This window comes from Ceratotherium simum, chromosome 4, assembly GCF_057802395.1.
Source record: "Ceratotherium simum simum isolate JZ-2026a chromosome 4, ASM5780239v1, whole genome shotgun sequence".
Lineage (NCBI taxonomy): Eukaryota > Metazoa > Chordata > Mammalia > Perissodactyla > Rhinocerotidae > Ceratotherium > Ceratotherium simum.
Genome location: NC_141903.1, coordinates 36,313,085 through 36,374,930, shown reverse-complemented (window position 1 = coordinate 36,374,930; position 61,846 = coordinate 36,313,085). Strand labels below are relative to the sequence as shown.

General features: G+C 56.8%; 1 protein-coding gene across 3 annotated transcripts; it reads left to right on the top strand.

Annotated features, from left to right (window-relative positions):
• The first annotated feature begins 12,531 nt into the window (after positions 1 to 12,531).
• CXXC5 (CXXC finger protein 5) lies at positions 12,532 to 47,548 on the top strand. Of its 3 annotated transcripts, none has more exons than XM_087429705.1 (3): positions 12,532 to 12,550; positions 43,937 to 45,010; positions 46,507 to 47,548. In XM_087429705.1, the coding sequence occupies exons 2-3, from the start codon at positions 44,096 to 44,098 to the stop codon at positions 46,549 to 46,551; spliced, it is 960 nt and encodes a 319-aa protein (XP_087285831.1). In that variant the 5' UTR covers positions 12,532 to 12,550; positions 43,937 to 44,095; the 3' UTR covers positions 46,552 to 47,548. The 3 variants fall into 3 exon arrangements, with proteins under 3 accessions (XP_087285831.1, XP_004420165.1, XP_004420167.1); XM_004420108.3 differs by lacking the exon at positions 12,532 to 12,550 and adding an exon at positions 12,878 to 13,381; XM_004420110.3 differs by lacking the exon at positions 12,532 to 12,550 and adding an exon at positions 13,453 to 13,544.
• The last annotated feature ends 14,298 nt before the right edge of the window (positions 47,549 to 61,846 follow it).

Here is a 61,846-nt window from a genome sequence, read left to right as displayed (position 1 = left end):
GGAGTGGTAGGAAGAGTTGCCTCCAGCCACCTGGGAGGGGGCGTGCTTTGGAAGGAGGCCAGACCTCCCCCAGCTGTTTCTCAGCCCTACCTGAAAGATGAGGCAAAGGGATGAGCCATGGGTGATCATAGCACTGCCCATAGCCCAGATCCTTGTTTCTCCTATCCTAGGTCACAGGCCACCTAGTGTTCCTCCAACTCTCTCCCTAGTTAAAGAGTGCTTCTGTATGTGTGTGCATGCGCACGCGTGCATACACAGGGTAGGGGGTTGGAGTCTTGGATCAGCAGGCAGGACTTGGGATCTAGGCACAGAGAGGTTAGGGAATTAGCTAAGGTCACACAACCAGGCAAAACTAGGGAATGTTAGAAGTGTTTCTGGCTGGATCCTTTAGGGGGAGCTTCCTGGCTGCAAGGAATTCCTGGAAGCCCCTGGGAGGGCCCAGGCCTTAACTGGAGGAAGTGAGGGCTACGGCCCAGCTGGCCCTACTCTGGAACCACAGGAGTGGCCTATAAGGGTGTGTTGAAGGAATGACAGATCTTGGCCTTGCTCCCATGCACATGCACCTCTGGGAATAGGGTGGGGGGGATTGCTGAGATCAGGGGCCAGCCCTGTTTCCTGCTTTGGATTTGGAACAGGGAGGGCTTTTCTGAGAGGTCTGGGACTAAAACCTCAGTTTCTGTACAGGGAAATGGAATGGAGAGAGGTACTTATTAGGGATGGTCCTTAAGGAGTTCATGTGGGAGTTTCTGGGACCCTGTGTAACTGAGTGGATCACTGTGAGGTGGGAGGTGCTTTGTGTTCTATGACTTTGTGAGAGTGACAGCAGATGGGGCCAGTAGCTGTATACAAATTGAGTTGCGTCTGGTGAGAGGTTGAGGGTGGTCCCCACCAAAGTCCCAGAGTGTGTGTGGCCAGTGTCCTAGGGGAAGTGATAATGTGTGGCCACTAAGTGGATGAGTGCAGCAGTGTGAGTTGTGTTTGTGATGCTTGAGTTGTATTTCCCAGGTGTGTGTGATGGCAGAACTAGTTTTGCTGCTGGGATGAAATCAGGTTCCTGGAGAGGAATGGACCTATCTAGAGAGAGTGATGCGATTAAGTAGTTACAGTCATTATATTGATAAGACTTATGAGTATATAGCCATTCATAATGATCCCAAGACCCTCTTGTGTTTTGCGTGCTTACCATGTGCCTGGTCTTGTGTGCTAAGCACATCACCTGCAGTAGCTCATTTAGTTCTATCAGAACCCTGTGAGTTCACGCTGGTTTGCCTGTGCCACAGTGTTTGTTTATTGTGCCACGTTAATATATATTCACGTTGGGCTTTTGATACAGCTGCATCTGTGTCTTAGTTGCTGGAGTGCAATTTGTGGTAGTGAGTGACCCTGTTGTACGTACGAGCTCTTGATCCCATTGTGTTACCAATATGGGGCACCATCGTGTTGTTGCATAGTGTGAGACCCAATTTGACAATGTTCTCTGAGTTGGTGGTGATGATTTGTAATTTGGCTGTGACTTTTTTGCTTTGTTGTGTGACTTTGTTGTGCAGCCAGAGTATGTAACTCCCTAACTGTTGTATGGTTGAACCCAGCTAGTGGAATGTATGACTCATTTTGTGTCCCAGTGATGTTGTGGGTGTCTAGTGTAGGGTCATGGGTATGGTGCTGTGAGGCCCTGTTGTGGCAGGGTGAACTGGTTGTGTGATAGTGTGACCATGACCCTATTGTGTGTGTCCGTGTGAACCATTTGTTTGACCGCGTTGTGTCCTGACTTGAGTCACAGACTGGTGTGGTGTGGTGTGGTGTAACTCCGTGTGGTGAGCGTGCCTCCTTTGTGGTGGCAGTGGCCCGTAGTGTTGTTTCCCTGTAGGGATTGGGTGTCTGTGTGACGCCTCTGCCCCGCTGTTCCTCTTTGCGGGTCTGTGTGTTGTTTGACCTCGGCTGCGGATGCCCCCACCCCTGTCGGCCCCGCCGCCCCTCCCCCGCACTGTCCGCCTGCTCTGAGCAGCGATCGATCGCCATTGATTGTCCCTGACGAGCTGCTCCACTTTCCAGCCAATGTCAGGAGGGGGGATCTCCGCCGCCCTGGCGGTGTCATTTCCACACACTCCCTGGGCTGCTGCCAGCGCGGGCGCCGCCAAGAGCCGGCCTGGATCACCCGGAGCGTGGACCAGACCGCCCCAGGACGTCCCCGACGGCGAGGCCTGGCCCCAGCCTGCCCAGTCTGGGGCCCTGCACCCAGGCCCCGCTTCCCCGGGTCGGTGGATGTGGTCGCCACAGGAGTTTGAGCTGGGCCCGGGGAGGCGGGGGTATGGGGTGCTCAGTCGGTGAGCCGCTGCGCCCTCATGGGGGCACGGGGCCGTTTCCGGAGGGTGGAGGCGCCTGCGGGCCAACTTTGCCATGGCCCAAACAGATGCTAATGATTTTCCGGGAGGCGCCGGTTATCTCTGGCCCCAGCCAGCCAGTGCGCTGTCCTGGACTGGGCATAGACACCTCCCCACCCTCCCCCTCACGGCCATGAGCCTGGGCGAATGACCATCTGACCCCAAGTGTACAGTGGGAGTCATAGGCTGGCCGGGGCACCCCCAGAACTCTGGCTGTGTGGTCATGTTTGCTTCTTGTCCACCCAGGATGCTACTGCATCCTCTTCTGAGCCCCTTCCCAAAGCCCCCCACCAATACACACACACACAGAGGAGCAAGGGAAACTGAGGCTCAGAGAAGCCCAGCCCAAGGTCATGGTCACAGTCACACTGACCCAGCCACTGCTTGGCTGAGTGGATCACCCTCTCTTAGAGCCACCCTGTTGGGAATTTGCAGCCCCGCTGGTCCCACATCGTTCAGGGGCCAGAGCCAGTTTCCAGGCTCCCCGGTGAAAGTGCTGACGTGGCTCTGGGCAGCTGTCTGGGGCCGGGAAGCAGGGCAGATGTCACAGAGCCCAGGGGAGGAGGCGGCTCCACGGGGAGGGCAGGCAGGGCCTCTTGCCTGGCGAGACATGTCTCCTCCCCCTAGGCCTGTCTCTGTCTGTTGGGCTGGGGCACAGCCACCGGCAGGGCTGACCCACCTCTAAGTCTAGCTCCAGCTCTTCTGTGTGGCTGCTGACAAGTGCTACCGCCTCTCTGGGCCTCTTCCTCCCCTGTCAGAGGAGAATAATAGCACCTGATTTGGATAGGTGTAAGCCTCAAATAAAAGCAGAGGTGTTCAAAGCTCCCAATGCAGTTCTGGGCATATAGTTCTGCTCAATAAATGTCAGCTATTATTATTATTGTTGCCCATTTTGCCCATATTATTATTGTGTCCCACTTTGCAAGTGGGAATTTGGTGTGTCCAAAGGCAAAACTGAGTCCTGAGGGTGCCAGCTGGCTTCAGAGGTCATTCCAGCCAGCCTCCTGCCTTGCTGCCCCTGGCCTTCTGCATTTCTCATGCCTGTCCAGCTTTGTTCCTTCTCACGGAAGTGTCAGCCCCCCTCAGCTCTGCCTGCTGCCAGGCTGCCCCCACCCCCTCTTATCGGCGTGGTTCTCTCCTATCTGGCCGTCACATTGGGTCCCTCGAGCAGCACAGCCCCCTGGGAACAGCAGTCGATGGGGCAGAACAGCCTTCCTGACAGATGGACCCACGGAGGCTGGGCCGCTTCAGCAGAGCTCCCTAGGAAACCAGAGACAGGAGCTGAGCCACCATGGCTGCCTCCTAAATAGAAATCAAAGGGGGCGGGGAGATGAGGGGGAGGCCAGAGCTTCCAGCACCCCAGGCTGGGCCAGCCCTCTGGAGATGGGCCTGGAGGGGCAGGGCAGCCCCTACACTTTTCCATAGGCCCAGAATCCTCTTGAGGGGAGGGCTCTGTAGAGCTTGCCTATTAGGTGGGATATGTCTGAGTCCCCCTCCATGGGCAGGTGAAGAATTTTGCCAGGCCCTTCATCATGGGCACTTTTTGTAACAAGCCCAAAGGCTGGTGGGTGGGTAGGTAGGCAGGCAGGTGGCTTATCACATTGCTGAGGCCACAAGGGGCCTTTGAAGTTAGAATGGCAGAAGGACCTTCTCTGCCTGTGCACAGGGTTGGGAGATGATGAGCCTTGACATTTTGGGCCATTTAATTCTTTGTCCTGTTTATTGTAGGATGTTTAGCAGCATCCCTGGTCTTCACCCATTAGATGCTAGTAGCAGCAGTTGTGACAACCAAAAATGTCTCCAGACATTGCCCAATGTCCCCTGGGAGACAAAATCAGCCCGAGTTGAGAACCACTGGTCTAACCTCAGGACCAGCCCCCTGGGTTGGAAGGGGTGGCCAGGACCCTATGGAAATACCAAAGATCCTCTGCAATAGTGGAGTGGGAGGTTTCCAAAACGGCCCTGTCTTCAGCTGTCTCAGGCCCAGGAGGGTAGGAGACATACCCTACACACACACCATGGCCCTTACTGCCAGGTTAGAGGGAACCCTGCTTGCCTGAGATGGCAGGGCTGTTGGTGTCACTGCTCAGCTGCGCCAGGCTTGGTGCCAACACCTCACTGCTGAGACTACACAGTATGGGGGGTGGGAGGAGCGGGTGCAGTTGTGGGGGGTACTCAAGCTGCCTGGGCCGCCTTCTGTCCAGCCAGCTTGAGATGGGGGGAGCCAGCATGGATAATCAGCCTCCCCCCTTCCCTTGATACCCTGGCACTGTCTCTGCTGCCTCCCTCTAGGCCAGTATTAGGCTGGGGGTGGGGCTGGCAGGCCTCGGAGCCAATGGGGGCTACTGCCCAGAGGAGGAGAAGGATTGTGGACACAAGTCCAGCCTGCCCAACCAGCTGACAGCTGGGCCACCTGACTGCTGAGCTGGTCCCTCCAGGAAAGGGAGAGAAGAAGGCACTGTGGGCTGGCTAAATGGTGCTTGAGTCCCCCAACCCACAAACCCTTGAGCCAGAGGATTGGGGAGGAGGATTCCTCTGGAGTCATCTCCTTCCCACCCTCTTCCCGCCCAAGCCGGCAGGCAGGCATTGAGGCAAGGGAAAGTTCTCTAGTGTACAATCTCACTGCTGGGAAGTCCCTACTTATGTCTAACCTACTTCCTTTCCTCCTATAGCATCTGCCCTATCCTGGCCTGCATTTTCTGGCCCCAGCAGAGTCAAGGCCCAACATTTCAGGTTCTCTGGCCAGGGTGTGCCCTTATTCTTGGGAAAAAGAACCCTCATACATAGGGGAAATTTCAGTCAGAATACAGGTCAGTGGGTCCCTGTGCGGGTAGCGGGATGATGGTGCCTAAGCGGGCAAGGCGGAGGGGATAGAGAGGGGCATTGGTGCCAGTTGACAGACCAAGGCCCACAGAGAGCAGGGTTGCCCCAAGACACATTGAACTCAGCACCAGCCTAGAGGGTCCCAGGGTGGGGAGGAGGAAGTGGCTGGGAAGTGGGCAGTGGCTTTGTAACTAGAGATGGGCCAGGTAGGCTGAGGCAGCAGCTTGGGGCTGGGGTTTAAAATAGCTCCTCGGCCTGGCCAGCATCGGGTTCCGGTCACCCACAGGCAGTGTGGCCACCACCATCTGGCTTGGGTTTCTTGCCTTCCTTTATAATTAATGGAGGAGGGGGCTACCCACACAGATGGGCTTAAGAAAAGGGGTCCAGGCACTGCCACTGCAGTCCCTTACCAGGCTCTGGCCTGTCTCCCTTTTCCTCCACACCCACCTCTAAGGGACAGATTGCCCCAGCTGCATCCTGATGCCCTCCCTCCTCTTCAATAAACATTTATTTAACACCAACCAGGGACCAGGCCCTTGACAGAGCATGGAGATGAGTAAGGCCTTGACCTTGTCCCAGGCTCCAGGAGTCCTAGCCCCTAGAAGTGCACAGAAGGGGGAAGGTGATCAGTATTCAGAAGAGACCCTCCACATTTCACTCATGTCCTAGCCTCACCCTGAAAGTCCTAGGCATGGGGAAAGCAAGGGGCAGAAAGACCCCCACAGCTGCAAGACGTTAAGACCTCAAATAAGCCTTCCATGAGAGAAATGGAGGGGGCTACAATGGGGAGGGAAAAATGACCTCTCAAATCTAGTGATCATCCTTGAAAACTCCCCAGGGTAGTTCACTCCCCCAGTATTCCCTGGAGAGAGGAACCAAACAGAATGACCTGCCTCCTCCCCCAAGCCAAAGCCCTCAGACATAGGTCTGAGGGAGCATTCTGGTCTTTCTGTGTCCAAGTAGAGTGCCCACTTCCTCAGGCTGACCCAAGGAATTGAGAAGGCGGTCAGGAGATATGAAGGGGGGAGGGGTCCCGTCTTTAGTTTTTCAAGGGAAGTAGGTAGTTTTAGCCCTGCCACCCCCCATTATGCTGTTGGAAAGGGGGGGAAAACTACTTCAAACAATAAAAAGTTCTATCTAACCATAATCCCTTCTGCTCCATTGTCCCTTGCTAGAGTCTCTGGGTCCCTGGGGGCAGTGGCAACCTCCTGACAGTGGCCCCTGGGGCTTAGCAGGTATGGTTCCTCCCCACTTTCCCCTCCTTCCCCAGCCATAAGTCTGAATGGGAGGAGGTGACACAGGAGGCTGAGCCAGCTCAGGGCTAGATCCCCTGTAACTGGAGCAATAGCCAGCCCTTCTGACAGAGTTCGCATACATCTAAAAAAGCATCTTGTATATCTTAATGATTTCTCAACAGCCCTTGATTGAAGCATGCCCAATTTAGTCGTGCCGTAAGTAACTTTTTATATTTCCTTGGGGAATTATTTCACTTATGAATCTTTTTTGAATCTGCTATCTTGATTAAAAGTTGATTTTTTTATTTTTTATTTTTTTTTGTCTAGCAAAAAGGGTGGTAGCACCATCAGTCTTCCCTCATTACCCTCTCTGAGGCAGAAGAATTCTTTCTGAGGGGTTGGGGGAGCAGCAGCCAAGCCTCCCCCGTGGTAGCACCTGGGGGTACGTGACCTGAGAGGGAGCTGCCCTGGAGGAGAGGCTCACAGAGAGGTTGTGGGAGACATTGCCAGTCTCCCGCCCACATACACTCCCCTACCTGCCCTATATCAGGGGCCCTCCCAACAGTGTTACACTGGGGGGGATTGTCCAGTCCATTCTACCTTTCGAGTGTCTCCTCACCTGTAGCTTGGGAATTTGAGATGGAGAACCCTTCAAGGGTTCGGCTTGAGAGCACAAAACTGGTTCAAATCCTGGCCCTGTTTCTGTACAGCTGCCACAGCCTGGGTAAGTCACCTCTCCTCTCAGAGCCTCAGTTTCCTTATTTGCAAAATGAGAATGTGATTGCTAAACAGATTACCAAGGAAGTAAAGGGTTTACTTAGCACAGTGCCTCCAGAAAGGCACCCTTTATTATTTTCCTTGGGGGACCCCAGCACCAGGAAGCAGGGTTGGAACAATGCTGAGGGTCCTATCCCAATTCTAGACAGTATTTGGTTCTTTTCTTCAACCCATTCATTATCTAGTCCTAGTGACACCCCTTGAGGTGAAGTGGTTGGGACTGGCATAATTATCTCCCAGAGGAGAATAAGGGTCTGGTGGGGTTGGGACTTACCCAGGGGCTGCCCCAGGAGGCCATTTCAGAGCTCCTGACTCTCTTAAGAGGCAAAGGTCAGGGCTGCAGCAGGAAGGCTGGAGGGCAAACTAGGGTGAGAAGCTCTGAACTTAGAGAGAAGGGCCTTCCCTATAGACACCCTCCCTATCCCTCCCCCATTCCTAATAGTTGGGGGAGGGACTTGCCCAGGTGGTGGGATTTCTGGCTCTGATCTCTAACCTCTGACTTCTGACCTGCGGTGGGCTCTCTGAGGGCCAGAGTCACAACTGAGGGTGGGGCCGAGGGGACCAGCAGCAACGATGGCAGCTCTGGGAGTTAACGATTTACAAGGGGCCCCTTCCTGAGGCCTCCCTCCTCCCAGGCCCGCCAGGCAGGCAGGCAACCCGTGACTGCCCAGGCGGCTAGACACAGAACCAGTCTCGCCAGTTCAAAGAGCAGTTCATCCTAGGCCCACCCCCAGGCACTACCTGAGCACCCCATTGAAGGGGAGTCTGAAGGGGAAAACAGAGTAGGAGTTGGTGGGTGGGGGTCCCCTGGTCTGAGGAGAGAGCCTGGGTCCTGTTTTCAAAAGTCCTAGTATGAAGGGCATTTAGGACCCTGCTCTGCCTTCTGGGACCAGGTCTGTGAGGGGAGGCTGAGCCCTACCCCTCCACCTCCAGCAAGCCTTCCCCATGCCACCCTACCCTAGCCTGCAGGTCTTGGGTAGGGCACTTTCAGGGCAGTCGGGCTTCTGGATGCTGGGGCACCCCTCCCTTTGGGCCTGGTCTGGGGCCTCCAGGTTTGGAACACTGTGCTCTCCCCTCCCCCAAGGCCCCATTCAGTTACCTCCTGGCCCCTCCCTCTTCCTGACCCTTGGGGGCCTGGAGCCACAGCTGTGGCCTCTGGAGCACACAGTCCCACTCTCCTAGGAGAGACAGTTGAACCATGATTGTGCCTAGAGAAGTTAAGAGTTACTTTCAGGGCATGGCGCCCCCCAAACTGTCCCCAATCCCCTTCCCCTCTCCACATAGAGGCTGAGTTCCCTGTGCCTGGCAGAGAATGGGACTGTCTGGTTGTGTGTGGCATGTGTGTAGATATGCCTGGGCAAGGGGAAATATGGAGTGTGAGTGTGTGTGTTGGTCTGGGCTCTGTTCCCTCCCAGCCACACCCCAGAGTCATTTTGTTCTGGGACTGGAGTCCCCCCTCTGCCCTCCTCCCTTCCCTACTATTTAAACAGCTCAGGGCCAGGCTTAGGCCACCAAAGTGACTTCCCAGGGACAGGCGGGCCTTGATCTCTAAAGAGACAGACCTGGCTTTTCTGAATTTTACCTCTAATTTCACAGCTCTCTTGTCCTTTCAAAGGTCATGGGGGCAGGAATGAGGAGACCTAAGGGCCAATGGTCAGTCAGTATGTGAGGGCTGAGACCCCATGTCTAAGCAGTTAAGCTTCTCTCTTCCCCTGCCCATGTTTGCACCCCCAGGCCTGCCCTGGGATTTTGGCTGAGGTCACAGTCCAGTGTGACCCCACAGAGAAGACTATCCTACACCCTGCCTTGAAATGCCTTTGCTCCCATCCTTTGTGATACAAGTGAAGGAACCAGGGCCCAAAGAAGGTTTAGGCCAGGCTCCAAATTGGCCATCTTTATTGAAGACCCTAACTCCTACACTCCCCTCCATGCAGCCATTTCCCAGTCACTGGATGTTTAATCAATGACTGACATACAATGACCGACATTAGCTGATAAATGGCAGTAGTGGAAAAGGCAGATCCCTCAGACAAGGCATGGATTTAAATCCTGTTCCTGCTACTTTGTAACCTTAAGCAGGTGTCTGAGCCCAAGGATTAAATAAGCATATGCACAGAAAGCAGTTAGCAGTGCCAGACACATAGTAAGTGCTCAGAAAGATGTTGGCTACAATTGTTATTACTGGTGCCTACTTAGTGCCAGGCTTCAGACCCAGGGCAGGTAGGAGACTCTCCCTTACCCTCAAAGAATTTTCATGGGTGGTGGTAGTGAGGAGAGAGAGAGACAAATGAACAAATAAAAGCTATTTCTGTGCCATGTGGTCACTGTGGCCATAGAAGGGGACGGATGAGGGACCCCAAAGCCAGGCCACAGAGTATAGTTGTTCAATGCATGCACTGCAAAAAGCCACCTGGCCAAGAGAGCTAGGAAGACTGAAAGACAGTCCATGACCTGCTGCCAAAAGGGGTACCTATATCTGCCAAAAGGGGGTAATTTTTTCTAATTTGCACAAAGACTAATGGTGGCTCTGTATATATGGGCCAAATTGAGGCTGGGAGTGGAAGTCAGAGAAGGTTCCAGTGGAGGTGACAAATGCTCTTGGTCTTCAGTGAGGAGTTCACAAGGTGAGCTTGATTAAGGCCCTTCTGGGCAGAGGGAAGAGTGCATGCAAAGCCATGAAAACTTTGTCTGAGGGAACCACCAGTGTTGGGTGGTGTTGGTCAGCAGGGCCCAGGGATTGCAGGGAGGGATAGGGCTAGTTAGGGAAGCCAGGCTGAGCCAGGGAAGGGACTTGGTCTGAGCCCTCTGGGCTCTGAGGAATCACTACAGGATGTGATACAGGTGAACCCCAGGACAGATTGTATGTGAGAAGCCTCACTAGGTCAGCAAATCTCCTCAGGGGTTAGGAGAACAACTTTGGTGCCATCTCACTTCAGTTTCCTCATCTGAAAAATGGAGATGATACTACTACTGGGGCTGATGTAAGGATTAAATGAGATAATGTACCTTCACTGTTTAGCACAATGCCCTGCTCAGGATCAGGGCTTCATAAATGCCAGCCATGGATATTATAACCAGGATCCAGGAGAGCTGGATCCAGGTACTGGCCTGACACACTCCTACCCATAAGACAGGGCAGGTAGGTGCAGGGCCCCTCTCTCCCCCAAAGGCACTGGAGACTTAAGGAACTTGCTTACTGAATCTAAGCTGATTGATTGAATAACAATGTGAAACTTAAATATTCCTTTTGGGAGGCAGGGAGAGGGGAGGGAGTAGTGAGCCAGGGTGGCTTCACTTCTTGTGGAAGGGGGCTGGGGTGGAAATGGTCTCCCCCAAGGCCAGACCTCACACCCAATCCTTCCTAGATGTCCCTCACTTGTCTCACTTGTTATGGTGGGGAGTTCTGTGTGGATGGTTTGCACATGACATTTCCTATTCGTGTTGTACTTTTCATGTGGACAGTTCTGCCCCTCTCCACTCTGGATCCTACCTGGGTGGATAAGTGAGGGTCTGGGTCTCCCTCCAGTTCTTAATTTGCAGGAGAAGGGAAGACTCCAAGATCCACTCTCTAAACTGAGCCGGGCATATGCCAACACCCCTTCCCTGGGAAAGTCATCACTGGCATCACTTGCCTCATTTCCATTGCAGCCTGAAGTCCCTTGGCCTTTGCCCTCCTGGGGAGGGGGGGAGAAGTCCCCCCAAAAAAGTGGATAATTAATAGTAACTCCCTAAGATGGAGCTACCACCCACCATCCCCCATGGATCCCAGCATGAAGCTTTTCTGGGGTGTGCAGGACCTGATTCTGCACCGACCTTAGGCTTCAGGAGCCCTGCAGGATTGAGTTTCATTTCTTGGGTCCTAGTCCTCTGAAGTCTATGATTAACTCCTGGGGAACAGATACCCCCTCACAGTCTGTGCCTCAGCTTCCCCAGAAAAGGTAAATAGAAGTGGGCTAAGTGCTTGGAGATCCTGGAGCATCTAGACCTGGGACCCTGCCTCCTTTTTCCTTGTATGGTCAGTGCCCAAGACATAACCTGACAGGGTGGGGCCCAGAATGTCTATCTTGCTTTTACTCACCTGGAGTATTTGTTTGGGGTGGCTTTGAGGAAGGGTGCTGGAGAGGAGAGGAGAGGCTTAACACCTCCACTAGGGAGCCATTCCTTGGCCCATAGTTAAGGGAAAACACTTAACAGCATTTGTGGAGGGAAGGGAGGGGGGTGTCCACAATGTCTGGGGAGGGGTCACTCCCTGTGGCCTGGGAGGTCAGGAGGGGTAGAGAGGCAACACATTCCAGATGAACTCTGCCCTTTGACACCTCTCTCACTCCCTTACCCCCTGGCTGGATCAAGGTCCCAAATTTAGAAGGCTTGGAGGGTGGGTGCCAGCAGCTGCGCCCTGGAGACCCAGGCCCCAAGGCCTTTGCCTGCCTGAGAGACAGGCTGCACGGAGGAGGAGAGGAAGCAGTGAGGTGGGAGCTGGTTTCACTTCTCCTGCCAACTTGTGGCTGGAGGCACCCAGTGTGGCTGGAGGCACCCAGGTTTCTGCAATTAACTCCCTGTTATCTGGGCCCCAATCAGTCTTGGGCTGTAACACTTAAGTGGATGCAGACTCCCCCAACTGCCCTGCCCCTCCCCTGCTGGGGTCTGGGGGCTGTGTTTTCTCTGCCTCATGGAGCAAACACAAACCCACCCCCACAAATTCCACAGAATTGGAGAAACTTTCCACTTTGGATTTATCTGCAGTTTGGGATTATACGAGCCCGGAGCTTGCTCTATGGGTTCCTGAGGTGGCAAGAAGAGGACGTCTGCAGCCATAGGATTAGCCCAAGCTGGGCAGGTGGAGGGGCACTGAGTGAGGGTAAGGACAAGCGGGCCTAAATCTGTACCCACCGGGCTTTTGTTCTGTCTTTCAACCAGTGTCTACTGAGCGCTGCTCTGTGCCAGGCACTGTTTCAGGCTCCGAGTTCGAGTTTGTAGGGCAAGGTCTCAGAGCACCACAATGTAGTCGCCTTAGCTTCAGGACTCAGGGCTTGGGCTGGCGCCTGTGTAGGACACAAAATGTCCTTTCTCAGGTCAGTTTCCTCATCTGTGAAATGGGGACAGGAATCTCTGCCCCTTTTCTCCCGGGAAACTAGAGCCCACCGAGTCAGAGAAAGCGCTCTGGGAAGGGTGGCGTCTTTGAACACGCGTCTGGCGCTAAGAGCCCTCGCCTAGGAGTTCCCAGCCCAAGGCGCACCTGAGCTTAGGGGCGCGGCCAAACCCTCCCTACTGGTCCTCGTAGCTTCGCAGCCCACTGAAGAGAGGGGACAGAGGGACGGCGGACTTCAACGTAAGGTGGGTGTCCAAGCCCATGCACCCCTCACTCTTATTTTTTGTCAAGTTGCGGAGAAAGAGGTGAAGACGGGGCGCGCTGGGGAGCTGAGCATGGGGCCGACCTCTTCAGAGCGCGAGGAGCTCGAGGCGCAGAGGCTGCGGCTCCGGCCTCAGAGCCTGCGGCGTCCAAGTGGCCAGAGCTGCGCTGAGAGGGAGGCGGAGGGAGGAGGGAGGGGAGCCGAGGTGGAAACGGGGGGAGGAGGAGGGAGCGTTGAGTCCGGTCCGGGTTTTGCCGGCAGCCCCCGGGCAGCGTTCAGAGCTCCTGCCCGGGCGGGCGCGCGGCGGCGGCGGCAGAGGCGGCAGAGCCTGAGCGGGGAGGTAGAGGCGGCGGCACTAGCGGCAGCAGAGGCGGCGGCGGCGAGAGCAGGCGCCCGAGCCGAGCGAGAAGAGCGGCCGAACCTTGTCCCCCGAAGCCGAGCCCGACGTCCCAGCCCTGCCCAGCCTGCGGCCAGCCATGCGCGCCGCCTGCTGAGTCCGGGCGCCTCACGCTGCGCCCTCCGCCCGCCGCTCCGCGCTTCGCTCGGGGGTGATTAGTTGCTTTTTGTTGTTTTTTAATTTGGGCCGCGGGGAGGGGGAGGAGGGGCAGGTGCTGCAGGCTCCCCCCCCTCCCCGCCTCGAGCTAGCCGCGGCGGCGTGACTCCGGCTCCGGACCCGGGCACGGCGGGCGGCACGGCTGGAGCGGAGCGCACCGCGGCTGTGGTGCCCAGAGCGGAGCGCAGCTGCCCGCCCCGCCCCTCCCCCTCGGCCTCGCGGCGGCGGCGGTGGTGGCGGCTTGGACGACTAAGAGAGCCGGTAGGTGTCGGGCCATGGCCCTCCCCCGACCCCCCCGGAGGCCGGCCCCCTCCCCTTCCCCGCCTACCTCCCTCTGCTCCCCCGGGGCCCGGTGCGCGGCCGGGGCCGGAGTTCGCTGCAAGTCGGCGGAAAGTTTGGCGGCGCGGGCTCCCCCGAAGTTCAGGTGCGGAGAGCCAGGGACGGGGAAGGAGGGGTCCGTGTTTAGGAGGGGCGGGGGGGCGCCCGCAGCCTGAGCCACGGGGCCCCAGAGGCTGGGAGCCCCAGCGTCTGTGATCGCTCTGTGGCCGCTGCTATACCCAAGCTTCCCTAAGCCGCAGTCGGCTCGGTTGCAGATCACTGAGTTCAGACAAAAAGAGGGGTTTTAGGGTCGGGTACGGCGGGTTGGCGCCTTGGATTGGGACTGGAACTCTCCCTGCGGGGTACCGTCCTCTCCCCAAGTGCTCGAGCTTCAGGTAGCTGGGGCGGCGGGAGCCGGGGTCCTCACCTCTTGGTGTTGGGCGGGCGCTCCGCCTGCGGGGGCGGCTGATTGGAGATCTGCGGCGCGCACTCCCCTCATCAGACCCCACTCGGCAGCCTTGTGTTTTGGGGGCGACGGTAACTGCTCTGAGTGCCCTGGGCCACGCGTGGCTGAGTCTTCCCCTCCACTTGGAGGGGGCGGCGGCCACTTCTGCATTTCCCCTCCCGGCTCCTCGCCCCCGCTGCCCGCGGGGTGCCTGGCGGGCTGATCAAGTTTGACCTTTTTTTCCGTCCAAGCATTACCCACCACCACCACCGCTCCCCGCGCAGCCTCTCTCTCCCTTCTTCTCCAGCCTTGGGGAGTCCCTTAGGCTGTCTGCCGAGCCCCGCGTGGCCAAGCAGCGTGCAAAGCCAGGAGGGAGAATGGGGGTGTTCCTCTAGCTGCGGAACTGTGGGAGGCGGGTGTCCCAGGCGTCTGCCTCGCTGCTCTGGCCCCAAATTCACCCATGAAGTTCGGCCCCGAGCCCCCATCCCCTTTGCTTCCCCAGAGCGAGGGGCTGAACCGCCGAGAGAAGAATGTGTTAATTTTCTTGCTGGGGAAGTTGTCCTCGCCCGGAATGGGCTGCTTTCCGGCGGGGAGCGCGGGGTGCGCCTGGCTTTGTTTATTTGTAGGATCGATAGAAAGTGAGTGACCCCAGTTTCTGAATGGGGGGCCGTCTCCGGGACCTGTCAGAATGAGCAAAAAGCGAGATCGCTTTTTGTTTTTTTTTCCCCTCAGGACTCGGAAGGGGTGCGCGGAGTTGGGCTGGTGCCATGGGTTGCAAGGAGGTACCAGCAGATTTGGGGTGTTCTGTAGGGACTCATCCGGAAAGACCCACTCCCTCCTCTGGCCTCCTGCGACGGCGGTCTGAAGGGTTAGCAGTCGCGCCCTACTTTGCCTCTGGACCCTGGGTGGTCTTAGAGTCGCGTCTTCGGATTGGGGAGGCTGAAGGGGGTCCGGCGAGCCAGCCTCTTGACCTCCGCCTTTCCCAGCGCGGCGGGAGCTGTTCGCAGTCCTTGGTTTTGGGGTGGGCTCAGCCCCCCCGCGTTTGTGCAGGAAGCGCTGGGGAGGGGGGCGTATGTGATCGTTCAGCCCTCGCCCCCGCCGGAGCCGCCCCAGGGCGGCCGGCAAACAGAGTCCCTTTCAAGTTTTCCGCTGGGGCCGCCTGGCGGGGGTTGCGTGCGCGGTCGCTGTGGACTTGTTTGGAGCGCTATTTGAACGCTCGGCGCCACCTCAGCTGCCCCGGCCTGCGGGGGCGGGGGGTGTCCGACCGTGCGCCAGAGAGCATTTCAATTAGACGTTTTTAGGGGACGTACTGGCCTAAGCTTGCCCTGATCTCCCTCCCGAATGACCCCGATACCCTGGGTTCCAGCCGCCATAGGAAATCCAGGAACTGGGACCTGAAGCCTCCTCGTAAACCCCTTTTGGAGAGCAATGCGGGGAGACTGAGGCCAGTGCTACCTACTAATGCGTAGTGTTGATTTAGCAGTTTCCCTGGATGAGACTCGAGCAAGAGCTGGGGGAGGGGGGGCAGAGGGGAGTAGTGGCCCGCTCTGCAGCTGTCACCCCCTCCCAGAACGGAAATTGTCTTCTCCCCTTGGGGAGGAGGGAGAGGGGGTGATTTTTGCCCTGAGAAGGGGTGGGAACAGCTGAGGGAGGTTGGCCTCTGAGTTCTCAGTCAGCCCTGGGGATCTGGGTAGAAGCCGCCCCCATCCTGGCAGGAGCTGGGTATCTCTCAGGGAAGCCCCTAGGCAGCCTTGCGCCTCCCTCTCCCATGCCATCTCCCTTTCCAAGTTGGGGCAGAGGCTTCTTTGCAGAAGACAGACCCTTGGCTGGCTGGCAGGCTGGCCGTTGGCGCCTTATTTATGTGTGTATTTGGGCCCGGCTGTTTTCCCCGCTCAGCAGGTGACCCTGGCTCGGGCTTCCTATCTCTCCCCTTACAGAGCCTGTTGACTTACCCGTGGGCCAGCGGCCTCGTCTTTATCACGTGAGGCCTGGAATGTCCACCCGGCTGGGCTGGGTTGGGGAAGGGGAGGGGAGGGGAGGATTCTGCATCCAGGGCCCAGGCCAGCACAGGCCTATGTTCTGTGGGCTCACACTGTGACCCCCAACTCTCCCTGCCTCTTTCTGGCTTTTTGCCTGCCTTCTACCCATTTGGCAAGTGTGAAACTGAGGCTTTAGGAGTGTGGGGGCAGGGTTGCATCTGGATATAGAACCAAGTCTCTGGGAATTAAATACCCCATCTTCTTTAGGACCCCACCTAGTTATTTATGGGAGGGAGATGGGGGTCTCCCTGGGAGGGAAGAGTGTGGTCTGGGCAGGGAGGTCAGCTGACTTTCCAAGGTGCAGGATAGGGTGGAGGAATGAGGGGATACTGATGAGCCAGACCCAGGCCTTCTTTCCTAGAGCCCCTATCTGGTGGTGACCATGAAGTCAGAGCTAACTCCCCAAGCATGGTGCCCTAGAGCATGCCCTAATTGGCCAAGGATGGGGCAGGGCTCACTTACTGTTATTACTGTTATTATTATTGCATACTCTTTATATGTAATTCACTTATTCATTTATTGGCCCAATGTGTATTTATTGAGCACCTACTGTGTACCAAGCCCCACGCTTCTGGGGGTGCTGAAGTGAATCACTGACTCTGCCCCTGCTCTGGAGGCAAACCCAGTGTGGAAGCTCCGCCCTCTTTCCCCACCCCCTGGGGCCCTGATTGGGACTTTCCCTTTTTTTTGCCCCTGGGGCTCCCCTCTCTTACCTCCACCACCTGGTCCCACCCTAGTCTGTGTGTGGTTGTATGGGTGTGTGTGTGTGTGTATGAGTGTGTGTGTGTGAAGTGTCCTTGATTAAGTGTATTAATAGTTAAACTCTCACTCATAGCTGGAACTCACCAGACCACAAAAAGCCTCCCCAGTTACTCACGCGCTGCTGCCCAACAAGAATATCCCACTCAAGTTTTTTTTTTTTTTTTTTTCCTTTCTCTTACTTCCCCCTTTATTCCCCCCAACTCTGAGCCCACCTCTGAGGCTGCAGGCAATGAGAAAGGACTGCCCCCTCAAAGATCAGGGATCTCCAGCCATTCTACCTGCCCCCTAAAGGCAGTGTCAGCTGCTAGAGGAGGCTGTGTGGTTCTAGTCTGTTGCTCTGGGATGTGGGAATCTGGGCAGTGTGTGTGCTTATGACTCAGGGCATGTGTATCTGTGAATCTGTGGGTCGAGTGTGTGTCTGTCTTGGGGTGTGGGAGTCTGAGCGTGTGTTTATTTGTGAATCAGGGCATATATATCTGTGGATCTAGGAGTTGTGTATGTCTGCATTGCATATGTACATGTGTGCTTGTGAATCTGAGAGTATATATCTGAAAGTTGGATTTGTCCCTATGAATCTGGGAATGTATGTATTCTGAATTGTGTGTGCTTAGAATTTTGGAGAGTGTGTGTTTATGATTTGTGTATATCTGTGTTTTGTATATCCTTATAAATCTGGGAGTGTTTGACTCCCTGAGTGGTATATCTGATTTGAGAAAGTGTGTGTGACTCTGAGAGTGGGCATATCTGAGCCGTGCAGGCAGTGGTCTGTGTCTGTCTTTGGTGGCTGGTGTCTGTGTTCCTTTCTCTTTCTGTATCTCTGTCTGCCAGTCTGTCTTTCTGAATCTCTCCCTCCCTGGTTGAGATCCTGCGTGTGTGAGTATGTGTAGCCTCGAACCTCTCCCACTCGGTCCTTCCCCTCCCCTGCCCTTTCTGTCAGTAACTGGGCAGCCTCCCTGTCTGCCTGCCTGCTGGGAGTTTTGGAAGCCATGGAGGGAGACAGGCTGGGGCCGGGGTGACAGCGCGTATCCACGGCAATGGCAGCCTGTGATTATGGGAATAAAAGGATTTTAAGGTCATGGGTGTATTTTGTTTTGTTTTGTTTTATGTTTTTCCCCCCTTTGGTGGAGCCCGTGGCAGCAGAGGGCCAGAGCTGTGTGTCTGCATGTTGGACGTCTGTCCCCATGCAAATGAACATGGATATGTCGGGCTTTCCTGGGAGCATGAACACATGTGTGTACATGCATGAGCAGAGGCAGTCAGAGCGTGTGTTCCTATTTGCCTGCTCCCCATGAGAGAGTCCACAAGGCTGTTCCCTGGGGGAGAATTCCCAGGAAAACTTCTTGCTTCTTGGTGTTACATGGAGCTGGAACTCTGCAGTCCTCTCCGTGTGCTGAAGAGGATCTGGCCCCAATCCTTGCCTACCCATCCTTCCCCCCACCCCGCAAGTAGGGTGTCTGGCCAGAGACTGGCTAGGCCCAGTTACCTGGGCCAGGCCACGTCACAGGGTGTCAGTGCCCCTGGCCCCGCTCCAGCCCCTGTAATTGCATTCTGCCGCCTAATCCCCCCGCCAGCTCAATTAGATGGCAAATTCTTCTTCATTTCCTGCCTCTGATGCTGGCCTCCCTCTGGGCTTGCAATGCCTGAGAGGGAGGGGATCCTGCTCCCCTTCCGCCAGCACTGGGGGCTTTTGGGGTATGTGTGATTATTTTCTGGCACAATGGCCCTGGGGTGCAGGTTGGAACCCTGGGGGCCAACAGGACAAGGCTCCACTGACTCTTTTTGGACTAGCCTCAGTATCCCCATGCTGGGGGAGGGGGCTTGTGTTATCTGGTACACGGGCTCTGAGTAGACCAGGCAGATCACTCTGGCCGGGCCCCTAGGCAGTGCCCTCACCCTGGGTCCCCACAGGCTCTGCCCATCTCATTCTCCCAGAGCAGGTGCTGGCCACCTCCTGGCACAGCAGTTGTGACCTTGTTTTTCACCTTTTCATGGTGTCTGTTCTAGGGGCCAATAGGACCACTGAGCTCCCCTCTACTGGGTCCTCCTAACCCCTCCCTTGACCTCACCCAGACAAATGTGTTTGAGCACTGGCTCTGGAATCAGTCCTGGCTCCAAATCCTGGACATGTCACTGTCTAGCTGGATGTATGACCTTTGGGTGAGTTGCGTTCTTCTATGAGCCTCAGTTTCCTTATCCCTGAAAAAGGATATTAAGAGTGCCTGCTCCACAAGGCGATTTTCAGCTGGACACGGGGATGGTTGTGCAGTGCCCCAGCACCAGTGGCTAACCCAGTCAGCATTCGATAACAGTTGGCTTTTATGGTGATGAGGACCTCATATCCCCCAGTGAAAAGGAAGAAAAGAAGATGTGGCTCACACTTAGTGTTTCTGTTTCCATTCTGCTAATTAGTCGGTATGTGACCTTGGACACAACACTTTGCCTCTCTGGATTTCTCTTCCCCATCTGTAAAATGGGACTGATAATGGGCCTGACTTCACATGACGCATGGGAGGGTTATCTGCATGCAGACGCTTGGTCCCAGCCGCCCCAGCAGGTTTTCAAGGTGTTATTTGCCCTCTTCTTTCTTTCCTCACACCAAGCCTGGTGTGGGATGGGGCTGGTAAAGACACAGGCTCAGGGACAAGGGGACTGGCTAAGGTCCTGAGGCTGGTAATGGGGCCTGGCTGGGGTGGGAGGGCTAGGGGATAACCTGCTGGCTTGCTAGCTCGTTTACTCGCTGGCTCAGCTGAGCTGTGAGGCATGGCCTTCCCTCCCCGCTGGTCTCTGTGGAAAGCGGTGGCTTGGCTGATTTTTTTCTGTAGAGGGGAAGCTGGATGTCTACCCCCTCCTTCCCCAGGAGGCGCCCATGGCAGCGGCTGTGCTGACAGGCCTCCTGGCCTTCTTGCTAGGGTGGCTGGCAGCTCTGGAAGGCCGGCTGTGCACAGATCAGCCAGAGGGAAGAGGGAACAGTGGAGGTCCCCTGCCATCACTAATCCCCACGGCCCCTCCCACCCTCAGCCTATCCTCTCTACCAATGGAGAAACAGACGAGAGCCACAGCAGGAGGAGAGCTGGGGAGGCTGGCTCTGCTGGAGGTGGAGGAGAGGGACTGGTCAGAGGTGGGGGGCAGCCCTCTGCTTCAGGGTCCCTGTATCTCCCTGGCTAGTCTCCTTAGTTCTATGACCTCTGTCACTCATTGGCCTAGACTCTTTAATATTTCATGGCCCTTGGAGCCAGCCTCCTGCCCCAGCCCACACGGCCCCCTTTGTCTGCCTGCTGCTCCCCCCTGCCCCAGGGCATCCCTGTCTCTGAATTGCTGAATTACTGACCCTGAGGCTGCCCCTGCCTTCCTCCAACTGGCCCTGACACCTTCCCTGTCCCTCCTGACCTGCCTCCCCCACACCTCTACTTGTCACACCCTCCATCTCTCATATGCATTCTCTCTCCTCTGTCATCTCTGACCATCTCCCTGCCCTTTTCCTCCATTTTCCTCTTTTGTTGGCCTCCTCCTTCCCAGCAGAACAGAAACCACGGCAACTGGTCTGCCTGCCTGCCCCCCTCTCCCGGGTCCACCCCTTCCTGCCCCCTCCCCCCAGCTGTGCTGGCCGTGAGAGCTGGTTTTATTTATTTTTCTGTTTGTTTGGGAAGAGGGCAGTGGCAGTTCTGGGCCCTGGCTGCTGTGCTCTGCCTAGAGCAGCGGGCAGGCGGGCCGTGCTGGCCTCCCAGGAATGTGGCCGGGACGCCCCGCGCTATATTTACTCCCCTCCAGCTGCCGGCCCCAGCAGGGCAGAGCCAGGCCTGCCCAGTGGCCCCAGGGGAGCCCTGTACCCACCCTCCCTTATCCAGCAGACCCTACATGGCCCTTGGGCCCACTGCTCCCTCCTTTCCCTGTGACCTCCTCTGACCTCCTCAGACTTGCCCAGCCTGCCAGCAGGAGCACTCCTGTGCCATGTCAGTACAGGCATAAAGTGCGGGTCCTAGGGCCTAATTTGTGTGGGGCAGCACCTGGCAGCCCCCACACCCCCACCCAGGGGCCTAGCCTAGGCCTGTAATCTGGTGGCCAGAACTATGCAAAGCATCTTTCCGGGCCTCTCCCTACCGGGCCTGGTCCTTGCTCTTGCCACAATCCCCTCAGCTCTGCTGTGATCACTGGCAGGGGTGGGGTGGGGCTAAGCCAGTGTAAGCAGCTGTGTTCCCTGCACCTCTGCCCCACTCCCACATAACTTGCCCTGTGCTGAGCCTCCCAGGTCCTTCACACAGACACACATATGTGTGTATACCTAAGCGCTTGCATATACTTATGCAACACCCTTGAACACATGCTGGATTGTACCTTCCTTGGAGGCAAGGCCATGCCTCCTGTCATTGATTCCCTCATTCATCAGATGCTTATGGGATTTTTTGAGCCTGCTCCTTGCCAGCCTTGCAACGGGATATGGCAGTGATTCCTTCCCGTACCCCCAGTGCCTGGCACCAGCTAAGTGTTTGAGGAGCTTTAGCTGCTGTTGTAATCAATTGCTTTCCCCCAATTATTACTATTATAATAATAATACGTCACGACAGTGGTAATGACAACGGCTAACCCATCCTAAGCCCTTAACTGGGAGCAGGTGCTGTGTTAATGGTTTTCTAGCCTTCACTTCCTTTAATCCTCACAGTAGCCCAGTGAGTTGGGTGCTCTTAGCATCCCCATATACAGATGAGGAAACTGAGGCTGGAGAGTTTGTGACTTGCCCCAGGACTTGCCCTGGACAAGTGAGATTGGGTCCTGGCAGAGCCCGTGACTGGTTGTGAACACCGTGAAGACAGCCAGAGTTGGTCTGTATGTGGTGTTTCCTGCACCTTCCACACTGCCTGGCCCACAGCAGGGACTCCCTAAATGCTTGCTGAATATAGGCCTTGTTCGCTTTCCTTCTTGAGGCTCCCATACCCCTGGCAAGGGGCCTGGCATGTGGTATAGAGATGCACTGATTGGCTAGTTGGGTGAATGAAAGAATGAATTAATGAATGACCAGATGATTGGCTGTGGGAATGAGTGTTCTCAAGGGACACTAGGATGGGGGATGTGTTTGTGCTGGTGATCAGACTGGTATGTTGAGATCCACTGGCCCTGTAGAGGATTCTGGGAAGTGAGGTAGGAGGCAGGGCTGAGAGATGTGGCCAGAAACCAGTAGGCTGCTGGGGTTGAGCCCTTGAGGCAGGTCATATCTTCTCTCTGGACCTCAGTTTTTCCATCTGTCAAATGGGCTTGGGAGCCTTTGCCCTGGCTGGCTGCCAGCTAGCCTGGGCTGAGGCTGGCCTGGGAGCCTGAGAGGTGAGGGGACTGAAGTGAGAGGGAGGAAGCAGTGGGTGGTGAAGACAGGAAGATGAAGCGTGGAGCTTGGCTTGGAACCTGAGAAGCAGGGAGAGCAGCCCTGACCTGATGCCTGTCCTCCCTCTGAGCTGCAGGCTCACAAACCCTGAGCTACCCACTCTTGCTCTGGCGAGGGCTGGGCTTCCTAACGTCTGCAGCCTCAGTGGCTGTGTGTGCCACAAGGAGGTGACCTGTCCTCCAGGACTAGACCAGCTCTATTCTCAGGCCCATAGGCCTGCCCACAGCCTCATGTCCAGTTCCTATTGCCTTTGATGGGAGAGACCCAGCCCCTCTCCTGCCTGACCCACCTCCCCCAGAGCTAGGTGGGAAGTTGGTTAGCTGGGCCCATAGCAGCAGGCAAGGGTTGGTTGGCTCCCTTTTTTCCCGGGAGTATCAGATCTTGGTGGCCTACAAGTTTTAGTCACAGGAGTCTAGAATCATAGAATGCATGGAGCGGAGGGATTCTCGTCAGGATTCTTGTCGTGTTAGGATTCTAGAATCACAGAACTGTGGATTTTACTGCTGGAAGGAAGCGTGAATGGTCATGTTTCAATCTTGTTTGACGCTAGGGGACGTTGAGGGTCTGAGGGGAGGGGCTTCCCCGTGGTGCCCTCAGGTGACACGAGTACATACCTGAGATAGAAACCCAGTTCTGCCTCTAGAGTCTACCTATCTTTGGAGATCTAGCCAGCATGGGGAGTGGGCTGTGTGGGCCCAGTCAGGCAGCAAGGGGATGCGGCTGGCCTGCAGGCATAGGAGGGGTCCTCCCTGCGGTGCCCGCCTGCCCGCAGCCCACGCTTCCCGAGGCTCAATGTGAGGAGGAAATGCAGGCTGTTGCTTCCAGCGACAGCCGGCAGGGCCGGGCGGCTTCCCAGCTCCCCCTCTGATTCACGGCCGCCTGCAGCTCCCCCCTCCCCTGGGGGCCTCAGCAGCCCCATCTGTGCAATGGGGAGAGGGGGCTCTACCCCACAGTCTAGCGTCACAAAGACAATACAGTTGAGATTCTTTTCAAGACCACTGTTATGGGCCGGCTCCGTGGCTTAGCGGTTAAGTGCACGCGCTCTGATGCTGGCGGCCCGGGTTCGGATCCCGGGCGCGCCCGGAGGCACCACTTCTCCGTCCAACGCGAGGCCGAGTCCCACGTACAGCAACTAGAAGGATGTGAACCTATGACATACAACTATCTACTGGGGCTTTGGGGGTAAAAAAATGAATAAATAAAATCTTTAAAAAAAAAAAAAAAGACCACTGTTAGGCTGTGGGAGAGTTGGGAGAGTAGTCTGGAATGGCCAGCTGGGCATTTGGACCCAAAGCACTGAGAATTTCTCTTGGAGCCACCCTAATGCCTCTAGTAGCCTGGGTGGGAGGGCTGAATTGGTTCCTGGAGCAGAAAGCATGGTGGGTGGTAAATGGGTAGAGAATGGACCTGTAGTCAGAGTCCCCCACAGGAAGAGCACTGGATGGGAGGCCTAGCTCGCAGGGCTTTCTCCTGACGTCAGTATACCCATCTGCAAAATGGAGGATGTTATTCCATGAGGTCATTCATTCAGTGTCTACCCTGTGCCTGGATATGTGCTGGATGCTGGGGATACTGGGAATGCTGAGGCAAGTGGCAGAGCAGTGGGGTGGGGAGGGGGGGCTCCTTGGCTGAGACATGGGGTGGGAGTGTGATTTGGCTGAAGGGGTGACTCTGGGAGAAGGAATGAGGTGGGGGGCAGATAAGGAGCCAGCCAGGCAGGCAATGTCCAGCGGAAAATCCCAGCCATTCTCAGGAAGTGTTTCCTCCAGTGGTCTCCAGGGAGGGAGGCAAGGCAAGCAGGAAGGAGGGTAGTTGGGGGCAAACAAGGCCCCCCAGCCAGTCCAAGTGGAGACGTCCCAGGCCTGGCAGCTGGGTGGGTGTGCTCCTCACACTGCGGGAGGGCTGGAACGCACCCCCCCAGCCCCCTGCCCATGCTCTGAGGCTGGGTCTGTGGTGGGCGACCCAGGCTGCCAGGAGCGGGGCCGGGCCATAGTCCAGATTTCAAAGCCTTCCCCAGGGGACTTGTGGTGCCCTCCGCCCTGTCCTGAGCTGCCGCCGCGGGGGTGGCAGATGCTGTTTCATCGGCTGAGGCGAGTGGGAGGCCTCCGGAAGGTCCTCCTGGGAGGTTCCGGGGGGCAGCGGGGGCGTCGGCAGCTGCTGCAGAGCCAGGCCTGGCTCACAGTGGCCTCCAGGGTCCCTCAGTCCACCAGGCCTGGGGGCTGGGGGGTGTGCTTTGGAATTAAGACTAGTCTCTCCTGCCTTTGCTCCCCCCACTGCCCACCAAGCTTCTTGGCTCTGGCCCCCTCCCATTCCTGGCTGCGTCTGCAGAGCCCCCCGGGGAAGGCAGGGGAGGAGGCGCAGTGGGCTCAGAACAGCGGGTGCCCGCGCAGCCAAGTATTTGCTCGAGCTGTCAGAGACAGACAGGCATGTGGGGAATTTGGTGCGTGTGGGGCTGGGGGAAGCAGCCGGGTGGGCAGGCAGGCAGGAGGAGGGAAGCTAGGGCTGTCTCCCCCGCCTGTTGAACCCTGCAGAGACCACCATTCTCCCTAGCCCAGGCCAGAAGGTGCATCCAGCACCTTCTTCCTGCCGGTACCAGTACATTGGGGGGAGTGGGACTGTGACCCTGGCTGGGGTCTGATGACAGTGCTGACACTGGGGAAGGGGGTGCCCTATTGAGATCCAGAGCCTGAGAGAGGCTGTCTGGTGGAGTGTGGAGCCAGGCAGGAATCCGGGTTGTGCCCGACTGTGGCCTCCAGGAAATAGCAGCTGTCATGCTCCCTCGCCACCCTCCCCACCCCCTGCCAAGCCTGGCACAAGTTGTTTCCTGACCAGGGTCCGGCTGGGGCAGATTGGAGGAGCCTGGTATTGCCCAGCCTGAGCAAGGAATGGGCAAGACGGATGGGGCCATGTTTATAAGCCTTAGGTACTGGGCTGCTGGGGAGGGGCTCTCCCCAGCCATTCTTTTGCTGAAGCAGGTTGAGTCACTTTGAGGAGAGGACCTCAGCCCTTATCTCCCTGGACAATGACCCCAATTTAGCCACTTTTGTGGTCTGCTCTCCAATAGTGCCTGTTAGGCAGGTCAGGGCCTAGAGCTGAGTTCCGTAGCTGAGAGCCCAGAGAGGGGGATACACTGGCCCAAGGTCACACAGTGGGTTTCCCAGCCTTCTCCCTACCCTCATGTGGGTGGGGCCAATGGGAAGTGGTGAACAGTGGGGGTTTTCTGGGGTAAAGGGGGCTATATTTAGTCAGTCCTGCAGAGCCGGGGGGCCACTGGGAGCAGCTGTTGGTGGGGGGCAAACAGTGGCCTGGAGCTGCATTTAGTCTGGACAGAAATATCCTCCCCCCACCCACCCACCCACTGGCTGGGCGGCCAGGCTTCGGGCTTGTCCCCTGAGGGGCAGCTTGCCTGGGCCTGGCGGCCGGCGGGACAGGCAAGATGACCCGATAGGCTTTTCCCAGCTCAGGTTTCTATGAAACAGGAACCGGAGCTGCAGCCTGGGCTGTGGGAGCCAGGGCAGCCAGAGCCTGGGGGCCAAGGCTGCCTCCCTCTGTTCCTCCCCTTCTCCCCATGCTGCAGCCTCCCCTTCTCAGAGGCCTGGGGAAGCAGCAGGTTATTTATCAAGTCAGCCTCCCCGCCGCGTCTGCCTGTGGCTCCCCGCACTTCCCCCCCACCTCTCGGCGCTGGCGGCCATGAGCCCAGCAGAGCAGGGTGAGCTGGGCGGGCAGGCGGAGGGATGAGCTCGGGAGACGTGAGTCACCCCATCCCCAGCAGTCCCACGAGGCCCTGCGGCCTGGCAGGCAGAGTGCACTCACGCACTCCCCACACGGCACACCCAGGGGCACACACTTGGGACAGACACAGTCACTTAGCACACGTAGTTCCACATGACCCAGCACACTCAACTGACACGCATGGTACGGGCTTGGTCACACACACCGTGGACACTCCACGAGCACACTGGCTGTTACACTCACAGCCCCAGCCTCTGGCGCACGCATACATACTAGCACGTACATAGGCAAATGGACATACGCAGCCACACATGGGTGGGCCATGCCCCTGGGAGGACCCCACACACTGCTCCAATAAGGCAGTTGTGTGTGTCTGCTCCATCCTGTCACAGGCTCAGGCAGTCGTCCTCAGGCCACAGCTCACACCCAGATGGTGCCATAGAATTGGGCCAGGAGCGCTGACATGACAGAGCCTGGTGTGTGAGCGCGCACACACATGACCTGGTTGGGGCTCCACTCACCTAAATGCCCCCTGTTTAGGCTCACACAAAGGAGGCCTGACCCTCGGCCATGTAAAGTCAGCTGAGTTCTGTAAGATGGGTGTGGGAGGGGAGACATTTTTTCCCCCTCCTCCAGGCTGGCTTGGCTCTCTCTGGAGGAAGAGGCCCAAGTATCAGCCCTCCAGGATGGGGAACTCTGGCCCAGGCAGAGTGAGTTGGGGGGAGATGGGGGAGGGATGCAGAGAAGCTAGAAAGAAGAAAGGCTGGAGAAGGAAAGCCATGGAAAATCGATTTTCCTGGGAGCGCCAAGTGGCCAGCTGCTCCCCCGACTCAGGGGGCAAGGTGCTTGGGAGGTTGGGGGTGCCAGAGATGGGGAGATTGGAGGAGGAATGAGACCCCCTTGATCTAGTGGGCTGTGCCTCAGGAGTCTGTCTGCCCCCCTCCCTGCTCACCTCGGCACCCGCTTTCCTCTGTCCCCTTGGTCCCCAAGCTGCTCATTATCTCCCTTGTCTTGCAACCAGCACCCTGACACTTAGAATTGCACATAGCCCGTGGTTCCTGGTACTAGCTTGCAAAATGGGTAGAGAGCTGGCCTAAGTACGGGAGGGGCCGGCTACCAGGTTGGAGGGATGCCCTCAGGGATCGTCTAAGCTTCTGCTGCCCATTGGGGCTGGGGCCTGCCTTCCCTGGACTGAGCAGAACTAGGGGCATACCCATTTTTTCAAATACTAAAAAATACACTATTTTTCACATGAGAGAATTGAGTCTGACGGGGATGTCTTCATGGTCCTAAAGGGCTTTGGACACAGTCACCTAATACCCAGATTACAGATCACTCTGGGCGACAGCCCGGCAGGTGTCAAGGCACAGGTAGCTCTAATGACTCGAGTAGGCCCAGGCTGGTTCCCACCTCCTGGCTACACAGATCTCCCCCATAAAGGCCAGTAGTCAGGGAGGGGAGAGGGGCCCAGGCATCCTCAGGAAAACAAATAGTGGCCAGTCGTGAGGACTGGATGTCCCCTGAGCCATGGACTCTAGAGTTGGACAGTCCTGGGCTCCAAATGTGGCTGGGTCACTGCCTACTGTGTAATCATGGGCCAGTCTGCCAACCTCTCTGACCTCATTTTTGCCACCTATAAAATGGGCATGAGCCCTACCTTACCTCTGTGTCTCAAAGTTGTAGGACCTGAAGTAGATGGTGGAGTGTGGTTCTCACCGTGTCACACCTGATCTCTGGATGAGTCCAGCCCTCCCCCTTACCTGTCTGCTCCACCGAAGCTGGCATTTTTCTGGGAGTAGTACTCCACAACAACTACTCCTTAATTAGAATGTCTTGGATTTAGCCTTCTCTAGAGCTCTTCTCAGATGGGAATGCTGATGTGTGGGAGTGAAGAGGCTGACCTTGGGGCCACAGGGAAAGAGAAGGGATGGGAATGGGTTGGACCCAGGCAGAGGAACCCAGGATCCTTGAGTGTCAGGACATTCCTGGGGGCTTACCAGTATGGGAAGAAACAGAGTCAACCATAGTTCCAAGGCTTTCTGTGTCCCCAACCCCACACCGGACAGCAAGGCCACAAGTTAGACTCAAGCAGGGACTTCCAAGTGGCAAATAGGACCTTTGCAGGGTGGTGAGGGGTTTAGCACATGCCTGTGTGGAAGGGCTATCGGGACTGTGGGAGATCTAAGGAGTTGCTGACATAGAGCAGGCAGGGCTGGGGGCCCAGGGAGGTAGAAGGAAAGGTTGGCAGGAAGTATAGGTGGATTCTTCCTGTGGCCAGAAAAGGTAGTGCAAGCCTGGACAGCTGAGTGCTGCCCTCCCTGTAGCCTTCAGACCCCTGCTGTATGCTCATCTCCCCATGTTCCTCCAGGTAAGAGGGCAGGGTGGGGGATGCTTTCTATTTGAGGCTGGGGAAACTGAGGCACAAGGAATTGGCTCAGACTCAAAGGCAAACAGTGGCAGAATTGGGGCTACAACCTAGGTTACCCAACACTCCTGGTTTGAACTGTCCTTGACACTCACTCTTAGGCTGGCTGATGATGACCGTAAAAGTAACAACACAGCTAACATTTGTTGAGCGCCTACTGCATGCTGGCCCTGCTCTTAGAACTTAGCATATGTCATCTCTAGGACCCTAATGGGGGTGGGGCTGTCACTGTGTGCATTTCCCAGACCAGGGAATGGGCTTAGCAAGGTCAGACAACTTGTCTAAGGTCACCTAAACTGGAGGCTGCAGAGTAGGAGAGGAACTCTAACTCCAAAGCCCACTTGGACCCTTTCATGGCCTGAACCTGTGCCTCTGGGGTGCTCCCACCATCCCCCATAATCACCTACAATGAGTAATATTCCTAGGTGGGCCAGTCCCCTCCCCAACTATGCTCAGCCCCATGACTATCCTAGGGCCCTCTGCTATCTCAGGGCACTCCCCAGGTTTGGACCCAAGGGCCTTGGGACTACTAACACCTTGGGCCTGGGAGGGCGAGCCCTGTTGGCCTTGGCTTCTGCAGGGGAAGTGACTGACTGGGAGTGGGGTAGGAGGGCAGGGGATGCCCCAGGGAGCAAATTGATGCCCCTTAGGGTTGCAGGGATCTCCTTGCAGACAAGTTCTGGGAAACTCAATTGTTAGGCTTGTGAGAGTGCCTAGAACCCTGGTCAGGGAGCCTACATCCTTATCCCCCAACCTCTCGCCTTCCTGGGGGTTCCTTTCCCCTCTCGGGGAAGCGCTGCAGGGAGTAGCTGAGAAAGTGCCCCTGAGCTGGAGGTATCTTCCTCTTCTGTACACAGGGGCAGCCACAGTGACCCCCCGCCCCCTAGTCAGTGTGCCAGTTAGCCAAAGAGAGCACCAGGCACAGTCTGGCCCTGGGTCAGGGCTCACTAAAGGTCACTAAGTCGGGTTTATTTTGCTGGAAGTTGGTGCTGGCCGGCCTCAAATGGAGGGGCAGACTCTGGGCTTGGGGCCCTGTGCTGTCTGGCAGGTCACTTCCCCTTTCTAGTCTCAGTTTTTGCATCTGTGAAATGACTGAGAGAGTCTGCCCTGCACATTCTCTGAGGCAGGGGTAAGTCACAGACAGACACACCCTCATGCCCTTCAGCTGGTGTTCCCAGGTCCTCCAGGCCCAGGGCTCCTACAGCCCTCATGCTGGCCTAGGATGCAGGGGGAGCAGGGCGGGCTCTAGAGTTAGGCTAACCTGGGTTTTAGTCTCACCTCCACCATCCATAACTTGAGTAACTTTGGCCAATCACTGCCACATTCAGCTCTGAGCCTCAGTGTCCTCATCTGTAAAATGGGTGGAACACGGTACCTACGTCTGGGCTGCTGTGAGGATAAAACAAGATGTTGTAGACAGAGCACCTGGCACAGACTCAATTGATAGTGGTGACAGTAGAGCCCTCTGCCCCCAGGCTGTCCTCCTGGTCACTGTCCCCCCAACCTTAGTTTCAGGGATTCTGGGAAGGAGACAGTGCCAGTCTGCTGCCTCAGCCAGCTTGTCCACTGACCTTCAGAGCACCCAGGCTGTCAAGGCCGCCTGGTTGCCGGGCAGGCGGGCAGGGGGGAGCGCCAGCCAGCTCCTCGCCTGACACAGCCCGCCCCTGCTCCCACTCTCCTCTCCCTCTCTACGCCTGTGTGTGAGCTAATTAATCTCAGCCCCTTTGGGAAATTAGAACGCTGCAGCCACGGCCTCCTCAGCCTTACGGTGCCTGTGCTGCTACTGGGCCCTGCCAAGACCCGCTGTGGTTTGGGGGCATGGGGTGAGGGATGGGGGCCACAGGATGAGCTGGGCAGGCGTGGGTCTCCCTGAGCACCCCCCTCCTGGCTGGGGGGCTCTGGCTTCTCAGCCCCCTCCTCTCCCAGACAGCATCCATAAGGACACCAGGCAGTCGCCCTGCTGGTGTGAAACCCGACCCCCAGCGCCTCTCTGACCTGGTCTTGAGGCCGGTATGGTCACCCCTCAGCCGACATTCCATCTCATTGCGGGGTCCCCTTGCCTGCCCAGCTCGGGCTGATGGAGACAGATGTAATTATGGAATTTTGCTTGGAAATTAATTTGAAAAAGTTAATTAATTGGAGGTTCCGGAGGTGGCAGGTGGCCGGTCCTACTGATGTCAGCACTGACCTGCCTGAGACGTGCAGCTTCCTGGGCAGGCTAGGGAGAGGCACCCAGTGTCCTGGCCCAGAGCGGGCACCTGGAAAGGGTTTGTCGACTGGACCTGCTGAGATGAACTCAGCATCCTGAGAACTCAGCCACTTGTCTGTATGTTCAGCAAGCCATTGTCAAGCTTCTCCTGTACACTGACCAGTGTCTCGGGTGCCCCCAGCTAGCACAGACCACTGAATGTTTTGTCCAGTTCTTCCAAATCCTTTTTCTCAAGAAAGACTTTTTTTTTTTTTTGTGAGGAAGATCAGCCCTGAGCTAACATCCATGCTAATCCTCCTCTTTTTGCTCAGGAAGACCAGCTCTGAGCTAACATCCATTGCCAATCCTCCTCCATTTTTTTTCCCCAAAGCCCCAGTAGATAGTTGTATGTCATAGTTGCACATCCTTCTAGTTGCTGTATGTGGGACGCGGCCTCAGCGTGGCCGGAGAAGCGGTGCGTCAGTAGCAGAGTGCGCGCACTTAACCGCTAAGCCACGGGGCCGGCCCAAGAAAAACTTTTAAACGTATACCAAAAGGCTTTTCCAAAGGGCTCGTAGAACATTGCAGATGAAGCAGGTGAGGCTCAGAGAGGATCTGACTTGCCCAGGTCGTTCAGCGATATCCTCCAGCTGAATGGAGTAGGGGGTGTATAAAGCTTAGGCTTCTTCCCAAGGGATGAATGCTCCCACAGGCAGCCCCCTCTCGAGTGTGGGTGATAGGGGCCTTAAAGTTTGCTCTCTGTTCCCCAAGGAGGGGACCAGAGAACATGGCCAACCCCTTCCATCTTGGAATCCCTGGCACCAATGTGCCTCCTTCTCAAACCCCAACCAACCCCTGCCCTTGGACAATTATGGTACTCTGTGTGTGCATGTAGGGGCTTTCCCCACCACTCCACCCAATCCTCAGGATGACCCAGCTGTGCTGAGGTAGGAGGCCCCATGCCCCAGGTCTCCCTGACATACGTCGGGGCCCCGCCCTGGGCCCCTGACCACAACAGCCCAACCAAGTTCTAGTTTCCGGAGGAGTGTGGGCTTGGTACAGTCTTGATACAGACAGAGGAAGGGTCAGCGCTGGGGCAAGAGGTGAACAGGTCATTGATACTGACCCAGAGGAGGCCAGCAAGGTGAGGACCATGGGCTTTCAAGAGGTTTGGGCCTGGGTTCCCTCAAGCTGTGTGGTCTTGGGCAGGTCCCTTAGCTTCTCTGAGCCTCATTTTCCTCATCTGGGAAATGGGGATGACCATATATGCCACTCAGTGGGCTGTGGTGAGGCACAGGTTGGTATAACCACTTGAAGTGTTTGGCCTTGGCACCAGGCTGGGTGGGAGAGCAGGGAGCCAATGGGACTGTGCTGGTGCCAGGGCCTGAGAAGGCCAGCAGGATTTTGGAGGGGAATATGGTGCATGTGGTTGGGACAGAGGAGCTGGAGGACACAAAAGGAGGTGATATTTGTGAGGCACCCAAGAGCCAAGAGCTAGCAGCTCAGATCCCTGGGGCCTCTAGGGGGAGTCAGTCCATACAGCATCCATTCCCAGATTTGTTTAGTGCCTTCCCTCACCTCCAGGATGTCTCCAGGGTCCAAGTGGGCCCTTCAGTTAATTGTATAGGCCTCACCTCTCATAGTTGTTCAGAACAAAAGTGACTGTCATCAGCAGGCTGAGCTGAGCACCTTGCATTCCCACATCACTCTGATGTGGTCTGTAGTTCTGGGTTTCTTCAAGGTCTGACCCTTAGTCATGGGTTTAAGTGGGCCACACCCTCTCCCTGAGCATCCAGTGTGGGCTGGGTATGGGGTCAGAAGGAAGAAGCTTCCTCTGTCCCCCTTACCTCCAGGAAGCCCTCCCTGGTACCACCACCCAGCACATTAGGCCATTGGCTGAGCGCTTGAGATTCTCTGCAGAGACTTGTTAAACCCTTCTGTATGTGTGTGTCCGTCTGTCTCCCCCTAGACTGGGAGCTCCCTGAGGGTAGGGTCCGTGGCATCTTTCTGTATCCCATGGTGAGCACAGAATTAGCACTGGGCAGGGTCATAGGGCTCTTTTGTTTTCCTATTTTACAGATGGGCCAGTTAAGGCCCTGTGAGGACATTGCTCAGCCTAGGTTACACAGCCTTTTGAAGGGCAGAGCTAACCTTGCCCAGGTGAGTGTGGGGCCACAGGTGCCATCTGGGGTCTTCCTGCAGGCCTCAGGACCTTCCCAGACTTCCTTGGGGCCTGCAGCTCCTGACCCACTGGCTGGCAGTGTTCCCCATGTCCAGCCTTGAGCCCTGTGCTCCTGAGATCTTGGGGAGTGAGGAGTTCTGGCATCAGAGAGTCAGAGGCAGGCCTTAATCTCTCCAAGCCTCAATTTCTTCATCTGTAAAATGGGGATCCTGATACCTCTCTCCCTGGTCTTGCTTGGTGGCAGGTGGGGGAGCTTAAAGTTAAAAGAGATAATGCATATGTTGTTCTTAGCTCCATGCCTGGAACTTAGTAAGAACTCCTTAAGTGTTCACCATCTTTATTATTACTATTGACACTGTTATTTTGTTATCATTACATTATTATTCACGCTCCCAGGTCCCCAGCAGCTGTGGTGGCTCTGGGCCTGGACGCAGAGCTCTGGTCTGCAGAGAAGTTGCAATTGCTAATTAGTCAGTGCCCCAAGGAGAGGGCCTGGGTTTTTATTTTTGCTGGAGGATCCCACCTGCCCAAGGCTTCCCCAGCCCCTGTCATCCCCAGGGCTAGGGCGGCGTGCTCCCTCTCTAGCCTGAGGTAGGGGGCCTGGCTCCAGGCGAAAGCCTCCCCAAATTTCCCCTGCCACTCCCTCCGCCTCCCAGACCTTCGGAGCCATGAATCATTTATGAGGCAAAAATGAAACCAATTAAGGACAAACTTTGAAAGCCTCTAATTGCTGCGCCTGGTGGCACCGAGGAATGAGGAGAGGCAGACCTGCTCGGCGCAATCTCCTTGGCCCGGGCCTTCCCAGGCCGCCTGTCCCACCGCGTCTCCGGGCGCCGCGGCCTCTCGGCGCCCCGCCGCCTCCCGGCCGGCCGCGGACGTGCCTGCGCGGCCCTGGCGGCTGCGTCTGCCGCCCCGGCGCCCGCGCGGGTCCCAGGCCGACTAATTAGGCCCGGCTCCCCTCCCCGCGCCGCCCGCTCCAGGCCCGAGGTGATGGCGGCTGTTCCTGCCGTTCTGGGGCCTGTGCCCCAGAGCTGGCCGCATTTCTCCGGGCGGGAGCCAACTCTGCTCGCCTGGCTTAACCCAGACGAGCCCAGGACGCCCTGTCCTTGAACTGGGAGGCTGGGACTTCCCCCGCGCCCACCGTGGGATTCGGGCGTGGGTAAGCTCTGGGCAGTGCTGGAGTACATGGCTTGGACAGTCCCATTCAGTCTCAGAGAGAGACATGTGCGTGCGAGTGAAGGGAGCTGGGGGCATGAGTGATGGCAGAGGGAAGAGATGGGTGGTGGTGTTGAGCTCTGAGGTGTTGCATTGGTGCAGCAGGATCCAACTCTTCCTCTTAGCTTTGCCACGAACACCACGACCTGATGCAGATTCCTTAGCCTCAGTTTCCCCATTTGTAAATTATCAGGATCAGCCATTTTTCTCCTGGATTTGGGGTTTGAGAAGCTGGGCTTTATATGCCCCCACTTCCCTCTCTTGGGGGCGGCTGAGAGGGTGGAGGTCAGGGTCTGGAGTATGGACCCAGCAGGGCCAGCCTCACTGCCATGAGCCCTGGGCACTAGTGACGGACCTGCTCACTGTGCTGAGGGCCAGACAGGCCCTGGGCACTCAGGCGTGTTGTTTGCTGAAACCGAATTTCTGTGCTTGTGTTTTTCCATAATTATATTAGCAGGTGGGATTTTTCCTTGGGGAAGCGGTGGGAGGGGGTGCACCACGGCGGTGTCCCTGCCCGCTCTGAGTGTGAGCTCACACTCAGCTCTGCCCACCCGCCTGCCGTAATGATTTTTTAATTATGCAGCCAGTGTTCGGAATTGCTAATCCGCCTCCAGCCTAGCATCCCCTCCTGTGGCTCACACTCCAGCCCCTCGCTGGTGTCCCCAGAGTGGTGGTGCCCAGCCCAGAGCCCAGCACTGATGCCCGGGACCACTGCCACAGTGAGAGAGAGGGTAGGCCAGGAAAGGCTTCAGGGACACCTCTCCTCCATCTGCAAGTGACGGAACTGGGTTGGGGATGGGATGCTATGGCTCTCTTTGTCCTCCCCACCCCTGGCCCCAGCATGGCTTGCACCCGCCAGGACAGCTGTGGCTCTGGAAGGTGGCAAGGGAGTGATCAGTGCCCACCCCTGAGTGTTGTGGCCACACCCATTTCAGGGACATCGGCCTTGTCTCTCTAGCCTTGTGTGACCCCAAGGACACACACACACACAAGTATGATCTTTGTCGCACCCACAGTCACACTTTGCTTCCCTTCCCCACACACACTCAGCCTCACAGCTACATAAGCACAATAGCATGCTCTGTGTGTTTCTCAATGCAGCCACACCTGAGGGCCAGGGCACCCTCAGGAGACCCCATTGCTGCCCCCATGCCCAGCCCCTACTCCCTTGCCTCCATACCCTTTCACCCCACCCCCACCTCCTACCCCCACTGGAACACACTCTGAGGTCTCCCTGCTCCGACCTGGTGGGGTGGCTGCCTGTGGCTGGGGCCTGCCTGAACCTACATCGACCCAGCCTGGGGGAGGTGGTGGTGGCGGTGGTAGGGGGGTGGGGGTGTTCTGCAGCACTGTGGTGGCGGCTCCTCTCCAGGCGCCCAGCTGTGGCATCTGTCAAGGTCAGATAGCGACTCCGGAACCAGCCGGCTCGCCCCATGGCCCCTGTCGCCTCATTATTTTTGTGTTCCGGGGCTGCGGCGACACCTCCCTCCCTCCTCCTCAGCCTCCCGCCTCTTGCCTGCCTCCCCCACGCCTCTGCAGGGAGGGCCTGCGATCTGGGGGCTTTTGTTTTCCAGTGTTTTCCACGCTCAGGCCAGGCAGGGGGGTAGACGCTGGCCAGAGCCGTTGGGTCTTGAACGGCAGACAAGGCAGGCAGGTGCCTCTCTCATGGCTGGTACAGGTTCTTGGCTAGTAGAACCCTGGGTTGGTTTCTCAGGAGAAAAAACTGAACCTGGGTGGAGCCCAGCCCCCACCACAGCCCAAACGCACCTGTGGGCAGCTTCCTGTTTCCATAGGGGCCCTGGCATGTGGCATCCATTCCCATCTGCACCATCCCCATCCCAGTTAGGCCCCAGAACCCCTCAGAGACTGTGATACAACTCATAGTGTGTGCGTGCATGCACACACACACACACACAGAGGTGTACACATGGCAAAGGTGTGTTGACACTCACAGGCCAGCAGAACCCACAAACATCTAGCCACTGTATAAATAGCTATACTTTTAGAAATACACACCCTTGCGCATACCCGTACATCCACACGCATAGATAGCACACACTCCACTTGTACACACAGGGAGGTCACACAAAGACCTCCACCTACACTGGTATATAAGCCCTGTGTATACATCATGCTCAAACCCACAGAAAGTGACATCTGAGACTACACACACACCTGGGCATAGCCACAGCCCCCGAGACACACACACACTTGTGCACGCAGCATGACAGCTGTCGGCACACCTCCCAGGTGGACACATGCAGATATACTTGTCCATCGTGCTGCTGCTCACGGTGCACACTCCAACCCCAGCTCACTGCCTGGGGGCCAGTATTCCTTGAGCACAGTTATACCACCCAAGGGGCTTTGGTCCCCTGAAATGCTGAAGTGAGCTTGAAGCCTCCCCCTCAATGCACCCTGTGTGTCCAGGAAGCCCCTGGGGAGTGAGAAATGGTGGTTAACAGATGGACTGCCCTACCCACCTGGCCAGCCTCTTTATGTTCACCACCCTGGGCCCAAGAGCACTGGGATGGAGTAGGCTGGGCCGTTCCAGGTGGGTCACAGTGGGCTTGGTGGCTGCTGGCAGAGAGGGCAGGCTCAGGGGGCTGGCCTCTCAGGCTCTGTCTCTGGGTCCCTCTGCCCACCTCCAGTCCCTGGTTAGGGTGTGTAAGTGTTGGGGGAATGAGATGTGGGCAGACTCCAGGCCCCTCAGGGTCTCTGGGGTAGCCCTGGCCATCCACTCACTTCCTCCTCCAGCTGTGGACTGCTGTGACTGCCCCTGAGAGGGGGAGGTAGCTGGAAGTTTAGCAGTGGCAGGGCCCCCACCCCCCAGGAAACTCAAAACCCTGGGCCAGCCGCGGGTGGCGGGTTGGGGCAGGCACAAAGAGGGCCTCTGTGCGGCCCGGCTGGGCTGCCCACAGGATTCTGGGGGAGGAGGCAGGAGCCGGTTTCCGTCCCATTCTGCTTCCTGCGGAGGCCGCCGGAATGCCCGGAGCTCTGGCCCAGTCTGGCCCGTCCGGCCCACCCGCAGCCCCTTTTCGTCTTTTCTTGGGCCTTAGGGTACGACTGCAGACTTCTCCGCAACAGAGCCCTAACAGGTTTTGCCCAGAGCCTGAGAGCCACCCCCAGGACCCATGGGAAACCTAGGGGTTTCTTCTCTCCATGTGGCTCAGAGCCCTTGGCCGTTGTTGGAGAGCCAGGCCCTGGAGTCACACAGACACCTGGTTTCAAATCCTGGCTCTGCCACTTACTGCCCTTGTGACTGTAGGCAGGTGACTTTACCTCCCTGAGCCTCAGTTGCCTCATCTATAAATGGGGATAATAGTAGTTAAAGAGTAATAGAATTCGATGAGAAAAATACGTGTAAAATGCTTATTAGCACAATGCCGGGCAGAGAGTGAGCACTCATTATTAGGGCATGCTATTTAGGTCTTCTGGGAAGACAGAGGCAGGAGGGGCTGGACGCTCCTCACTCCAGTAAGCCTCACTCACATCATCTGGGGCTTGGTCTCAACCCTGTGACCTGCTCAGAACCCTTCTCTCCAGACTTCAGTTTCCCTATCTGCAAATCACGTCTCTGAGGGCCTTCTCTTGGGATTTGGAGGGTGGGAGGGGGTCACTATATGGAGTCTTTTTTCTATATCTCTCCACCTCCTTCCCCATGGGCCCCTCTGGGATCGTGACTCCTGCAGTTTGGGATGAGGAACAAGAACCGTTCTTCATTTTACAGGTGGGAAACAGGCTCAGTGAGGGGGAAAGGCCTTGGTCAAAGTCAGCAGTCAGATAGGGTCAGGATGGAGCCACAAATCTAGACCTTAGGACTCTTGTCCCCCAGCCAGTCCTGTTGATGAGCCGCCCACACACACACATCCCATTCCTTGGCCCAAAAATCTCTGAGCTAGCCTTCCCTGGCTTGCCCCATGGTGAGGCCCACCGGGAGGGAGGTCTTAACTAAGTGTGTGGGCCCTGATCCCGGACTGGTGTCAGCTCAGACATCACCACTTTGGGAAATATTGGTCTAAGATCCAAGGAGTCCCAAATGGGGAGGGCATCATTTTTTCTACATCACAACTGCTTATCAAATTGCCTGGTCTAAATGGGGCAATAATAGTGCTTCCTTGAGAAGGTGGGTATGAGGATTCAGTGAGATAAGGTGGGTACAGTGTCTGGCACACAGGAAGGCCTGCATACATGTTAGCTGTTATCCTCATGGTCCTATGTTACAGATGGGGAAACTGGCTCAGAGGCCATATGCCAAGGTCACACAGGGCCCTCCTGATCCTTTGACTCTCCCAGGGAAGAAACCTGGCCCAAAGGAGGTGCCTGTTGAGGAAGGCCTTGTCTTGATCAGAGGTTCTACATCTCCTTCCCTAGAGCCCCAAGTCAGGGCATACCTCTGCCTGGGCCCTCAGTGTTCCTGTCCATGCAATGAGCTGATCCCCTTTTCCAGCTGCTTTTGGGAGCTCTTTAAGGGAGAACAGAGCCCCATGTACTCTTGGGGTTTTCTCAGCTGCATGTCTCATTCCTCGGGCAAGGGGGTTGTGCCTGCCCTGGGAGGAGGGGCGTAAGAGGGTCAGGGGGTATGGAGTCAGGGAAATATGCAGGGGATTGCAGCCCCCCATTCTGGCGTTGGCAGTGGATCTTGAGGTGTTAGTCTTAGGGAGACCCTAGTAGTGTTGAGGGCATGTCCGCCTCAAGCCATCTGCTGGGTGCTAGCGGTAGTCAATGTGTCCTTGTATGTGTGTCCATCCGTAGCTGGCTATGTGCCCTGTGCTCTCCAGCCGGGGCTGCATTTCTCCCAGCCTCCAAGACCACTGTCCCCTTGTGTGTCTCCTTGGGCCTGAGTGGGGCTTTTTTTCCCTATGGAAACTCCCCAGGCTGAATCATGGAAATCAGAGACGGAAACCCCCACACACACACCCTATTGCTCAGCTCAGTTCAACCACCGTAGCCTGTGGTCTGCTCTCTCCGCCACCACTGGCCTGCCCGCCATCTGTCTGTCTATCTCACCTCCCCTGGAGGCCAAGGAGACCAGCCCACTAAGGTGGGTGGAGGAGTGTGAGGGGGTGTAGCAGAGATGTCAGAATTGTGCATGGAAGGGTGCGATGAGCCAGGGTATTCAAGTCTGCAAAGCTGGCTTGCCTAGACCATGGTGGGTTCTGCTGGGTCCGTGTCTTGGGGTCCCAAAAGCCCCGCTGAAATGCAGCCTCCTCCAGGAGGCCTTCCCTCAGCAGGCGGGATGGCAGGGAGGCTGTTGCAGCCAGCAAAGAAGTAGGGGAGAGATGAGGCCTTGCTTGCTCAGACTCTGCCCTTGGTATTGGTGATGGTTGCACAACTCAGTAAATTTACTAAAAATTATTGAATTGTACACTCATAAATGGGTGAATTTTATAGTATGTAAACTATATCTCAGTAAAGCTGTTAAAAAAAAAAACCTGCCCTTGGCCTCGAGGCCCTGCCCAGTTGGGATGCTGCCAACTTCGTAGCCACATCTCACACCCACTTCCCCATTTCTTAGGAACCCTTTCGGGCTTGTGTCCCCTTTGGTAACCTCTCCTTAACTCACAAGCTAGCAGTCCCTTCCTTCTGGAAGACCCCTGATGCCCTACTTGGTCCCCTGGTTCACATTCGTTTGTGTGACCATCGGCCCAGCTCCTGTGTACTCCTCCAGGGCAGTGCTAGGTCTGTATCCTGTACCATCTCCCCAGTACCACAGGGCATGGGGCTGCTACTGCGTAGGCAATGGGGGGATGTGTGCAACCAAACATCTAGAAGATCTCACTGCAGGCCACCTGTGTGCATGTCTGCATGCAGACAGCACCATCCCTCCCCACGGTGCTCCACCCCCCCAACGCCATGTGGCCTGAAGGGCACAGGGCAGCCTGCTGGGGGTGAATCCTGGCTCCCTTGGGCCTGAAGGTGGAGTGAGGGCACTGCCACCACCTCCGGTGACCTCACTGCCAGCTGGCATTATGATATCACTCGCCCAGCATTCCAAGTTTCTGCCTGGGCATCTCCAAGCCCCCCAGGTGAGGGTACTGCCCTGGGGTCTGTGACAGCTCTCCCCCCTGACCACGTAAAGGTGACAGGCACGGTAACAACCCTTGCGGGTGGAGGCAGCCTCGGGATAGCTGCGTCACCTTGCCCTGGACTCCTCTGTCAGTTGCTCAGGTAGAACAAAGGCGGTCACAGAGCAGGGTGACTAACACTTGGGCTCTGGGTTGAAGTTCTACCCCAACTGGGCACCAGCTGATTGACGTCGGCCTGACGGCTTGAACCTCGCTGAGCCACAGTTTTCTCATCTCTGAAACTGGTTAATAGTTCCTATCTCCCTGGGTTCTGGGGAGGAGTCAAGGAGGGAGAGAAGTCATGTAAAGCCTAAGAGCCTGGGACACAGTAGGTGCTCAGTAAATGCTGGCTGATAGGGTTAGTTAATTGGTTTAGGGAGCCTGATTGTCAGTTGGTGGTGGGAGCTGGTTAGAGAGGGGTGGAATTTGCACCTTCTGGGGCTAGCTGGGGCCTGGAGGCAGGGGGCAGCCCCCCTATCAGGAGAGTAGCCCCCCGGCTTTGAGGCTCCCTCTCTTCCTAGCTCAGCCAGTGAGCTCAAGCCTGCAGAAGGTTGGGCCCCACGGCCAGGCCCTGAGGCCAAGAGCTGACTGACCCCCAGCCCTCCTCCCTATCTCTTCTTCCCAGGCCTTGGGCCAGACTGGGCTGGGTTCCTAGATGAAGTGGGTCTCCTCTGGTCTCCCCCACCTCTGCCTCTGCCTCCCTCTCCTGTGGGCATGTCCACTGCCTTCTCTTGGTCTCCAGGTCCCTGAGTCTGGGACTCTCCTCAGGGCTCTGTTTCCTTGTCTCTCAGACCCTCAAGTCTCCAAGTCCTGGGTCTTTCTCAGCGTGGTCGCCCCAGTCTCTGCTCCCCATGACACTCTATCCTCTAACCTTGACCCTTTGCCCTGTCCTCTCCAAGTCCCCTTTTCTCTGACCCACCCCTCCAGTTCACTGTCTCATGATCCTCTGTCCCCACCACCTGTCTCTGTTCTTCTGCCCCCGTGTCCCCCTCTGCCCCCCAGCTCTCCATGACTGGTTCCTCCCTCACCCCCCGCCCCCTGGGCTCTGTCCCCGCCCGTCAGCCCCTGGTCCCAGCTCTCGGCCGGCCCGGCTCCTGCATGGACAAAGGGGTCCTTTGTGGCCTGACCGCGGCTGGCGGGGCGGCGGGGCGCTGGCTCCGCATTGCTGATGAAACGGAGCCCTTTGTTGTCCCTCCTCAGGCGCAGTATTTCTTTTTGGGGGCTGGATGCGTTCCTGGCAGGGCCGATGATGGATGCACCCGCCGCCGCCCGCCTGCCCGCCAGCTTTCCCTCCCGCTCATTCCCGCTCCGCTTCAACGCAGCCCCAGCTCCTCCCCTGCTGCCTGGGCACTGCCAGACCCTTCCTGGCCTAAGAGGGGGTTGCTGTGTGCCCTGCCGTAGAAGACTGGGGACCTGGAGGTCTTCTCTTATGTCCTCCTCTTCCATGAGTAGGGCAAATGGGCCCTGTGGTCAGGGGTCCACTGGGACCAGGGCATCAGCTTTTCTCAGGGTCTGAAGGAGATGAGCCAGGTACAGGGGCAGATTTGGAAAAGCTTGGGGACCATGCCTTGGGGACTAGATGTTGGTATCTGTCCACTCTGGGGTTTGGGGACAGTTACCCTGTGTGCCAGTCCCCCTTGTATAGTCCCCACCTTCAGTTTCTGTGGCTGACAAACCACAGTGTTCTGCCTGCAGCACCTGTTCGATGACACGTCACGTCCTCTGGTCCCGAGCTCAGCATATCCCAGGACCTGGGGGGCTAGGGGAGGGTAGTCCCTGAGGAAGGACAGAAAAATGGAAGATCAGAGAGATTCAAAGAGGGAGCCAGAGAGGAGCAGAACATGAGGTTTGGTCCCCACCACGAGAGAGTCAGGATGGAGACAAAAGCGGAGAGACTCAGCCAGAGCGCCAGCCCTGAACGCAGACCCGGCTGTGTCGGAGGGAGCTGACTTTTAATTGACCTGCCCTCCCCGCACACAGAGCCAGATCCTGGAGCTGGGAGGAGGGAGGGAGGGAGTAGAGCAAGAGCAGCGTTAATGCAGCTATCGATTTCTGCCACCAGCCAGCAGGCCGCAGAGGCAGAGGACGCACACAGGGGCTGGGCACAGACTGCTCCCCTCCCCACCTCCAGCCCATGGGTGCCTGCCTTCTCCTGTCTTCTCCCTTCACCTGGTGTTTGGGGCTGCTGGGGCTGAGTAGTTGAGCTCAGATAGGCAGGGGCTGGGTGAGTTGACTTGGGGTGATAGTCTCAGGCCTTGATCTCACTGGCCCTTATCCCCAACACCCAGCTAGGGTGACTGATGCCTGGAGGGGTACCCATCTCTGAAGAGAGGGGCTGAAGAGCCAACCTGGGCTTGCTCCTTAGGAGGTGGGGCAGAGCCCAGCTCTCTTGGGGCATATATGACCCCCTTCCCTTACTACAACTCTGACCTCTGTAACACCCTCTAGCCCAGCCTGGACATCCTGCCAGGCCCTCCTGGGTTTGTCCTGGTGGAATCGGCCAGCTTGCCCAGTTCTCCTCACTACCTATCTGCCTTGGCTGGGAAGGACCTTAGGTGGGCCAGTGCCCACTGGGAAGGGTCAGGGAGTATCTGGCTGTCTACTGATGCCTGCTGTTTGCCTCACTCTGAAGACAGAGTGTTTCCCTTCCCTATGGTGCCTCCTCATTGTGGTGACTCCTTAGCAGTCCTGGGGCAGGGGGCCCTGCCTGCTGGGGGCCTCAGTTTCCCCCCTCTGTAAGTGCAGCGGGTTGGACTAGATCACTTCTCAGGACAGGCTGAGTCCTGTGACTGGGGGATGGTGGGGTTGCCTGGGGACAAAGATGCAGTGTGTGTTGCCCCAAGGCCAGGGCAGGACAAGCCAAGCCAGATGTGCGCCTCCCCCTTGAGCCACCAGCTGCTTGGGCTGGGCCTTGTCTCCCCGCCCCTCTCCTGGGGGTTGCTGGGCCACGGCAAGCAGACAGGGGAGGGATGCTGGAGAGCCAGGCTGATGAGGAAACTGCCGCTCCGCTCCATCTGGACCAGTTCCTTCCAGAGCTCCTGGCCAAGGAGCCTGGCTGCTCACGTGCCGGTAGTCTTGGGGCCTGAGCAGAGCAGGCTCTGTCCTGGAGAGGGGCACGTTGGAAATGCGGGTGTGGCCGAAGGACAGGCTCTGTTTCTGGAGGGTCAGAAACTACTCTCAGTCCCAGCTTATACCAGCCAGAGGCCCCTCCTGCCCACAGCCCACCCCAGCTCTAGGCTCCACCCAGGCCCATCTGGGAGCCAGGCCAGAGTCGACAAGAGTGGGGTCTGAGGTGATGATGACCATGATTTGAGAGTGAGGAGGAAGTGTGCACCAATGTGCGCACAGCGTGTCCCCTGCCCCTGCAGGAGAAGATTTTGTCCTGGTGCAGTGCTGGAGGACACGTGCTCCTTGAAATAATGGTTCTGCGCTCTATTGGGCAAAGTCTATTAAACAAAGTCAAACAGTTTCCTTTACCTGCAGGACTTGCCAGAGCCATGAGATAATTGGTATATATTAGGAATCTCCAAATGAGGATCCAGGAGCAGCTTCCCAGACGTTTTGGTCTACACCTTCAAGCCTTCAGAGGCTGTTCTGATCCCTCTTCTCCGTAGGTGGGTTAGGGAAGGAAGATTAGACATGGAAGGTGACTCTGTAACCCTCCGAGGTTGATAAACATCTCCAGCTCTTTCCTTCCCCGAGCCCAGGAAGGACTGCCTGCCTCCATCAGGTCTCCCAGACTCTAGCAGTGCAGACCTAGGCTGTGGAGATCCAGGCTGAGCCTCCACCATGCCACTTGGTGGCTGTGTATCCATGGGCTAGTCAGTTCTTCTCCTAAACCTTGTGTTCTTCATCTATAAAATAGGGTGTTACTAGCCACTACATCATAGGATTTTTGTGAGTCTTAACTGAGATAGTACAAATAAAAAGTTCCTGACCAAGGTGGGCCTGGCACTTAATAAATACCTAGTCAGGCTTGTAGTTGTTACAATGGTGGTGCAGTTGGTGGTGGTGATGTGGAGAAGGACATGTTGACCTCTGCCCTGACCCTGTACTCTCTTGTCTCGACAGTGTGAAGACAGTTTCACGTGGAACCTGACCATGTGCCTGCCCTGAGCTGCGAGGCCCACCAGGCATCTCTGTTGTGGGCAGCAGGGCCCTGCACTTGTCTGTGGACCCCCCGCAGTTGGCAGGCTCCCCCAGCATTGGGGTCTGGGCCTCGACCCCACCATGTCGAGCCTCGGCAGTGGCCCCCAGGACACCGGCGGCAGTAGCAGCAGCAATGCCAATGGCAGCAGTGGCAGTGGCCCAAAGGTGGGAGTGGCCGACAAGAGTGCAGCAGTGGCCGCGTCTGCGCCAGCCTCAGTGGCGGATGATGCACCGCCCCCCGAGCGTCGGAACAAGAGTGGTATTATCAGTGAACCCCTCAATAAGAGCCTGCGCCGCTCCCGCCCTCTCTCCCACTACTCTTCCTTTGGGGGCAGTGGGGGCAGTGGCGGTGGCAGCATGATGGGCGGGGAGTCTGCCGAAAAGGCTGCTGTGGCCGCAGCCGCTGCCTCCCTGTTGGCCAATGGGCACGACCTGGCGGCAGCCATGGCTGTGGACAAAAGCAACCCTACCTCAAAGCACAAAAGTGGTGCTGTGGCCAGCCTGCTGAGCAAGGCAGAGCGGGCCACGGAGCTGGCAGCTGAGGGACAGCTGACGCTGCAGCAGTTTGCGCAGTCCACGGAGATGCTGAAGCGTGTGGTGCAGGAGCACCTGCCACTGATGAGCGAGGCGGCCGCTGGCCTGCCCGACATGGAGGCCGTGGCGGGCACCGAAGCCCTCAATGGCCAGTCCGACTTCCCCTACCTGGGCGCCTTCCCCATCAACCCAGGCCTCTTCATCATGACACCGGCGGGCGTGTTCCTGGCTGAGAGTGCGCTGCACATGGCCGGCCTGGCCGAGTACCCCATGCAGGGAGAGCTGGCCTCAGCCATCAGCTCGGGCAAGAAGAAGCGGAAACGCTGCGGCATGTGTGCGCCCTGCCGGCGGCGCATCAACTGCGAGCAGTGCAGCAGTTGTAGGAATCGAAAGACTGGCCATCAGATTTGCAAATTCAGAAAATGTGAGGAACTCAAAAAGAAGCCTTCCGCTGCTCTGGAGGTAACGGCGCCTTAGAGGGAGGTGTGTGGGCTCTTGTGTCTGTCTGGCAGTCCAAACCCACCCCCACCCCAACCCTACCTTTTCTGCCTAGGCCAGTGTCTGGGGGATGCCCAGCCAACCCTGGGGTCTGGGGTTCTAGGCCAGGCTCCGAGACACCAGTTCACTGTCCCAAAAGTCAGAGCCACGCCCTGAGATCCCATTAGGTTGTAGTTTGCAAGGCAGGCATAAAATTCCAGGCAAGGGCCTAGCATTCCCAGCCAGGCACTGGGATCCTGAACCCGCTCCTGGAGTTCTGGGTCAGGTATTGAAATTCCCATACAGGTCCTAAAGTTTTCAGTCCGTGACCTAAGATTCTGGCACTCTCCCCAGCCCCATGTGAGGGGTTCTGTCCCATGGACTCTGTGACTTTGAGGGTCAGCTCTTCACTTGCCCCTTCAGAGCCCAGCCTTTCCTCCAAGACAACCCAAGGATAGAGCAGCTCGGGTGCTGACCACCTTGCTCTGAGGCCTGGAAGAGCCCTGGGTCTAGGCACATCGTTGACAGATTTGGGGTACCTAGGGCCCCAAGGTCAGTCTGGCTGCACAGCTAATGGCCATAGGTCCAGTGGGCCTAGCGTTAGGAGGTGGCTCTGAGCCTCAGGTGTGGGCAAGGCCTGTCCACTATGGGATTGGCTTAGAGAAGGCAGAAGGGTTCCCATGTTGCTTTCTCTCCACGCTTGTGGCATGGCCTGTCCCTGGGCCCCCAGCCGGGGCAGCCTAGCTGTGGTGCCAGGCCTGGGTACAAAAGCATCTTTTCAGCCTGCTGTCCCTGCCCCGTCCCTGCCCCTCTAGGGGTGGGCTTGGCACAAATGACCGGAATGGTTGGAAAACAATAATGGCATCCCAACCGTGGCTACCCACCCAAGCCCCAAACCTCGTATATCTGCTCTCCTGCCCAGAGAACACACCTGTATGCACACAAAGGCACCCACTCTCATCTAGTGTAGACATACAAACACACACACACGCTCACCCCTGTTCAGTGTACATAGTCTTATTATAGACACAGCCTCTTAATAAACATAGCAAGTATCCTTCCTCCCCACCACAGCTTCAAACACGCTGCACACTGTGTGCTCGAGGCACACATCCGTATATGCCTCCAGTGCACACGCTTACACGCTCACTCGACAGAAATGTGCATACAGCTCCCAGATGTACCACAGCCACCTGGCGCTTGTGGCCCTTGGACCAGAGGAAGGGGTCTTCCTGTCTGGAAGGAGGGTTCCTAGGCACGGTGGCTCAGGAGGCCTCAGGGTGCTCCAGGCCCTTCGGCAGCCCAGCAGGTCAAGGCTGCTTCTCTGGCCTGGCCAGGATGGCAGGAACTCCACGGGGTGGCTGCCTTTACTCCATGCCCATCCCTCCGCCACGAGGCCATCCACGGGGGACGTCTTTGCACCAGGCCCAGCCGGACCCTGACTGAACTCTCTCCTTGTTTTTGTCTCCCGCCCCCGCCAGAAGGTGATGCTTCCGACGGGAGCCGCCTTCCGGTGGTTTCAGTGACGGCGGCGGGAACCCAAAGCTGCCCTCTCCGTGCAATGTCACTGCTCGTGTGGTCTCCGGCAAGGGATTCGGGCGAAGACAAACGGATGCACCCGTCTTTAGAACCAAAAATATTCTCTCTCAAATTTCATTCCTGTTTTTATATATATATTTTTTGTTGTCGTTTTAACATCTCCACATCCCTAGTATAAAAAGAAAAAGAAAAGAAAAAAAATATTTTAACTGCTGTTTCGGAAGAACAACGACAAAAAAGAGGTAAAGACGAATCTATAAAGTACCGAGACTTCCTGGGCAAAGAATGGACAATCAGTTTCCTTCCTGTGTCGATGTCGATGTTGTCTGTGCAGGAGATGCAGTTTTTGTGTAGAGAATGTAAATTTTCTGTAACCTTTTGAAATCTAGTTACTAATAAGCACTACTGTAATTTAGCACAGTTTAACTCCACCCTCATTTAAACTTCCTTTGATTCTTTCCGACCATGAAATAGTGCATAGTTTGCCTGGAGAATCCACTCATGTTTATAAAGAGAATGTTGATGGCGCCGTGTCAAACCCCTCTGTATCCGTCCACGTGTGCAGAGCTGCCGCGAGGAGCTCACAGAGGGGGAGGGAGCAGCCCACCCACCCCCATGCCCAGGCCAGCCATGCTGCACCTATGGTCCCCAGAATGGGACCCCCCATGCCAATAGTGATGATTTTGCAAAAATGAAGGCTCTGTTTATCCATTGAGATCTGGGGAGCCCATGTCTCCATATTTCCGATCCTGGCTATTTCCCTTAGAGAAAATAAGTCCTTCTTTTTCTGGCCTTGCTGATGGCGACAGAAGAAAGGGCTTCTTTGCGTGGCCCCCTGCCAGTGGGGGTGGGTGCCCAGGGGGCCTCCTGCGGCCTGGGCCCCCTTGCCCATGGCCAGCTTCCTGCTGATGAACATGCTGTTTGTATTGTTTTAGGAAACCAGGCTGTTTTGTGAATAAAACTAATGCATGTTTGTGTCACGAAGCACCGCTGGCTTCTTGCTCTCTGGTTTTGGGGGCTGGCTTGGGGGCTGTTGCTGGGCAGGGATTGTCTGGGACCACCTTGGGCAGAAGCAGGGCAGACAAGAGCAGCCAGCCTGGCTGACAGGGTGGAAATGCTCTAAATCTGGAAGTGGCTGGTACTGGAGCACCTTGCCTGCCTGATTGTACCCCCTACCTCAGAACCTGGACCTCCAGGGACCTTCACTCACCTGAGGCCACCTTCTCTTCGCCTGAAGTCATCAGGACCTGATCAGTGCAAAGCAGCCAGCAGTACTAGGAGTGGGGCTTGTGTGGCCTATTCAGCTTCTTATTTCTTTCTTCTTACTTGCAGGGATCTAGTGATTCCCTAGGGAGCTGTTTTAGCCCAGGTTTGTGGGGCCCTGGCTGTGTCCAGCACATACACAGAGGAGCCCCCCCGCCCCCACATACCCCTCTTCAGGCCTGAAGGCCGCTGGACTGAAGCCTGGGGGTGTCTCTGGCTTTGGCTGTTGTGTGACTCTCCCCACCCCTGGAAAGTTTGTTGGCACATGTTGTCTGGGACCTCAGAGGCCAGATGTCTGGGGAAATTACCACACAGCCACATGATTTAGGCCAGGGCAGCCTGAACAGGAAGGGGTGGCAGCTGCACGGCCCCTCACACACACACACATTACAGAGGCTGGCCTCCAGGATGAGGCCTATCATCCACTCAATGGGAAGCACTCTTCCCACCCAGCTGCTTTGAGCCTGGCTGAGATGGAGGCTAGACTGGAGGAAGGACCTCCTGATGATGTTGGGGCCTGGCTTCAGGTGGGTGAGATCTTTCGGGATGAGGTAAAGGACAACTTCTGAAGCTGAGTGGGCGGTGAGGTGGGGGAGATGGGCTGTCTCTGCCATTGTTCCTGGGAGGAGAAAAAGCAGCCATGTTGGGTGGGGGCTGTGACCCCCGACCCCTTCCGGGGCGTCACAAGCCCCTCTCGAGCACTCAGCAGCCTCGCCTGGCACAGCAGTTCAGGCGGGGGCCGTGGGAGGCAGCTTTCAACTCCATCTCTGCCTGGGAAAAATTCCCTTTCATGTGGCTGCCTGTGATCTCTCCAGGTGGCTCTGCCAAAGGGGGGCATCCAGCAGGGAGTAGGGGGAGGTATTGCAGCCGGGAGCACCCTCGCCCCCTGCACAAGGCAAACTGCAGCACCTCCAGAACCTGGGGAGGTCCTCCTTGGGGGAGTCAGGGTAGGAAGCCTGGCCAGCAGGGGGCACCCAGGCGGGAGGCCCCTGCCTGTCCCCACCCGGCTGCTGGCAGCGCACAGGCTGCAGATGGCCTCGGCCAGCCCTCATTGGCATGCCTACAGGTGTGGGGTGGACCGCTCCAGTACCAGCCCCAAGGGGTGGGAGTGCCGTGACTCAGCCAGACTGTACCTTTTAGTGTGCCAACCCACAGCCCAGCCATGGCTCCTGGGCCCACCCCGCAACACAGAGGAGCCCTTAGCTTGAAGCCCCTCACCTCTTCCAGCTTCGGCCTTTTGCACTCTCCTTTGTGCAGGTGGTAGGCTGTCCCTTACGTCTGGAGGAGGCCCAGGCAGGGGTGGGGATAGCTGTGAGGCTGAACATATGATGAGGCCTCAGGCACCTCATCTGGAAAACGGGGACAATAATAGTCTCTCCCCAATAAAGTGCCCAGGGATGAAATGAGATCACTGTAGGGAAGAGCCTGGCTCATCGTAAGTACTCGGTCAGTGGCAGCTGGTCTTGCTGTTTTAACAGTTACCTAAATCTCACTAAGATGTCCCCCACCTTTGGCCCAAGGTGTGCATCCTTCCTAAAGCCCTAGCCACCCCACCTCCCACCTCTCCATAGAGTGGCCTAGCTGCTGCCCCTTCCCCCAGCAGGCCCCAGCCCTGGCCATACCCTGCTCCGGCCTGTCTGTCTGCCTGTGTCTGTCTGGCTCACTGTCTCTGAATCCCTGTCTTGAAGGTCTCTGTTGGACTCTGACTCTTTTCTGTGTCTCGTCATCTTTCCGCATCTCAGTCTTCATGTGTCTCTCATGTCTCTACATCTCTGTGTCTCTCCCTGTATCTGTGTCTTCCGGTTTCAGGCTCACCCCTGCTGCTCTCTCTTCTGAGAAGTACTTAGAGGCGGGCTCCCCTGTGGGGTTGTATGCCCAATTCCCCTCCCCGGGGGTGCCCTTAGCTCCCTTCTGCTACAGTCGGGAGCCTGACCTTCTCGTGACCCAGGAGCCTTCACCCCAAGCACCCCATACTCCCACCTGGGTGGCATGGGGTGTTTTGAGAGGCTAGGGGTGCACACAGGGCTAGAGACAAACCCAGCCTCCATGCAGCCGTGTGTGTGTGTGTGTGTGTGAGAGAGACAGAGAGAGAGAGAGATGCTTCAAGGCCCTGACAACCATGTGGAGGCCTTGTGCAGCAATGTGATTATGTGGGACACTGAGTGTGACGTTATGAAAATGAGCCTGTGACAGTGTGTGGTAGACTATGACGTGAGACCTCGTGTGGCCATGAGTTAGTGTATGATGTCAGCAGCCATGCTTTGGGATATTCTGTGACATTGTACCATCCTGTAATAGACCCAGTGTGAGACCAGGTTGTACAACTGAATGTGTGACATTGGGCGATTCTGTGTGTGTGATGTTGGATATGCAACACTGATACTATATGGCACATGTGACCCTATGACAGACACTGGGTGATTCTATGTGGTTTGTGACATTGTATCTGTGTGACCATCATGGGTATGACCCTGGGACTGAGATCCGGGATTCTATGTGTGTGTGTGACGCTGGCCTGTGACCATGCTGTGACTCTGCCTGTATAACCCCAGGTGTGTGCTTATGACATTGTGTGTCAATGTGCACCGCGATCCTCTCAATGATGCTGACACATGTGCCATGTGTCTCTTTGCCTACAGCATTTCCTGGGTCTCTCCTGACAGCGATGCAACTCTGGGGACAGAGTGGGGGCCCTGGCAGCCCCTCTTACCCCCAGCCTAGCCCTGAGGCCCAGTGTGGGTGGGGGGGCTGGCGTGGGGGCAGCAGGCACCGTTCCCACGGCTGCGGCGGCCCCTCTCCCAGCCCCGCCACTGCCGCCTTCAGCTCCACCGAATATCCTGGCAACCCCAGCCTCTTTGTTCTCTGTGGTCGCCAAAGGCCTCCCCCCACCCCAGCCTGCCTAGCGCCCGCCAGGCGCCCCCTTCCCTCCACAGCAGCCAGGCTGGGCCTGACCTAGTCCCTTGCGTCCTTATGCCCCTACCTGGACTGGGGCCCTGGTCTCATGCCCTGAACCTGACTTGGGACTCCAGATTGGGCCTTTGACCGTGTGCTATGAGCCTGCTGTGGTCATGGTGTGCGGGAAGAAGGGAGCAGGACAGTTCTTGTGGTGTCCTGGGTAACTGTGGGCCAGGAGCTAGGCTCTGCGTATGGGAACTTCCCCTGGGCCCAAGGCTAGTTGGAGGCTGTCTTCAGTCTGGGATGGTTTCATTTTGTCAAGTAAGTTTGCTTCTTTGGCTCTAGAAAGTCATCAGGATAGGGATTATTACCCATTTTACAGATGAGAAACGGAAACCCAGAGAGAGTATGTGACATGCCCAAGTCACAGAGCAAGATGGTAGCAGGATCCTGATTAGAACTTGGGCTCTGGGCTGGCCCCGTGGCTTAGCGGTTAAGTGCACGCGCTCCACTGCTGGCAGCCGGGGTTTGGATCCCGGGCTCGCACCGACACACCGCTTCTCCGGCCATGCTGAGGCCAAGTCCCACATACAGCAACTAGAAGGATGTGCAACTATGACATACAACTATCTACTGGGGCTTTGGGGCAAAAAAAAAAAAAAAAAGGAGGAAGATTGGCAATAGATGTTAGCTCAGAGCCGGTCTTCCTCAACTAAAAGAGGAGGATTAGCACAGATGTTAGCTCAGGGCTGATCTTCCTCACAAAAAAAAAATAAATAAATAAGAACTTGGGCTCCTGGCTGCCAGACCCCTGCACCAGGCTGCTTTGGACCAGCTGCCTCCATGGAAGGGAAAGGGTGCCTGGGAGTCTGGGCACTTGGGTCCTCCTCACTTTTTGGTCGCCATGTGTCAAAGACATATCTGCGTGTTTATGTTTGTGTATAAGTGTACCCTTGCTGGATGACCTCAGCCAAAACCCTTGCCTCTCTGTTCCCAGGAGAGAAGGGTGACATACCCAGGGGTTGTAGGGTGGGGCACTTGGCCTGGTGCTTTGCAGAGCAACAATGTCACCTCACAGTAAGTGCCAAGACCCACAGCATCTCCAACAAGAGCATGGGGCTGGTGGCCCAGGGGCAGATTCTGGCTTGGGGCCCCAGCCTCTATTCCCAGGCTCAGGCTAGCTCTGTGCTGTCACAAAGAAGGTGGTGGTGTTGGCCACATGGCTTGCTGCAGTCAGGGCCACTTAGGCCTGACCTGATTGCGACACCAGCTCCCACTCCCTCTCAGGTGCCAGAGATAAATGGATGGAGTTCACTGTACAGCCTGCCCTGGCCCCACGCTGTCCACCCGCGGCCCTGTGCCGACAGGCAGTGCTGATGACAGCCAGGGTGGGGGAGGGACGGGCAGCCAGCAGCATGTTAATAATACAGACCTTGGTCCAGGCACCCTGCAGACAGGTAATGGGCACAGAAAGGCCTAGCTGCCCCCCAAGATCACACAGCCTGCAGGGAATTCTGTCCCCAAAGGTCTACATTTCCCCCGAGGGACCCTTAAGGGCTCTTCCTGCCACACTGTGTGGAGAATGGCTGGGGAGGATAGAGGGGTGCGGGAGGATCCCCTGAGGCCACCGACTGGGCTGCCAGAGCGGACACTTTCATCTCTCTTCGCCTGTCGACCTGCCATCTCTCAGCGGCATTAAATTCCCCTCCTGCCAGAGAACAAGGGCTGCCTCAGATTCCAGGCAGCAGGGCGTGAAGATGGGGCGGGCCCAGGGGAGGAGAGCAGGGCTCCAGGGCTCCAGGCCTGGGTGCAAAGCGGCTGGGCTGGGGAGGGGACTGCTTGGCCTGGGAGTTCTGGTGGCTGGCTACCCCAGCCTCTGGTGCTGCTCCATGCTCGTGGTCAGATGCAGGTCTGTTGCCTTTTCTCTGCTGACCGGTGCCTTCCTCCCCTTCCAGGTGGTACCTCCTCAGAAGCGTTCTTAACCCCTGCAGGCCAGGTCTAGTGTCCCTGTGCCACCCCCAACACTGCGCTGATCACTCTGGGTGACACCGCTTGCCTTCAGGGCTGTGGCTGCAGCTCAGCGAGGGCGACACTGGAACATGGAAGGGGTAGAAAGCCTCTGTGGGGTGAATAAACAAGTTATCTCCTCTTTCTGGGCATTTTTTCCTCTTGTGCATTTCCAACTCTAATTGGAGTGCTGCCTACAGGTGAGGGGAAACTTACTAGAAAGAGCCCCCTTTCCCCAGCCCCCTGGAACCTCCATATTCTGCAGCTCTACCCTTGGTTAGAGGTGCTAGTGATATTCCCCTGCCTCACAAGGCATAGAGCATGTGGCCCGTGTGCCAGGCCTTTGGCCAATCCATTGCACTTCCTAGCTCACTTAATCCTCACAACAACTCTGTGGCGAAGGTATTGATCAGTTATCCCATTTTTAGATGAGAAAGTTGAGGCTCAGAGAGGTAGAGGTAGAAAGACATATGCAAGGTCACACAGGCAGGTTCCTCTGGTTTCAGAAGCTGGCCCTTAAACACCTGGTTATGCTTCAGGCTTTGGCTGGAAGGAACCCCCCACCCCCACCCCACATGCTGTCTGTGATCACGCCCAGATGTATGATTAGGGTCAAGCCTTACCGACTTCCTTAAACTTTTTTGCATTTTCTGACTTTTTAAAAAAATTTTTGGGGGGGCAGTAAACATAAATTGCTTTTCAAATCAGAAAATCCAATAAAGTTCTTTAACTAAATGTTCTAAAGCCCAGAAAGGTTTGGAAACAAAGACCACCGTGTGGAGTGAGGGTAGGGGATGAGAGAGTAGCCCAGGATCACTGCCCACTCCCCTGGAATGAGAGGATTTGGGTATTTGGGGGGCCCAAAGTGGGCGCAGCCTGCATCTACAAAGGCCTCTGCTCCTCCACCTCCCTGGCATCTTCCCACCCCTCATCCAGCTGTGAGTCCTGCCCAGGATGGGGCATCGCCTATGGCTGAGTTTTGGCTCTGCTGCAGTGGGATCCAAGGCAGCTGCTGGGGTCCAAGGGGAGTGGCTGCGAGGGTGAGGGCGAGGGCATTGCCGCTGTTGATAAGGCGACTGAGCCCTCGGGATCTGGGACGCAGTGAAGCCATGGAAACGCAGCTGAGGTGTGAGGCTGAGCTCAGCCATGTCCCCCAGGTGGCCACCTCCCAGGCCTGGCAAGGGCCCAGCGAGACAGGTCCACCCACTCACTGACCTCCTGGGGGCCAGGCTGGGGCAGGTGGCTGGGCAGGCTTGTTGTCCCCCAGCCCACTTTCCCCAGGGCCAGGCTAGGGTCAAGCCTTGGGTCTGAGTGGGGAGGTCTGAGGACAGGGGCAAGAGTGCTGAGTCCTTGGGCCCCAAAGCTCCCCAACCCCTTCAGTCCTTCTCACCTTCTCTCACCCCACCTCCTTTCGTATAAATATGTGTGCATTATTTACCTTAAGCATTTGATAAATCATAATAGCAGAGACATCTGCTGTCAAAACTGCAAACTGCATTTGGGGCTCAGCTGGCGGCTGAGGGCTAGAGGCCAGGGGTGCAAGGGCTCTGATGGTCAAGGGGGATAATATGGATGCCCCCCACCCCTCAGCCAGGACTGGGCCTTGAAGAGGACCCAGGACCCATCTGTTGAGACCCCTCCTCACCTGCTGCTGACCACAAAACCTTCCCAGGAAGGCTATCTACGCCCCCCACCTCCAGCTGTGTTCCCTCCTTCCTGCCTCCCTCTGCCTCAGAATTAATGCAGCCATGACAGTGGCTGAGAAGTCCCCTGAGCAGAGATTAACTCCTGGGGCAGTGCGGGCGGAGTTGACCATGGGAGGCTGAGTGGGGGGCTGACACATAGGCCTCACAAGATTAATCGCCCAGCAACCAGCCTTATCACGAGGGTGCCCTGCCTCCTGCAGCCCCTGTGGCCCCCAGTCTAACTGGTGGGAGGATTTGGGGAGCTGAGGCTGAATTCCTTTCTCATTTTCTCTTCCCTTTCTGGTGGCCCTTGGGGACCCTGAGGACCAAGCAGCAGTCCTGCGACCTCTCTCCCTCCCCTGTTCCCGGACTGTCTCAGCAGCCCAGGGAGGGGGGCTCTGATTCTTGCCTGCCTACTTACCTCCTGCTGCCCCACTGGCCTGCCAATTCCCCAAAGCAGAGCTGGGGGATGGGGGCTCAAAGAGCAGTGCGGTAGATCTGTTGGCTCTGGGCCTGATGGGCCTGATGGGCCTGCTGGCCAGCCAGCCCATTCTAACAGTCCTGGTGGGCCTGTGAAGTTGGTGGAAAGAGGGGATTCCGGGCAGATGTAGAGTAAGGATGCCAGTTGATAAAGCACTGGGGTGGAGGACCTGGGTATTGGCCTTTCTCAGCCAGTCACCCATTTAAAAAGTCTTTTAGGGATTGCAGCTAGTGGGATTGAGGTTAGACATGGAAGTAAAGTTCCCCAGGCAGGCAGGACCTAAGGGAAGCTGAGCTGTGGCTGGAGTTGGCCTTGCCTCTGCAAGTCTGTCTGGAGAACCCTTCTCTGTGCACCCACTGCCCCAGGTGCCCCCATCACAGGCCTGCTGGGATCATACTGGGTGACCTCCTCTGTTCACTTGCTGGTCTTCCCAGCTAGAAGGTGAGCTCCAAGGGGAAGGGGCTTGTCCACCTGGGACATGTTAGGTGCTCAATAATGTTGAATCAATGGATGAATTGGAGGTGGAGGACATGGGTTGGCCCTGTGTGCAATAAGGAGCTGGAGAAAGAACTGTTAGAGGATCCCAACTGCAGTGCCACAGGCCGGTGACCGCCAAGGGGAGCCAAAGGGGACCCCAAGAGAAAAAGGGGCCTGGAGCCAGGTACCAAGTTGATGTTCACAGGCTGTGTGACCTTCTACAAGAGACTTCCCTCTCTGGGACTTGGCTTACTCATCAGCAGGTAACCACTTCTCAGAGATACTGTGAAGGTAGAATGAGAAGTCCTGTGGGAAAGGTCCTTGTGAACTCTCAAGCCTTGTACCCCTTGGTGAGCAACAAAACCATGTGGAAGAGAAGAGCCAAGAAGGCTTCTTGGAGGAGGTATGAGTGGAGCTGAGCCTCAAAGGACCATGCTGCTTACCTACGAGACTTGGAGACTGGTACTTCAGGAGCAGTAAGGAGACCATACTGGAGGGAGCCCAGGGGACTGTGGGGTCAACCTCAAGCTCCAGGATAAGTGCATCAATGTATTTTGTCTTAGGGACAGTGGGAACCAATGATGGGTCTGGAACCTGGGTAGCCTTTGGAGGGGCTAAAGTGTAGAGTGAAGCCTGGGTATGTGGGGCAACTTCCCAACCCCACTCTGGGCTCCTGGGGCTGGGGTGGGGAGTCAGCAGGAGGCCATGATTCCTGCCATGTCCCCTTGCAGGGGAACCAAAACATATCCTGTGTTAGGAAGTAGGGGGCTAGGCTTGACAACAAGTTACCTGTCAGTTTAGGGACCTTGACCGCTCATTACAGGATGGGGAATCTAAGTTACAGAATGGCTAGGCTGGTTGGAGGGCTTCAGGATCTGTTCACTTCCTAGAGATGGGGATAAGGGGACATCTGGGCCCTACCTCTTACCCCCCAAGACCCTAGCCTAGAGGCAGCTGAATCCTGGGCTGTGAGGCAGAGGGCTAGGATTTCCACCCAAGCCCTACCCCCTGGCTGGCTTTGTGATCACACCATCGAAGGCACAGCCAGCCCTTCCTGTGCCCAGCTTTTCCAATCAGTGCAATGGAGTCCCTTCCAGCATCAATCAGCCAAACTTCTAGGCCTTTCCCGGGGGTTCAGGCCTCAGGGGGGAACTGCAATTTCGGGGTCCTTTACTCCAGCCCCCTCCCCGACCCGTGCTATGCCCCCTCCCTTCTCCTCCTCCTCCACCCACACCCCCCCTCACCCCTGACCCTGTGGCCAGCAGCCTCTGCTGCTGTCATCTGTTGTCATGGGAACCTCGCAGCTCTGACCTGGCGCAGGCGAGAGCTGGCCCAGAGCTCCTAGCAGGGGAAGCCGAAGGTAGCAGGGGGTGAGCTGGAGGTGCCTGCCCTGCCAGCTTGACTTGGTGCTGATGCTCCCCCACGGGAAGGGGGCATGGGAAGGATGGCCCAGATTGGGGTGGGCTGGGGTTCAGAGTCTCAGGACCTGATGGCTCCCAGTCCCTGGGGTCCCTGCCTTTTTCCAGGCCAGCCTCCCCTACCCAAAAGAGGTTCCAGGCTAGAGGTGGTAGGGAGGGGTGGCGGGGATCTTCCCATTTCCCTCACTGCCGATGGTTGCTCAGAGCCCTGAGCTCAGCTCATTCTCAAGGCTAAAAATACCAGGGAGGTGGCAGCGGCAGCTCCCCTGACACCCTGTCCACCATACCCCCCCACCAGCACCACACACACACACACACACACACACACACACACACGCCCAGCCTGGGCCAGGCGCCAAGGTGCAGCTTAACCCACACAGAGCTATGGTCCATCGAGGTTCCTGAAGTCCCACCCCTGTGTGAGACTCAGACCTGGGTTCCACTTCCACCTCTGACCCCGATTTCCTGTGTGATCTTGAGGTGGTCCTTTGGCCTCTCTGGGCCTTGGTTTCCCTTTTTATGTAATGAGGGAGCTACAAGGAAGAGGGGAGGCTCAGGAATGGAGTAGATGGCCAAGCCCTGGCTGCCCCACCTCATTTAATTACCATAGCAGTCCTGGCTGTCCTGCACCCTGAAGTATGCACTGGGTCATAATCTCCTTTTTCTAGGTGAGCATACCAAGGCTAGAGAGGTAAGGGTGGCTCAAGGGGTGCTAATCAGGCCTTTGGGTTCCAGGGTGGCCCTCTCTTGTCCTGTAGTGACAAGTTGAGCTTCTGGGACGCCCAGGCATTTGTTGAAAAATAGGTCTGTGCGCCCACAGTAGGGCAGAGGCTAGCTGCATGGAATCTCAGAGGAGTTCCTGATTCTGTGAGCATGACTGGGAATCGGGAGGGGTCCACACTGCCCTCTAGCCAGGGTCTGGCTGAGGCTTGAGGTGAGCATCCACACTGCCCACCCAGGGTGTGGTTGAGGTTCAGGTGAGTGTCCACACTGTCCATTCGCCCAAGGCCTGGCTGAAGTATGGAGTCCCAATCCATAGTGCTCATCACCTTGGGCCTGACGAAGACTCGGGTGAGCGTCCATGCTGCCTGTCTGCCCAGTCCCAGCTGAGGCCGAGTTGAGGGTCCACATTGCCCACAGGAGCTGAGGTCAAGGTGAGTATCCACACTGCCCATTTGCCCTGGGCGTATGTCTTTTTTCCACCAGCCCTGGAGTCAGACTTCATTTTGGGTTTCATACTCTCTCTTCTCTCCTGAAAACCAGAAATTTTGCTCATCTACTCTGCTTTAGTGGAGGCCCAGTTTTTTTTTTTTTTTTTCTGTGTGTGTGTGTGTGTGTGTGTGTGTGTGTGTGAGGAAGATCAGCCCTGAGCTAACATCCGTGCTAATCCTCCTCTTTTTGCTGAGGAAGACCAGCTCTGAGCTAACATCTATTGCCAATCCTCCTCCTTTTTTTCCCCCAAAGCCCCAGTAGATAGTTGTATGTCATAGTTGCACATCCTTCTAGTTGCTGTATGTGGGACGCCACCTCAGCATGGCCGGGCAATCGGTGCCTCGGTGCACGCCCGGGATCCAAACCCAGGCTGCCAGCAGAGCGTGCGCACTTAACCACTAAGCCACAGGGTCGGCCCGGAGGCCCAGTTTTATCTGGGAACCAATAGGGAGAAAGAAAGAGGGCTACCCCTGCTATTTCCAGGATCCTCCTGGGGCCCATGGAATCCACCATGGAAGTCACAGCCATTGGGCACTGAGAGGCCTGGAAAACCACACCTAGACCTCAGAGGCCCCCTGGGGTCCACTGCTGCGACACCTGAGTCACTGAGTCCCATTCCTCTCCACTCGCCCTGTCGCCAATTCCGCTGACATCCTGAGAACCACAGGGCACACCTCCCCACAGACCCAAGGTCTCAAAGTTTGGAGCTGGTATCTGCAGGACCAGGGCATGGATTTTCTGAGGGGGCCACCCAATCCCACAGGGCAGAGAGTGGGCTGCAAGTCACGCACCCTAAGTTCGCAATGCCAGCTCTTCCCTTCAGTTGCTGTGTGACCCTGGGCAAGAGACTTCTCTTTCTGGGTCTGTTTGTCCATCTGTAGAACAGGTGTTTAATAGTACCTGTCTATAAAGGTTAGTGCAAGGATTAAATGAGATATTCCCATAAAGTGTCTGGCAGAGTAAGCACTCAATAATCGTTCTTTCTGGAGGCAGGCAGGGAAGGGGCATCCTCTGAAAGGGTTCTGGGACATTTGTGCATTAATTATTCCAGTGTCAAGAACTATGTTGGGGGACCAGCCCTGTGGCGTAGCGGTTAAGTGCGTGCGCTCTGCTGCTGGCAGCCCGGGTTCGGATCCCAGGTGCGCACCAATGCACCCTTTGTCAGGCCACACTGTGGCAGGGTCCTATATAAAGTAGAGGAAGATGGGCACGGATGTTAGCCCAGGGCCAGTCTTCCTCAGCAAAAAGAGGAAGATTGGGATGGATGTTAGCCTAGAGCTGATCTTCCTCACACACACAAAAAAACTATGTCGGTTGATGGGTCTCAGGGCCTGAGGCCCCAGCTAGAGTCCCCCACCCTAGGGGCCTCCAAAAGAGAAGCATTGCCCATTAGTTTTGTGAACATATTTTCAGCCCATAAATGGATGCTCTTAGGTAAAACATTAATAAACTGCATCACGTTGGTGGGGAAAATTAAATGTAAATTAGATAATTAAAAATGAAGCTGATGCCCGCTGCTTGGTGCTATTACCTCTTATTAAAAGTTACGAGAGGTGGACCTGGGTAAGGTGGGAGGCTGGCTGTGGCGTTCAGATGGGGGTGGGGGCTGCAAGGGATCACCTACCGGAGCTGTTTGGTCTTTGGAAGAATCAGACCTAGGGGATGCTCCTGCATGGGGTCTGGAGAGCTCTGGGGGTGTTGGGACCAGAGCCCTGGGTGCAGGCCTAGGTTCTGCCACTTGTGGGCCCCCGGGTCAGTGCCTTCTCCTCGCCAAGCCTCAATGTTTCCTCATTTGTAAAAGAAGGATAATAGGATTATAACAGAACCTACTTCATAGGACTGAGGCAGGGGTGATATAAGATAATGTCTAGAAAGTGCCCAGCCTGGGGCCTGGCACATAGTAAGTGTTTCTTAAATAGCTGTGATTACTGGTAATATCACCACCACCATCACGGGGCCTGAGTCCCTCTCGGCAGCAGGCCCTGAGCTGAGGACTTGACAGACACAAGCTGCTGCACAGGGCGTCCTTGTTAGCATAGGGGGTGGGTACTGTTACCCCATTGTATTAGATGAGGAAAGCAAGGCTCAGACTAGGGGAATAAGGGCTCAAGGTCACACCTCCTATGAGGTAGGTGGCATTGTTTATTATTCCAAGGTCACAGAGGAGGAGCTCGAGGAACAGTACTCCCCACACATGGTCTGCTTCCCAGACTTAGCTTACATTGACTCCCTTCTTTTTTCTGCACCTGCCCTGTGCTGGGTGTGGGGGCCCACAGGTGAGTCATTCTGGAGTGAGGGAGACAGCCAGAGGGGCCAAGTCCCAAAGGAGTGTTCTAACCAGAGCAAGAGTCCAGAGAATAGACAGCCCTGGGGAGGGGGTCTGAGGACTCCCCGGTCGGTGTGGTCTGGTTTAGTATTATAAGAGATTGGTAGAGACTGGAGGATGGGCAAGGCAGGGAGCAGGACCAGCTCCAGCAAAGGCAGGGAGGCTGGAAGCCCGCGGCCAGGCCTGTGGTGGGCTGAGGAGGGTGCACGACGAGGGGGTGGGAACACGGAGCGGGTGAGTCACCGTTTCTGGGCCAAGCAGGCGGCGGCGGCTGCGGAGCGGGGGGCGCATTCCTGGCTGGCAGGGCGGCCGGCACTAATGTCTTTCCCACATGGCCCCGAATTCCCGGCTCGGCACGATCACACGGGCAAGACGCTCCCGCGGCCACCCCCGCCCCAGCTGCCTCCTTCCCACAGAGAGGGGAAGGGGGGAGGGAGTGTGGCGGAGGCAGGCGGAACTGGCCCCTCCTGGGGAGGTGGGGGGTCTCCGGCATCGCCTCCCAGGAGCCTGCTCCCCCGGAGCCCTGCGCACCGTGAGCGACTAACAGGGCAGATTTAGTCAAAATAAGAGCAGGGTCGGGCCTGTGAAGCGCGGGAAGGAAGGAGGCCCGGGATGGCCATGGGTCCTTGGCCACGTCCCTGCTTCTCTGGCCCCCATTCATCCACCCCCGCCCTGTGTAAGTCCCTGGCGTAGAGGGAGTTGTTGGAGGGCGCTGCCCGATTGGCGGCAGAATCATCCGCAACTTCGGCAGCCTCAGATACAAGGCCATCTGCCCCCCTCCCCTCCTTCCTGACCCCTAAGCCCTGCCTGGTTGGAGTGGGGGACTGAGGCTGCGGTGCATCCGGTGGGGGACTGGGGCGGGGGTTCCTGGAAGAGGCCACACCCAGTCCCTCATTCCGTGGGGCGGAGGACAGCCCTAGCTCGGACGGAGGGGACTCTGAGCCACTGCTCTCCCACGCATCCCCTGTCGCTGGGCCAGGCCCCTGGGGGGAAACTGAGTCTGCGAGGGCGGCCCACCCAGAGCTCCCTGTCTGCTGGGGGAAGCTGGCGGTTGTCCCTCCCAGCTGGGCTCAGAGGCGCTAATGAGAGTTAAATGTGGGGCGTGAGTCACCTCAGAGGGGGGGGCTGCAGCCGCCCCCAGATGTGGATCCTGGGTGGAATGGAGGTTTGTCCAGACCGCTCAGCCTCTCCCCACTCCCCTGTGCTTCATCCCCTACCCCTTGGCAGGGTGGGGCATGGATTCCTGACCTAGCAGATCAGGCCCTGTCACCTGGGCCAACATCCCCCAAATGGCTGGCTGCATGGGGGTGGGGAGGTGCGGAGGTGGGGGGCAGCAGCTATGGAACCACAAGGGGACTTCAAATCCCAGGATGGGGACCAGTACCCCAGGACTTGGGGGATGGACCAACACCTGGGATTGTCTAGTGGCTCTGAGCCCTGGGGTATGGTGATATGTCTTGGGATCGGGGGTAAGCAAAGATCCCAGGCCACCCGGAAGGATCCCCTCACCCTCTACCC

Coding starts and splice junctions, on each gene's coding strand:
- CXXC5 (XM_087429705.1), top strand. CDS start 44,096: ATGTCGAGCCTCGGCAGTGGCCCCCAGGACACCGGCGGCAGTAGCAGC. Junction 45,011..46,506: donor AGCCTTCCGCTGCTCTGGAG/GTAACGGCGCCT, acceptor CGCCCCCGCCAG/AAGGTGATGCTTCCGACGGG.